This window comes from Hevea brasiliensis, chromosome 2 (genome assembly GCF_030052815.1).
Source record: "Hevea brasiliensis isolate MT/VB/25A 57/8 chromosome 2, ASM3005281v1, whole genome shotgun sequence".
Taxonomy (NCBI): Eukaryota; Viridiplantae; Streptophyta; class Magnoliopsida; order Malpighiales; family Euphorbiaceae; genus Hevea; species Hevea brasiliensis.
Genome location: NC_079494.1, coordinates 1,865,455 through 1,934,135, shown reverse-complemented (window position 1 = coordinate 1,934,135; position 68,681 = coordinate 1,865,455). Strand labels below are relative to the sequence as shown.

The 68,681-nt window shown below is 33.3% G+C and overlaps 10 protein-coding genes and 1 long non-coding RNA gene across 20 annotated transcripts; 7 read left to right on the top strand and 4 right to left on the bottom strand.

Moving 5' to 3' along the window:
• Window positions 1–1,500: 1,500 nt before the first annotated feature.
• Window positions 1,501–6,995, bottom strand: LOC110673809 (synaptotagmin-2-like). 3 transcript variants are annotated; one of them, XR_009142460.1, is made up of 9 exons: window positions 6,793–6,995; window positions 4,712–4,810; window positions 4,552–4,602; window positions 4,328–4,451; window positions 3,882–4,000; window positions 3,046–3,120; window positions 2,444–2,845; window positions 1,771–2,208; window positions 1,501–1,625 (listed from the first exon to the last, which is right to left on the bottom strand). XR_009142460.1 is itself a non-coding variant. In XM_058131786.1 (9 exons), the coding sequence occupies exons 1-9, from the start codon at window positions 6,901–6,903 to the stop codon at window positions 1,619–1,621; spliced, it is 1,338 nt and encodes a 445-aa protein (XP_057987769.1). In that variant the 5' UTR covers window positions 6,904–6,995; the 3' UTR covers window positions 1,501–1,618. The 3 variants fall into 3 exon arrangements, 2 of the variants coding, with proteins under 2 accessions (XP_057987769.1, XP_057987767.1); XM_058131786.1 differs by having other exon boundaries at window positions 1,859–2,208; XM_058131784.1 differs by having other exon boundaries at window positions 1,501–2,208.
• Window positions 6,996–13,085: 6,090 nt separating this feature from the next.
• On the top strand, window positions 13,086–13,817 carry LOC110673796 (uncharacterized). The gene has a single exon (XM_021836996.2). The coding sequence runs from the start codon at window positions 13,086–13,088 to the stop codon at window positions 13,815–13,817; it is 732 nt and encodes a 243-aa protein (XP_021692688.2).
• Window positions 13,818–19,505: 5,688 nt separating this feature from the next.
• LOC110673807 (ABC transporter B family member 13) lies at window positions 19,506–24,613 on the top strand. The gene is made up of 10 exons (XM_058131772.1): window positions 19,506–19,856; window positions 20,012–20,066; window positions 20,153–20,328; window positions 20,420–20,620; window positions 20,744–21,003; window positions 21,101–21,414; window positions 21,532–21,755; window positions 21,929–22,718; window positions 22,810–23,051; window positions 23,152–24,613. The coding sequence occupies exons 1-10, from the start codon at window positions 19,593–19,595 to the stop codon at window positions 24,364–24,366; spliced, it is 3,741 nt and encodes a 1,246-aa protein (XP_057987755.1). The 5' UTR covers window positions 19,506–19,592; the 3' UTR covers window positions 24,367–24,613.
• On the bottom strand, window positions 24,191–27,700 carry LOC110673808 (uncharacterized). Of its 2 annotated transcripts, XR_002498542.2 has the most exons (6): window positions 27,413–27,700; window positions 27,076–27,307; window positions 26,880–26,977; window positions 26,089–26,380; window positions 25,525–25,644; window positions 24,191–24,336 (listed from the first exon to the last, which is right to left on the bottom strand). It is a non-coding gene; the product is annotated as an uncharacterized LOC110673808 (long non-coding RNA). The 2 variants fall into 2 exon arrangements; XR_002498543.2 differs by lacking the exon at window positions 26,880–26,977.
• A 1,482-nt stretch (window positions 27,701–29,182) lies between these two features.
• On the top strand, window positions 29,183–37,541 carry LOC110673802 (protein kinase STUNTED). Of its 3 annotated transcripts, none has more exons than XM_021837006.2 (11): window positions 29,183–29,727; window positions 29,810–29,886; window positions 29,976–30,085; window positions 30,176–30,291; window positions 30,482–31,303; window positions 31,410–31,658; window positions 31,739–31,899; window positions 32,102–32,329; window positions 32,431–32,580; window positions 32,758–32,882; window positions 36,892–37,541. In XM_021837006.2, the coding sequence occupies exons 1-11, from the start codon at window positions 29,511–29,513 to the stop codon at window positions 36,920–36,922; spliced, it is 2,286 nt and encodes a 761-aa protein (XP_021692698.2). In that variant the 5' UTR covers window positions 29,183–29,510; the 3' UTR covers window positions 36,923–37,541. The 3 variants fall into 3 exon arrangements, with proteins under 3 accessions (XP_021692698.2, XP_021692697.2, XP_021692695.2); XM_021837005.2 differs by lacking the exon at window positions 36,892–37,541 and adding an exon at window positions 33,064–33,566; XM_021837003.2 differs by lacking the exon at window positions 36,892–37,541 and having other exon boundaries at window positions 29,184–29,727; window positions 32,758–33,566.
• LOC110673804 (uncharacterized) lies at window positions 34,192–36,750 on the bottom strand. Of its 3 annotated transcripts, none has more exons than XM_021837007.2 (3): window positions 36,379–36,750; window positions 35,117–35,411; window positions 34,192–35,016 (listed from the first exon to the last, which is right to left on the bottom strand). In XM_021837007.2, exons 1-3 carry the CDS (start codon window positions 36,457–36,459, stop codon window positions 34,514–34,516), a joined length of 879 nt encoding a protein of 292 aa, XP_021692699.2. In that variant the 5' UTR covers window positions 36,460–36,750; the 3' UTR covers window positions 34,192–34,513. The 3 variants fall into 3 exon arrangements, with proteins under 3 accessions (XP_021692699.2, XP_021692700.2, XP_021692702.2); XM_021837008.2 differs by having other exon boundaries at window positions 35,120–35,411; XM_021837010.2 differs by having other exon boundaries at window positions 35,117–35,405.
• Window positions 37,542–38,888: 1,347 nt separating the features above from the next.
• Window positions 38,889–41,928, top strand: LOC110673806 (uncharacterized). The gene is given in 5 exon segments (XM_021837012.2): window positions 38,889–38,947; window positions 39,093–39,171; window positions 41,071–41,217; window positions 41,220–41,237; window positions 41,317–41,928. Coding segments are annotated over 4 exon segments (366 nt in total). The 5' UTR covers window positions 38,889–38,947; window positions 39,093–39,125; the 3' UTR covers window positions 41,472–41,928.
• Window positions 41,929–43,383: 1,455 nt separating this feature from the next.
• Window positions 43,384–45,181, top strand: LOC110673805 (probable BOI-related E3 ubiquitin-protein ligase 2). Its single transcript, XM_021837011.2, has 2 exons — window positions 43,384–44,353; window positions 44,496–45,181. The coding sequence occupies exons 1-2, from the start codon at window positions 44,027–44,029 to the stop codon at window positions 45,000–45,002; spliced, it is 834 nt and encodes a 277-aa protein (XP_021692703.2). The 5' UTR covers window positions 43,384–44,026; the 3' UTR covers window positions 45,003–45,181.
• Window positions 45,182–48,262: 3,081 nt separating this feature from the next.
• On the top strand, window positions 48,263–53,192 carry LOC110673784 (protein FREE1). Of its 2 annotated transcripts, XM_021836983.2 has the most exons (10): window positions 48,265–49,407; window positions 50,145–50,231; window positions 50,328–50,459; window positions 51,617–51,748; window positions 51,883–51,948; window positions 52,036–52,146; window positions 52,225–52,317; window positions 52,445–52,478; window positions 52,724–52,794; window positions 52,876–53,192. In XM_021836983.2, the coding sequence occupies exons 1-10, from the start codon at window positions 48,403–48,405 to the stop codon at window positions 52,951–52,953; spliced, it is 1,809 nt and encodes a 602-aa protein (XP_021692675.2). In that variant the 5' UTR covers window positions 48,265–48,402; the 3' UTR covers window positions 52,954–53,192. The 2 variants fall into 2 exon arrangements, with proteins under 2 accessions (XP_057987705.1, XP_021692675.2); XM_058131722.1 differs by lacking the exon at window positions 50,145–50,231 and having other exon boundaries at window positions 48,263–49,407.
• Window positions 53,193–56,985: 3,793 nt separating this feature from the next.
• LOC110673786 (GDSL esterase/lipase EXL3) lies at window positions 56,986–60,215 on the top strand. The gene is made up of 5 exons (XM_058131709.1): window positions 56,986–57,396; window positions 59,006–59,136; window positions 59,327–59,560; window positions 59,681–59,936; window positions 60,013–60,215. Exons 1-5 carry the CDS (start codon window positions 57,054–57,056, stop codon window positions 60,204–60,206), a joined length of 1,158 nt encoding a protein of 385 aa, XP_057987692.1. The 5' UTR covers window positions 56,986–57,053; the 3' UTR covers window positions 60,207–60,215.
• Window positions 60,216–60,362: 147 nt separating this feature from the next.
• Window positions 60,363–62,317, bottom strand: LOC110673785 (GDSL esterase/lipase At1g59030). Of its 2 annotated transcripts, none has more exons than XM_021836984.2 (5): window positions 61,896–62,317; window positions 61,569–61,699; window positions 61,227–61,460; window positions 60,865–61,120; window positions 60,363–60,767 (listed from the first exon to the last, which is right to left on the bottom strand). In XM_021836984.2, exons 1-5 carry the CDS (start codon window positions 62,188–62,190, stop codon window positions 60,526–60,528), a joined length of 1,158 nt encoding a protein of 385 aa, XP_021692676.2. In that variant the 5' UTR covers window positions 62,191–62,317; the 3' UTR covers window positions 60,363–60,525. The 2 variants fall into 2 exon arrangements, with proteins under 2 accessions (XP_021692676.2, XP_021692677.2); XM_021836985.2 differs by having other exon boundaries at window positions 60,363–60,722; window positions 61,896–62,311.
• Between the last annotated feature and the right edge of the window lie 6,364 nt (window positions 62,318–68,681).

Sequence of the window (68,681 nt, the reverse complement as noted above, 5' to 3'; positions counted from 1 at the left end):
TCCTATTGCTGGCCCATGTGAAATATCATAGCTTGACTACTGCTGTGTCTAGCTATGGTCCAGCATGCTGATGTGAGCCAGGAAGGCTCGGTACAAGTAGTTTTCAAGAGTAAATAAGTTGAGGATGTGTTGATTATAATATGGCTAGTTTTGATGAGTTGCAATAGAATTGAACGACTCTTGCATTTCTGGTACAAAAGATATTTGATTTCCATAAGAGGGTTTGCCACATTAGGCTTTTAGTTTCTGCACTTCTCTCTTCTATTTTTCATTTTAAAACATGACTATTTCAGGTGATAAAAAGAATCCGCTTCTGAAGAACATAGAGAAAGCTTTACAGAACCTGCAACTCTTCAAGACGGACTTGCTGGAAGGTTTTTGGTTATTGCTAAGACACATCACAAAGCATGATGGCAGAGGAAGCTGTAACAATTGATGATTAATATTTGCCTCCTTTAAAAAGATGCAATGTTTCATAGTCAAAATTTTCAATCTTGATAAATTTTGCAGGTAGAAATGATTGAACCGGCTGTAATTGGTACAAAGAATGAATTAAATGCATGTCTGAAAGCAAAAATGAATTGGGTTGCGGTTATCTCATCATATACTCAATTAGAACACGAGTTGATGGAAAACTTGAAGAGCATGTAACCTAACTACAAGTGTCCCACAGGGTAATTATATCTGATGTGGAGAAGTTGAATCCTCTTTGAAGATGGTCTAAAGGCACGAGCTACTGTTTGTAATGTTTGAAAGTTAATATTCATATTAGAATACCCCCGGCTGGTCTAATCTCAATATCCTTTAATACAAGAGCAAAACAAAGATGATTTGAGCATCAGCTAAATAACTTGGTTTGCAGTTTATGTCTTACAAGAGCACTGGAAACATTGGTTGTTTTTCGACATTGAAGAAATTCTCTTAGCGAGCTATGCCTGAGTTCAGTTGAATAAAGGCACTAGCAGACTAGCAGTATATGCAGGAGTCAACATAAAAATGGAAGAAATGGGAAAATATTTTCAACCTCAGAGGAGATAATTCTATGTCAAAACAGAGAAGTTTCTTTTGGGGATAAAATGCTACTGAATTTTACTGACCCTTATAAAAGGTGTCTGCAAGCGTCAATTTACAGGATTCTAGTTCTTAATGAATGACAGAAGAGTCAACTCAGGGAACACATTACAGAAGGCACAGCAGAATGTAATCCACTTGAAATACCTAGCTAAATGAGACATGTTTTAAGTTCTCCATTGTAGCTCAATTTGAATCCGGCCGTTCCTTGAGTCGATGAGATGGTATTTCTCATTGGTTCTTTTGTTGTTAACGGCATCAGCTAAGTTTATATCCACATAACCCAAATTTTCTTGATTGAAAATTATTATTGAAAAAAAAAGCACAAAATATGAGAAAACTTTCCATGCTATGATAAAAAGAAACAGAGATTTATTTCAAAAATTCAAGAGAAACTAAAATGATTCATGTAGGTTATACACCTTGGGATGGAGGAGACCCATCCTTGAGGAGGCACTAACAACTTCCACATGAAGCCTATCATTTGTGGGTGGTTCCTCAAGCATGAACTGAAATTCCTCTTCCCATCTTGGATCTCTGTTTTTCTTCACAAGCTGTATCAAATGCTAAAAATAATCATTAATTGGATGATAATCGATGCTCTTTCATGGTCTCTATGCAATTTTTTACAAGGTGAAATCATATATTAGTATCACAATTGGAGGTTGCAGCAACTTGTTAACTAAAATCTAATAGAACCTGAGTCTGCTCCATCAAAATGTGAAAAGTTGCATCTTTACTGCAACATGGTCATGTAAACGTCATTCTTACATGGGTCATTGCATACCTTCGTTCTTCTCTCCTCCCCCCTGAAAAGTAATCGAACATAAGTATTTGAATGGTGTTTTCCTTCAACATCTTGAGCTTCGTGCACAATAACCACAAATAAACCACCACCAGCAGGTGTTCCTTCAGGAGCCTTTCTACTGCATTTGGATCTGCAACACCATTAGGTGTATTGTCTTCCTTGAAAGGTTTGTATTCCAGTTCCACAACAAGTTGCCCGCGTGATTTCTCATTTTCAGCATCATTTGGGTCCATATTTTTTAGCAGATTAAGTGTCATAACTTTTGGCTCATCAAGTGTTAGCTCTTTTAATGGAACAACATTCATACCCATCTTGTCATGTTTGCCAACCTACATTAAAGGAAACAGACAGCTTTTAGAATCACAATGATGGGACAATAGAAGGTAAACAAAAACAGTATTTTACACCAGCAACTCTTCCATACGAGAGTCCTTCATGGCCTATTGTAAACCATACATTTTGTGTTCTGAATTGATAAAATATAACTCATTAAGCATAGGCGAGGGCGAGTGATGGTTTAAGGAAATTGTGGTAAATCAAACAATAAGTTTCAAAAAAATATACCTGTTCCCAGTCATAAACAATAATCTCTAAGGCTTGAGATTCTGGGTCTGTGACAACAATGTTAAATTCCTCGTTCCATTCAGGGTTCAAGTTTTTGTGCTTCACAGTTGTTTTCTTTGAAGGGAGCTTCTCTTCGGTGAGTTTTAATTTCACATAAGGGTCTGATGCCCCAAGAAGATCTTTTTTTTTAAGCTTCATTGCGCTCAAAACCTTCACAGTAAGAATCCCAACAGGTCGCTTTGTAGCTCCGTCAAGTTTGGAACAATTAGTCAGTTCCAGTGAAAGGATTGGTGTCATAACCTGAAGCAAGGGAGAGAAAACACACTTTGCAGGATCCAGGACTGGTACTTGTAGGGCTTTTGGCCATAAATACATATTTGCAACTTGATCTTTAATAAGCTCCTGGAGCAAGAAAAAATGATGAAAAAATTTGAGGAATCAAAATGAGAAACTCTGTTACAGGGTGGAAGGTTTTACAGTAGCATTTTCAAGATGAAGTTCTAGAGTACAGAGAAACATGGACGGGCTCAGGGATAGATATGCCTGAAAATGCAATCATTCCCATTTTTTGCAGCGTAGCCAAATAAATAAGTTATGATCACCTGGACAAATCTGTATAGACCAGGAATAGACATGGCATCTGCTCCAAGCAATTTCAATCCAAATTCCACACGGGGCTGCAGAATCAAAGAGAGATGAGATGGTATTTCACAATATAGATACTATAGAAAATTTTAAATCTATGGATGCTTCAAACATTTAGATGACCTAACACATGAAAATCAAGAGCCAAAATAATATTACAATACAATTTTGATGACCTAAAACATGGTACATGGAAATTTATTAGATCAAATCATTCTCCAGGTAAATTGCATCTTTTGGGAAGATGTATACATTATCAGCATCAAATAGTAGTAGCAGCCACAGCGTGCTTCATATTGAACTATAAAAACCACAACCTCGGCAAATTAAAATCTGCCGCATTACAATAAAAATGCTTTTCCATTAGCACATACCTTTTCCATTAGAGAGACAAAAATATTGGCAAAACAAGGAAAGGCAGGAACCAAAGGCTTTAGTATGATGCATGGAGCAGCAAATACTTGCAAATCAACCACCTGAAATGATTTGAAGAAGTTAATACTCCTTGGAGATGTTAACTACATGACAATTTATCTCACATCTTGCTTTCATTAATCACTTCTCCATGCATGTGCACTTCTCTGTGTGTGTGTGTGTGTGTGATACAAAGGCAAACACAAACACACATGCGCGCGCGCACAAAGAGAGAGAGAGAGAGAGAGAGAGATTGCACAAGACATGCATGCAACAAAGTCACTAAAAGGTTAAATTCTTTCACGCATGCGAGCTAGTCATTGAATTAATTCTGACTAGAAAATTTCTCTTTTCATTAATAGTTACCACAATCAAATACCTGAACTGTGGCTCTCAAACCAAATGCTTTAGCAGCAATAATGACATTTGGATTTCCAGCCCACTTCATTGATGGTTCGATGATCAGCTCCTTCTCATCAGTGATATATACTTTCATTTCTGGAATATAATTAAAGGTAGAGTGAGAACTTTTCTGAAAATTCACCACAAATAAACAAATTTAAGGAAGCCTCTAAGTTACTAGCCAAGAGCTATCCATGATATCATTCTGTGTCCAACCACAGGTTGCCTTGAAATTTAAAATGGCAACAAAGGAACAACATAATTGCAATTGTTACTTTCTAGTGCTGAGTTTCTCATCCAATCAATTACTCTTTCCACAGTTTTTTTAAAATCCTACTTCAACAGAAAATGTGTGTACGAATACATATGTGTGTCCACATGTAAGAGAGAGAGAGAGAAATAGACAGAGAGAGTAACTTAAACCTTGAAAAGTTGGCGGCATGGAACCCAAGGTAAGTTCTTCAAATTCAACTGAGTCAATTTTATATTTTGGAATCTGCTCACCAATAATGGGTTTTGCTATAGTCCTTGCTGTCTTGCAAATTGCCTGGAAAATTTGAGGGATTAATGCAAGGTACACAAAGTTGAATTTGAAAAGGAAAAAAAAAGGCCAGAATAAAAGATCCAAGTATCAGTCTACTACATACCGTATCCAAGCAAGGCCACATGGTTTCAATAAATTTGTTAAGCCAGTCAACCTTCAGCAGAACAAAACAACTCTATAAGAAGCTGCTTGTAAAATCTTCAAAATGCATTCAGGACCTATATAAAAACAGTAAAAAAGGCAAAATAATAGTAACAACATAAACGATCATAATCCGGATTTTTCACCCAAAGGGGTATTTCTGGAAGCAATCGTTGCAATGTTTTCGAGTCTTGTTCAACCAAAGGACAAATTACAGTATCCTGAAGAATCCATTAAGCAGAGAATATGAGAACATATGAAATGATTCCATTAAGGTCCATTTGGATAGATGAAGGTATGAAATGAAGAAATGTTTGAATTTGAAATATTCATTGGCACTCACGATTTTTTACTTAGTTTTATGACAACACAAATTCAAATCCACCTATTTCAAATTTACACCTATCCTCCAAGACCCTCAAAAAAGTGGATTTTAATTTATTGTAAACTAGAAGCTTGATGGAGAAATATAGAGATGTGAAGAAAGATCTACACATGGTTTTTATTGATTTGGAGAAGGCTTATGATAGTGTTCCAAGAGAGGTCTTATGGAATGTGTTAGAACAAAAGAGGTATCTATTAGGTACATACAAGTATTGAAAGATATGTATGAAGGAGCAACTACTATTGTGCGCACAGTGGGAGGGGACACAAGAGATTTTTCGATCTCAATTGGATTACGCCAAGGATCAACCATAAGCCCTTACCTTTTTATATTAGTTTTAGATGAACTGACGAAACATATACAAGAGAGTATTCCTTGGTGCATCATGTTTGCGGATGATATTGTTCTGATAGATGAGACACGAGAAGGAGTCAATAGGAAGCTAGAACTTTGGAGAAGTACTCTAGAGTCAAAGGGTTTTAAGTTAAGTAGAATGAAAACAAAATACATGCATTGCAAGTTTAATGAAGGCCAAACTGGTGATAGGGAAGGAGTTAGTTTGAATGGAGTGGTACTGTTCCAAAGTAATCACTTTAAATATCTATGCTCAGTCCTTCAAGTAGATGGGGAATGTGAGGAGGATGTTAGTCATAGGATTAAAGCCGGATGGTTGAAGTGGAGATGTGCCACGGGAGTTTTATGTGATCGTAAGATTCCCAATAAATTAAAAGGAAAATTTTACCGTACAGCCATACGACCGGCTATGTTATATGGTAGTGAGTGTTGGGCACTGAAAGAGTCGTATGCATCTAAGATAAGAGTTGCAGAGATGAGAATGTTAAGGTGGATGAGTGGCCATACTAGACTAGATAAAGTCCGTAATGAGAGTATTAGAGAAAAGGTAGGAGTGGTGCCAATTGAAGATAAGTTGAGAGAAGGGAGATTGAGGTGGTTTGGTCATGTGAAGCGTAGACATACGGAGGCTCCAGTTAGACAAGTAGAGCACATTAGGTTAGAGGATAGAAAAAAAAAAGGTAGACCTAAATTGACTTGGAGGAGAGTAATACAACATGACTTAGAAGCATTACACATTTCTGAGGATTTAACCCAAAATCGTTCAGAGTGAAAAAAGCGAATCCATATAGCGGACCCCAAATTTTTGGGATAGAGGCTTAGTTGAGTTGAGTTGTAAACAAATGTATGTTATATCTGAGAAGTTCACGAAGGTAATTTATTAATAATAATAATAAGAAGCAGAAAGATACCTCTCCTATGTTCTTATGATAAACATTTCAAATCGTTAATTCTTATAATACCCTTAAATTCAGAAAATAAAAAATATTTGTATTATCTGTTCCATCTGCTTTGCTGGATCGATATGGTGAGACAAAAATGCTCAGTTCCCATGCAAATTTCACTATAAGAACATTTGGATATCTATAGCTTCTTTTTTTTTTTTTTTTTTCCCATATGTTTCTGCATATAACAATGCAACAGTGATAATCCAATGTCACAGAAGACCAGACTCACCATCAAGTCCACTATGCATATGAATGCCACAGCAATTACTATTCTGCTTTGATTCTCAAGTATTGGAATCTCCTAATCCAATTAGATCCTACTCCACATTACAGTCACAATAATACAACAAAACAGTGATACCAAAACCAATTCAACAAGGCAATTTCCAAAGAAGCAGTGTACCACTAATCTTTTCAGTCAAGACTTGGAAAAATGTCATCATTTTGTACTTATATGATCAACTTGGAAAAACGATATGAATGTGGAAAGAATAAAAAGAGAAAATGGAAAACTAACCTTGACATCAGCTGGCTCAAAGTAGATGAACACGTAGTACCCGATCACAATCCCAACTGAAGTTCCTACTCCAAACCCACAAAAGCCCAATATACAACTCAAAATACCCATCTGCAACCTCCTTCAGCAACCCCACTAAAATCACCCTGTAAACACACCAACTCAGTCCTTTTTGCACAATTAACAACCAACCCCCCAACCAAACTTAAAGAAAAAATAAGAAGAGTACCCAGAAGCAAAGAAGCAACTCAAAATCAAGAAAGCAAAGCTCTAATACACTTATCTCTTCCCAGTTACTCTTTGTTGGGTAAGAAAAGAATAATCAAGGAGCATTTATTCTTGTGGCTAAGCTTTACGTTTAACGAACCAATGGGTTTTCACAACGGCTTGAAACTGAAATCTTTAACTGCGTGATTCTTGGGATATATGTTGGCAACGTCCACTTGGATTTTTTTCCATCCTAATTGTGGTCTTCTGATTGGTTGATGTTTTTCCCATTTTACAGAAATTAAATGCTAATAATTAAGTAAAAAAGAAAGTTATAATTTTATTTGCTTTTATCTTTTTTATTTTTATTAGAATTAATTTTTTATAATAAATTATTTTGAAGTTAAAAAATAAAAAATATTTATATCTATCTATTTTTACTGGATTATTACTTAAAAAGAATATCTAAAATAAGTCATGGGCTAAAGAAAAACAAAAAATTAATGCCTCTAAGAAAAGGAAAAGAAATTATTGAGATTTTCATTTGGCCTTATTGGGTTATTTTAATCCTTAATATTATTATATTTATGAGATTTTTTGGCCTTTTCAATTTTTGGACTCTTTATTGCTATTCATCTTTTCTTGTCGTTTTCTTATCCCTCAATCAACATATTATAATTAATTATTATATTAAAAAATTATTATTTAAATTTTATATTTTAATAAAATTAAATATTTAATTTTTTATTTTAAAATACACTATTTAAGTTTTTTCTATAAATAAATTTTTTTATTAATAAGTTAGTCAAAAGAAAAAAATAATTATATTATCTAAATTATAAAAATTAAATAGTTAATAAATTTAAAATTATAAAAATTAAATAATTATATTATTTAAATAATTACAGAAACTTTCAGCGCCACCTTTGTCACTAGCTCGCCATTCCTTCCTCAAGGCCACTCCAACCACTCAAATGCTGACCAAAGATCCTTACCAACAACTATGCAACCATTGCGTTGGAGGAAAATAACCAACAAATCCATAACTAATGATCTGTTTGGGAAGTTTTTTAGGGGGAAGGAAAATAACTCAACTCAACTCAACTAAGTCTTTATCCCAAAAATTTAGGGTTTGCTATATGGATTCGCTTTCTCCACTCTGAACGATTTTGGATTAAATTCTCAGAAATGTATAATGCTTCTAGGTAATGTTGTACTACTCTCCTCCAAGTCAATTTAGGTCTATCACTTTTTTTCTTTCTATCCTCTAATCTAATGTGCTCTATTTGTCTAACTGGAGCCTCCGTATGTCTATGCTTCACATGACCAAACTACCTTAATCTCCCTTCTCTCAACTTATCTTCAATTGGCACCACTCCTACCTTTTCTCTAATACTCTAATTACGGACTTTATCTAGTCTAGTATGGCCACTCATCCACTAACATTCTCATCTCTACAACTCTTATCCTAGATGCATACGACTCTTTGAAAATAAAGTGAGGAAAGAAAAATAGGATAAATTTATAATTTTATTCTATATATTTTTCAAAAAAAAAAACTTTTAAAAAGGTAATTTGGTAATTTTGATGTATAAAGGAATACTTTTGTTACTTTCTCCCCAAATTGAAAAGAAAATAATAAGAAGAAAATAAAAGTTATTTTCCTTCCCCCCTTTATTTTTCCTTCATTTCCAAATAAAGGAAAGGAAAATAATAATTTATTTTCTCTTATTTATTTTCTTTTCTCTCTCTTTTCCTTCTGTCCAAACAGGGTGTAAAACTCTAATGCTTGCAGATGAACAACAAGTGTAAAGGTAAAAAATGGCGAAAGTGTTATTTGGTGTCCCATTCGTACCTTCTAGGTCAAAACTCTCAAATTAGACTTCACGATCGACCACCACCATCGTTCCTCCTCTAAACATGCAATACCGAGAAAATATAACCTACAAGTGAATCCACGTGAGCTTTAGCATGAACGGAGTTATATGAGGGCCAATGGGGGCATTGAGCCCTCTTGAAATTTTGAAAATTTTTAAGAATTTAATGATAATTTTAAAATTTTTTTTATTTTTATATTAAATTTTGATGAGTATGGGACTTTAGAAGTTTTAAAAATTTTAAATGATTTTAATAATAAATTTATGTAAAAAACTCTAAATTCTTTATTTAAAAAGTAATATAATAAAATACAAATCCTTGTATTAAAAAAAAATCTAAATCATTATTATCTCTTAACCTTATTTATTCATTAATTTTATTTTATTATTTTCTCATCTAATAAATTTACAATCACAGATTTTTATTCTTTAAAATTAGTAGCTTTCTTCTTGTAATCACATTATTATTTTTATTTTTTTTCCCTTGCTATAATGGTTTCATACTCTAGTTAGAAAAAAAATTTTTTCTTTCATAATATTAGAAGTTAAACCATAATATTTATTTTATTTAATTTATAATTTTAATTGAATTTACTTTTTATAATTTTTTTGAAAATAGATTTATGATAAATTGAACAAATTTTTTAATATTAGGCCATCAATATATTTTAACTTTAATATATTTTAACTTTAACAATTCATAATATTAATCATTCATCATCTTTTTGAATTAATGGCATTTCCATTTAATATTTAACAAATCAACTTTTAAAACAAAATTAAATCATTTATTTTTATTATTATATTTAGTAAATATTTTTATTTTATAGTTATAAAATAATTATCAACATTAGTTAATCTATTCTTTCGATTAATATTTAAATAAGTAATTTATTAATAAATTATATATTTTAATTGAATTCAGAGAGCTAAAATTCTAGCTTCGTTACTGAGCTTTAGACATGCAAATCTCCTAAGATCCTCTCCGTTGATTAATATATGATCTGCAGTAAAAACAACATCCTTATTTGTCAATAAAATAACCCTGCCCGGAGGAGGGGAGGGAGACCCACTTCCAGAATCACGGGATGAGGACCCAATCTCAAGGGGCAAGGGAAGCTGTTAGGTCAACGACAGGAAAAGAAGCCGAAAACCTTAAGGATGAGAGAAAATTGAAGAGAAAACTTCCTCTCTACCACTAGAGAGAGATGCTGTCTTAGGATTTATCAATTCAATGAAGCAATATGAGGGACGTGATGAAAAGTAAAGTTTGAAAAAAGAAAATTGATAAAAAAGAAATATTTATATTTACTTTTTATTTAATTGATTAATTCAATTTTTTAATTGAATTAACTAAATCAAATTTCTCTAAAATTGTAAATCGATTTGATTAACCTAAATAATCAAAATGAAAACTGAAATTTTCAATTAAAATCATTAAATGTTCATCCCTACATGGCAGCCCCACTCCTGTTCTGCTGGCACCATCATTACCTCCTTTCGGCCCTCTGCCATCAGTTAAGCACATGCTTGCATGAAGAATCTCTGTGCTCCACCCACACACATTCCATCGAAGCTAACAACTATAACATGTATTAAAGACGTCAATTAATTAGAAAGCAATAAGAAGCCGCCTTTTAAACGCCAAAAAAAGGTACGAGATTGATGATAAAGGGATTGTTCATTGTTGTGGTGACATTTGGAATGAACATCATTTTCAGCTTTGAGAGACAATGGAGCGTCATAGAGGTCCCCTTCAATTGATGACAAACACAACCCCACGAAACTTCCACAGGCCACATTTCCCACCCAGCTTTCAGGCAATGACATTTATAGTGACAGAAGAGGGACGACAATGAAATTTGAAGGCTCAAACCCATTAGTTTTTGAGTTTAAATATTTTTTAATTTAAATTTAATTTTAAAGATATTTAATTTGATTTTAACTTTAATTTAAATTTAATAATTATTAATTAATAAAATTAAATAATTTATATATATAATTATATATAATTCATGAATTTTCTATAAAAATAAATTAATTTAAAAATTAATAAAATATTTAATTCGGTTCGATTCAATTAATTTTTCTTTTTAAAATCAAAGCAAATCAAAAAAATTGAAATTTTTAAAATGTAAAATCGAACCGAATCAAATTATCTTAAAAATCAAACTGAATTACTAAATTAATACAATTCTATTTAATTTATTCAGTTCAAATCAAATAATACTCACTCCTAATAAATCCCATTTTAATAATTTAATTTGGAGAGTTTTTATGTATTTTTATAAAAAAATATAAAAAGATAAATAAAATTTAATATAAAATATGTAGATAATAAATATAAACATAAATATAAAAAACGTAATTTTTTCCCACAATATTTATCATCATAGTATTATAATAAATCACCAAACAAAATTCAAATAGGCCTTTCCCCTTTTTACAATTGATGAAGTCGATTGCCTCTTTTATGTGATTCATGATCTTTAAATTTTTAATTTTTTAACTTTATTTCTTTGTTTAATCAAATATGCTTTGCTTTGAGCAACCTTTCTTCTTTAATTAAATCACATAAACCCAATGTTGATTACGTGTTAATCTATAATTTGACCTGTTTATCTTTCAGTAGCAACATCTTTCCCTTGCTTCGACGACGAATCTAAGCTTTAATGAAATTGGACGGTGCACAAGTTGCAATTACTGACGTAATAATAAAATCTCAAATTTAAAATTTTTTTTTATTTCTTTAAAATAATTTTAATTTAATTATTAATCCAATTGACCTGATAGCTCAATAATAAATGATATTATAAATGATCATTTCAGTATAATCTCTGCGTAGTCCAGATCTGCTCAGCTGGAAAAGCTGTTGATTGGGGCTTATGCAGGAAGGGTCTTGTTTTGAGCTTGTCGAAAGCTGCTTAGGAATTGACTCCACCAGCAGGTTTTTTTCCGCTATAAAACAAATTTCTTTCGGTGGGCTGAGACCCCTCTCCGTCTGTCTCCGCAGAAAAATAAAATCAATTGTCCTTTTCATTTCTTTTTTTTAACTGAAAATTTTTTATTTAGAACCAGCAAACTTCAATTTAAATAAAATAAATTAATGGAATTTATTTAATTTGAAATTTCATTTTATTTGTTAGTAAATTTATTCAATTTAATTTAATTAAAAAAGAAAATAAAATAATATAAAAATATATTATTTTTATAACATTAGAAGCTTAGTGTATTATTGCGAATGCAAATGGCGACATCAAATGATATGCATACTTCAATCTCATATTTAATGACAAATGTGGGACCCACCAATAATGCAGCAGAAAATCTACGAAGACAAAATATAGCAATGGTTGATGTGCTGCCACGTGTAAGAAATACCATGAGCCTGTGCGATGCTGTGTAATTTACTCCATTGCGTTGCTCTCGCTTATTCCCCTCACATGAGGTCACTCACGCTAAAACAACTCCTTTCCTTTTTTAAATTTTAACCAAATACTGTGGAGCCCACGGCTTTTGATACGTGTATGGCCAGGATTCTTCAAGTCCTTATCTCACGGGATACGCTTCTAAGAACCGGAGGGACTGATCAATGGTCACAATGTTCTCAACGGCTATTTCAAAAATAAAATCCAACGGTCATCATTGGGTAGGCGGTTGCCGCCCTACAGTGTCCCGGTCTTTGGATTAAGGCCCTTAGTCTAAGGGGTAGCCGATCGCAACGGTTGTCGGTAAATTAGGAGTAGTTAGGACATTTTCATTAAAGAAAAAAAAATTACAAAATTATAAAAAATGAAGTAGCCGTTGCGGCTCTTCTTCTATAAAAAGAGGTACCCAGACCCAGTTGATACAGTCTTGAAATATACAGGCTGAAATATCAAATTCAGATCCTCACAGAAGTAGGGATTTTAGGATCTGGGGGTCGTTCGTGAGATCTGGTTTATAATTTTCTTCCATATGAGAGAGCCTAATCTCTCTCTTTATGTTTTAGAGATCTCTCTCGTTAATGTTTTTTCTTCATCATTGTTGAATTTTTTGCAACTTTATAGAGAAAATGTTTAAGGATTTTGCTTCTGTTCTTTTGTAAAGGAAGTTCCAGGGCTGTTGATCGTGCTATTTTTCAAGATCATCGCCTTTCTGTAATCTGTATTGTAATTTTCTCTTGTTTGTGTAGGTTTTTGTTGTTTTTGATGTACAAAGTGATAAGTTATGGAGGCAATTTTTGCACCGTCCTCTTCTGCTGATCAATCAGTCTCTTCTCACAAACAAATCAGAAACCAATCAAAGAAAAACACTAGAGGTCTCGTATCAAGATCCAGTGAAAACTTGGCTCCCACAAACAACAACATCCATAGAGGTTGTCTCTTGCTTGCTCCTCCTGCTTCTCTCTCCTTGTCCTACCCTCCTCCTTCATTCTCAGTTCTCTATCCACATCATCAGATTCAAAGGCAATCCCAGCCACCTCTCCTTCCTCTTCCAGTCTCCAGACCTCACAACTCTTTCCCTCCTTCTCGAACCCGAGACGTATTTTGCCAACCTAATTCTAGAAAAACAAATCGAACCAGAGATCAGTCTCTCACGCCTAAGAAATCTAAACAGCCCATCGCCAGAAGAGAAGAGCCCAGACAAGATTATTCGAAAACAAGTGATGAAGTTCCAGTATCGGCCAAGTCTTTTATCATTGCGTCGACTGTACCATTAGGACCCGACCCCAACGATCTACCAAAAGATGTTTCTAAGGTTTTATCATCATTACTATCGCCTTCATTAATATCAGATAGTGGTTTGGAGATTTTTTCAGGTTCGGTGCTATCTCCACACCCAAGCAGCTTACCGTTGCCAAAGTTTCCTATCAGGCCAAAACTCAGTTGCACTGCAGAAGCAGCCGGGATTGACTTCGGAGCAACAGACGATCTCCGGCGACTTTTACGTCTCCGGTGAAGTAAAAATACTATATTGGGTTATAACTAATATCTAGTAGCGTGTAACAGGTAAAGAAGGTTGGTTGGTTGGTTGGCTTTTGGATCTTTGATGTAAATAAAAGCCATAATCAATCAATGGATGGGTGTTTGGTTGTGAATTTGTTAATTTCTAGCGTCGCTGTAGTAAGTAGAGGAAGTTTGGGATCACCACCAACATTTTTTTTGAACTGGGGTGCACAGACAAAACAATGAATAAGGCTGCCATGTCAGTCGTTCTTCTCCTCCGTCTTCTTTTTCTTCCCTTTCGTCGTTTTGATTTAAAATGTGATAAACTTGTTTAGACTAGTTGATTATAAGATATAAATAAATGAATTTCATTTATTTTGTATTTTATCATATTTATTGTGACTTAATTATATAACAAATTGATTCTATACTAAAATTTCTACTTAAATGTATAATAATTTGGTATGTAAAATATTTTAATTTTTAATTTAAATAATATAAAATTTTTTGTAATATTAACAGTCAATTTTTAATTTATTTTTACTATAACACTCTTATCATATTAAAAATTTATATTTTTTTTATTAATTCTATTTATGAACAGTTTTTAACAATTCAAATTACATTATTCTCAATTTAATGAATAATGGAAGCCACTTAAAGTTATCAGAGATTTTATGTTATTAAAATTAAATATCAAAGCATTTTATATGTCAAATTAAAATTTATATACCCTACCACTACATTTAAGACGTCCTCTAATTTACCTTTTATTAATTTTAACTATTTTTTTCAATTATTCAATTAATTTTGTACTTTTTGGGCAATTCAATATGAACCTAAACTTTGCCAAACCATGCTGGTGAGGAATTGAACAACCTGGATTTGCAATTGAATTAATGGTCCTTAGTTTTATCTTTCCAATTTCATCAATTATGACTTTAATTTCTACCTTATTTGGTTTGGTAGCATTAATTAGGGATGACATTGTAGGGTATTTACAAAAATTATGATAAATTTATAATTTATATTATTTAATTAATGATATTCAATAAATAAAATTTTAAATTTAATATAGATATTAATTTTAAATTAATACATTCATAAAAAAATAAATTTTTTTTTAAATTATGGAGAATATTTCTCTTTAAGTGAAGTCGAGTGTTCTATATTTGTGAATAGAGAATATACTTATTGAGAGTATTTTATCTTTTAATAAAATATAAAATAATAATTTTCTATTAAATTTATAAAGTACAGTAAAAAAAATTATAGTATAAAATTTACCCTAAGGCCAACCCCGATGATGCCGTTCACTGCTTCATTATGATTTCGGCCCGTTAATGGCCGCAAAAATTGATCGACATTCTTCAAAAGTTATGATTTATTCTCGTATTTTCAAAAATTATTATCGAGATAATTTTAAAATAATAAATATATAATTTAAATATAAATATTTAATTTTAAAATTATTAGACTTATTTTTATATAAAATAAAATTTATAGTAGTCCTGTCTATAAATTAATGGCCATGACATTAATGGGAGACGTAATGTAAGCCACAAATGAAACCCAAACCATTTTGGTGGTTAAGAAATAGGCAATTTGGATGTTTAGTTTAATATTTTTATAATATATGGAGTTGACTTTGGCGAAAGACTTAAATTATATTGAAATCAGCCATTAATTAGTAATTTTAATTTAAAATTTAAAAAGATGAAAATTAAAACTGTAAGGCACTGAACACTCTTCTCTTTGAATTACTTTTTGGAAGAATCTAATTTCTTACAGATTGTTTAGATGAGGAAATTTTGGAGAGTAAAATAAAATAAGGTAAGGTTTTAGGAGATATTTATGCTGTTTGAGACGAGGGTATATAAGAGAAATATTTTTTATGGTTATTTAGGGGGTTGGAAACCTCCCAAATCCTTTCATTTTTCAATTCACCGATTTAGTGGGTTGAGAGAGTTAAGGTTTTTATATTTTTGTATTATTTTTCTTTAATTTCTAAAAATTTAAAATTACCCATTTCTTATTTTTATGTTAATTATTTTATAAAAAAAATAATATATTTATAATATTCATATTTAATATTACTCTTCAATAGCTTCCCTTAAAAAAAAATCATGTTATTAAATCTTCATTTACTTTACTTTTTTTTTATCTTCCTCTCAAATATAAAATAAATTATTACATTATTTTGTCATACTTTATCTTACCATACCTTATTTTATTAAATTTTCCTTCACTCAATCCACACAAAGTGTTAAATGATATTAGAGCCTCTAAAAAACATTTCAGAGTTAATTCTAAGTAATTTAAGTTTTATCAATTTTAATTTTAAATTAAATTGATATTTTGATTGATTCTCCGTAAAGTAGGGTGGCAATTTTGGACACGATTCGCGAATACGATACGAAAATATAGAGTTTTGTTTAGACTTATTCGTGTCGACCTATTTATGACACGATTATAATCGTGTCGTGTCACGGATTAACCCGCTAATCCGACTTGACACGTTTATGATACGATTTAATATTCGTGTAACGTGTTAACCTGTGACCTATTAACTCATTGGCCCATTATGACTCATGAACCTACTTATATAGCGTGTTAAATGGGTTAAGTAGTGTCAAACCGTGTTAAATGGATTATTTCGTGTTAAATGGATCGTGTCGTGTTGAATACACCTAATACAATTTAATATTAATCTTGTCGTGTCATGTAACCGGTATAATAGAAAGGTCGTGTTCGTATTTAAATTTTTGACACGATTTATTAATTATGTCGTGTTCTTGTTAACCTTAATCATATTCGTGCCGTTGACAAAACATGAAAATGATCCATCAACCTGAATTGCCACCCCTACCATAGAGCAGCTGCTTCACCTTTTGATTTCTTTGCAATGCATGTGGTGGGCAAAGGGGGACCCGTTAATGAGGCAGATGAAATACTAGCTAAATCCATTAACCCACCCTCATTGTCTACTATATATTTCTCTTTATTTGCAGTGGAAAGGCTGGATTTTCTTTTCCTAATTGGATTTGATTGAAATTCGAATTTGAAATCTTACAGTTTTGAGATCACTTAATATTAATGAGTTAAAGCTTATTGATTATATTAAATATTTTTATGTAATTATATAATTATTAAATTAAAAAGTTTTATTTTTATATATTTTTAATTTAAATAATTATAAATATATCAATTCTTATAATATCTCTTTTAAAAATTAATCATTAATTATCACCATCAATACTTAATACAAAATACCATTTACAATATTCTTACCACGATTTTCATCTTCAATTCAGGTAAAATTGAAAAGTAATTTCTTGAAGAAACAATAAAAATTATACCCTCACCAATAATTTTCAAAAGTTATAGGTATTGTTTTATAATATTAATTGTTCTAGCAGCTGGTAGTTATTTTAATAGTTATTAGCTATTAGTTATTAAATATTAACGGTTAGTGATTAGTTATTTATATAGCTATTGAAGTAGAATTGTTCGATAAAAATAATTATTATATTAGCTATTAAATACAAAAATAGTTATATAATCTTATTGACCATAATTAAAACGCTTTCTCAAACTCTAAAAATTAGGGAAAATAGTTTTTTATGAACCTCGCTTAACCTCTAAACACTAATATAAACATTATGCTATCAAATAATATAAATAAAAGAGATAGTATTTTGACTTTAGTCAAAACACTAAATATTACCGTAAAAGTTATTACGGAATAGGGTCATAATCTCATTTCTTAAACGCTCTAAGAAAAGATAAGAGGTTTCTCAAATATTTTTTTTGTTTTATTTATAGTAAAGGTGTGAACTTTTTTTATATTTTTTATTTAAAAAAAATCATAATTTTCATATGATTAACAAGAATTTAAATTTAAATATTTATAATAAAAATTTTTATTGCATAATGTGCAATGGTAATATCCAAGTAACTCTATATAAAGGGATTCCATCACCTCTAGTCAATTTAGACCAGTTTTGCAATGGAATCATAAGATAATTATGAAATAATATGTAGGATTTTTTTTGAAAATATTATTGAATCATTTACAACTCAATTATTTCAAAACAGGCATAATTATTAAAAATAATCTTGAATATTATAAATGATTTTTTTTTAAATTAATAAAAAATTTTAACTTTTTTAATAATCAAATAAATTTTTAAATTTGTATCAATTGTAATATGTGATCAGCTTTGAATTAATTGATTGACAAAATTTATTTACATATTGTCATACTTAGAAAATAAAAATAAAGACATAGAAAGTAGAAATATAAGAAATTAGGCTTATCTCTCAAGCCTTTTCATGGTTTTTTATAAAGAAGGAATTCACTATTGCTATGGTTTTTGGTAAGGGTGGATGTAATATAATTTCGAACTCATATGAAAATGAGTTTAATATAATTTCAAGCTTACATAAGAATGAGTTTAATAATCGTTCGATTTATATTCGTATCGAGATATATGCAGAATTAATTAAAATGTGTATATAAAATATATAGATCTAAATATAAATATTTAATCTAATAATTGATAAGCCCATTCTCATATGAATTTGAGCATATAGTAAGTGAAACATGGATCAGTTGAGGAGTATAACTCAGATAGTGATTAAATTATAAGGTTATTGTTTGATAACATTATGAATTTTGATGGTCTAATTTAATAAGAGAATGGAATTATTTTTCGTAAATCAAGTGCGCATCTGTTTTATTATTATTATTATTATTAAAAAATATTATTTAGTTCTTCAATTTTAATAAAATTAATTATTTAATTCTCTTTTTTTTTTTAAATATTAGTTAGTTTTTATATTATTATCTCCTTTACTTTTTAGTCTCTTTAATCATTTTAAGCATTATTTTGAATTTTATTCAATCTCTATTATCTGAAAAACATAGTTATATGTAGTTTTATTTTTTAAACCTTAAACTATTTAATTTCATAACAATAATTTCTCTCTTTTTTTAATACATTAACTAATAAAAATTTGATTTAAGTTGGACAAAGAGAGAGACTGACAAAATAAAAATACAAGATTGACTAATATATTTTATAAAATAGAATTATAGAAGGATCAAATAGTTAGTATTATTAAAATAGAGAGATTATACAGTAATTTTCTCTTATTATTATTATTATTATTATTATTATTATTATTATTATTATATGCAAAGCCATATCAGCAACTTAACATGTGCTATAATTTATACACATTTAAAAGTTCTTATGAGTAATTAAAAATTTGAGTTATTTTTGAAAATTATGATAAAATTCATGGGTTTTTTTTTTCTTGGTAATTAGGCCTTCAAAATAAAGTGAAAATGCCATTTTCCCTTCATTGATCCCTAATTGCCTACACGTAAATATATGTATCCAATTATTGAAGCTCAGCATTTAACAGGGAAAGGAAGAACCACCCTGCTCAACAAGTATGCTAACAAAGGCAAAATAGGCTTCATAGTGATCAGTGAATGGCAAAAGCTACAAAAACGGCTTACAAAGTTGATGGCTTAATTGCAGTTATGATGATGATTTGATTGAATTGATTTGATTTACGTTAGCACCTCCAACACCATTCATTAACCCATCACTGCATCCCTTACGTTCAAAACACAGTTAAGGAGCCGAGTTGTTAGTTGGCTAGTTAGTTATATAGATCTTTACATTTATTGGAGGGAGTAGACTACTCATCCTCCACGGGCTATTTGTGAATCAATTTGTCCTTTTCTGCTTCACTTTTGATATCAATTTTCGCCATGGAAGCGTTGGAGCTTGCTTCTGATCAGGAATTAGATCAGAATTCACGTTCAAAAATGGACCAAGAAAGGCCAAGTATTTCTTTCTTTGGTTTATTTTCTGCTGCTGATAGAATTGATTATTTCTTGATGTTTTTGGGAAGTGTCGGTTCATGCATCCATGGTGCTGCTCTTCCTGTATTCTTTATCTTTTTTGGTCGTATGATTGATTCTCTTGGAAATTTAGCTTTGGATCCTCACAAAATGTCTTCACAGGTTTCCAGGGTATGATCTGAACTAAATCACTCTGTGTTCTGTTACTTTAGTTTGTTAAAATTAAGGGATTCAAGCAGTTAATCTTCCAAATCCTAGCCTGTTAGTCCTTGCATTTCATTTTTCTGGATGAAAAGAAAGCATTTGAAGTCTATCATTTGTTGCAGCATGCGTTGTATTTAGTATATCTGGGGCTTGTCGTTTTTGCATCAGCTTGGATTGGTATGTTTCTTGATTCCAGTCTTTTTCAGGAGAAATGTTTAGCTTTTTCTCAGGAATTAGCATCATTGTTAATATTCTCCATTCAGGTGTAGCGTTTTGGATGCAAACTGGGGAAAGGCAGACAGCTCGTTTGCGACTCGAATACTTTCAATCTGTATTAAAAAAGGACATGAATTTTTTTGACACAGAAGCAGGAGATTCTAACATCATATATCACATATCCAGTGATGCAATACTAGTGCAAGATGCAATAGGTGACAAGGTAATTCATAAACTCTCAGTTTGAATCCTGAGACAAACATTTTTACACGAATAATAACCATCACAAACTGTTTCTGTGTGTCCTGATACAGACAGGCCATGCCATACGCTACCTTTGTCAATTCATTGTCGGATTTGCTATTGGATTTGCATCTGTGTGGCAACTTACACTCCTCACCTTGGCTGTGGTTCCATTGATAGCTATTGCTGGGGGAGCTTATACTGTAATTATGTCTACCTTATCAGAAAAAGGTGAGGCGGCATATGCTGAAGCTGGGAAGGTTGCAGATGAGGTATATCACTTGGCTTCTCGATTCAAATAAATTGAACTGCTTATGCTGAACCTAAAAGGTCAGAGAAGAGCTTATCCATGTCTGTTTTCACTTTCATATTTTCTCCCCCATTTTTATGAGTAGGTTATTTCTCAAATCCGCACGGTATATTCATTTGTGGGAGAGCATAAAGCAATAGAAGCATACTCGAGGTCACTTACGAGCGCACTTAAGTTGGGGAAGAAAAGTGGGATTGCAAAAGGAGTTGGTGTTGGATTTACTTATGGACTATTGTTTTGTGCCTGGGCAATGCTTCTCTGGTATTCCAGCATACTTGTAAGGCATCACATCACAAATGGGGCAAAAGCATTCACAATGATTATCAATGTCATTTTTAGTGGATTGTAAGTGTTATCTGAGTCATATTAGCAGTTAGTATTGAGGTTTTGTTACTGTTTATCCATTTTTATCCTGATGAAAACAGGCCTTTTGTATTTATAGTGCTCTTGGTCAAGCTGCTCCAAACCTTGCTGCTATTGCTAAAGGTCGGGCTGCGGCTGCCACTATCATTAACATGATTGAAACAGGCTCTAACCCTTCTAAAAGGTCAGAACATGGATCAGAATTGCCAAAAGTAGAAGGGAAAATTGAATTTTCCAATGTCTGTTTTGCTTATCCCTCACGACCCAGTAAGGTCTTTGAAAATCTGAGCTTTACAATAAGTGCTGGGAAGACCTTTGCGGTTGTCGGCCCCAGTGGCTCAGGAAAAAGCACTGTTATATCCATGGTTCAACGTTTCTATGATCCCAATTCAGGTATCTGTACTACATTACAGATTGCAGAATTTTCATTTTCCAGCTAGTGTTTTCCTTTTTTGAATGCTGATGGTCAGTTATAAATACTTGTGTGGCTTATGCACCAAAATTCTCTAGGTAAAATACTATTGGATGGACATGATCTTAAGACTCTTCGGTTGAAATGGCTGAGAGAACAGATGGGATTGGTGAGCCAGGAACCTGCATTATTTGCCACAACCATAGCTGACAACATTCTGTTTGGTAAAGAAGATGCAAATATGGATAAGATTGTTCAAGCTGCCAAAGCTGCTAATGCACATTCTTTTATCCAACAATTACCTGATGGCTATCATACTCAGGTGTGTCCCATGCAAGGTCTCTTGTAGATGTAGCATAAAACTGCAAATAGATTATATATTTTACTATGGCTGCTAATAAGGCTGGACATCAATGGTAGAATTTATCAGAAAACAATCTGTTTTATATGATTCCATCCTTTCTCTTCTGATATTTGATGGTTTCTTGAATCTAGGTGGGGGAAGGAGGAACTCAGCTCTCTGGTGGACAAAAGCAAAGAATCGCTATAGCAAGAGCAGTGTTGAGAAACCCAAAGATATTACTTTTTGATGAGGCTACTAGTGCTCTTGATGCAGAATCAGAATTCATTGTTCAGCAGGCACTGAATAAAATCATGTCAAATAGGACTACAATTATTGTTGCACACCGCCTATCAACAATTCGAGATGTTGATACCATCATTGTCTTGAAGAATGGTCAAGTTGCTGAGAGTGGGAGCCATTTAGACTTGATAACAAAGGGAGGAGACTATGCAACTCTTGTGAGCTTGCAAGTTTCAGAACATCCAACACGGTCAAATTCAATAGGTGGTTCTGAAGCTTCTGGGAATTCTAGCTTTCGACAACTTCCCCACAGCCAAAACAACCAGCAGGATTTTAAGTCGATCTCAATAAGAGAGCTGCAATCAAAAGATGATGGTATGCCTTTACAAAAACATTCTCCCACTCCATCGATTTTGGAACTACTAAAACTAAATGCACCAGAGTGGCCTTGTGCTTTGCTTGGGTCACTAGGTGCAATTTTGGCTGGCATGGAAGCTCCTCTGTTCGCCCTGGGGATTACACATGTATTGACAGCATTTTATTCCCATGATGCGTCTGAAATGAGACATGAGATTCAACGGGTATCTCTTATTTTTGTTGGATTGGCCGTTGTTACCGTTCCTATATATCTTCTGCAACACTACTTTTACACGTTGATGGGAGAGCGTCTCACCACTCGCGTTCGCTTGTCAATGTTCTCAGGTTTCTTTTCTGCTTGCTTCTTCATTTTAATAATAAAATATATTTTTCAGAATTTACATGATTCTGAAACTTTTTCTTGTTTCAACTGCAGCTATCCTTTGCAATGAGATTGGCTGGTTTGATTTAGAAGAGAATAACACTGGCTCGCTAACATCAGCTTTATCTGCTGATGCAACCTTAGTACGCAGTGCTCTTTCGGACCGACTCTCAACAATTGTGCAGAATGCAGCACTTACAGTAACAGCATGTGCTATTGCTTTCACATTGAGCTGGCGCATAGCAGCTGTTGTTGTTGCCTCCTTACCTCTGCTCGTGGGAGCTTCCATAGCCGAGGTATGCCTTTGAGATCACCATGATAACATCAGGGTGATTCAATCATTTATTTCATTTCAAAAATCCACACACTAAGTACTCTTATTTTGAAAATCTGCAGCAACTATTTCTCAAGGGGTTTGGAGGAGACTACCATGCGTATTCTAGAGCAACTGCAGTGGCACGTGAAGCGCTCACCAATATTCGTACTGTTGCTGCATTTGGGGCTGAAGAAAGAATCTCTGTTCAATTTGCCTCTGAACTCAACAAACCAAACAAGCAAGCACTTTTAAGGGGACATATTTCGGGTTTTGGCTATGGCCTTACCCAGTTATTCGCTTTTGGTTCCTATGCGCTCGGCCTTTGGTATGCATCAGTCCTAATCAGACACAAAGAATCCAATTTTGGACATATCATAAAGTCCTTCATGGTTTTGATAATCACTGCATTGGCTATAGCAGAAACGCTTGCTCTTACACCAGACATTGTGAAGGGTTCACAAGCACTTGGATCCGTTTTCAATGTTCTCCACAGGAAAACTGCTATCGACACTAACGATCTCTCATCGAAGGTGGTAACTGATATCAAAGGGGATATAGAATTCAGAAATGTGAATTTCAAGTACCCTGCCAGGCTTGATATCACCATTTTTGAGCTTTTAAACCTCAAAGTTCCAGCAGGCAAAAGTCTGGCTGTGGTAGGCCCAAGTGGCTCGGGGAAGAGCACTATAATTTCCCTGATACTGAGATTCTATGACCCCATTTCTGGGACAGTCCTGATTGATGGATGTGATATTAAAACCTTGAATTTGAAATCACTGAGGTTAAAAATAGGTCTGGTTCAGCAGGAGCCAGCACTGTTCTCCACAACTATTTATGAAAATATCAAGTATGGAAACGAAAATGCCTCAGAAATTGAGATAATGAAAGCAGCCAAAGCAGCAAATGCTCATGGATTCATCAGCACAATGCCTGAAGGGTACAAGACTCATGTGGGTGATAGGGGACTGCAATTATCTGGGGGGCAGAAACAAAGAGTGGCTATTGCTAGAGCAATACTGAAGGACCCTTCCATTCTTCTATTGGATGAAGCTACTAGCGCATTGGATACTGCATCAGAGAAGCTGGTTCAAGAGGCTTTGGATAAGCTTATGGAAGGACGAACAACAGTTATGGTAGCCCACAGATTGTCCACCATTCGTGATGCAGATAGCATTGCTGTGCTACAACATGGGAGGGTGGCTGAAATTGGCAGCCATAAACAGCTCATGGGAAAACCTGGTAGTATTTATAAGCAATTAATTAGCCTGCAACAAGAAGAGAGCATACAGTCATAAGTAATTATCTTCAACAACTCAACTATTGAGTAATAAGGACTCCAAGCCTAACAAAATCTTAGTTGCCTGTAAATGAAGTTATGCATATAAGAACTTCCATTTAAAACTGAGCATATTCTTCAGGCACTAAGTTGTTTGCAAGAGATTTTTGTATACTTGAAATGCATCACTGAAAGGAATGTTATTGTAATCTGTTGATACTACAGGCGTTTGATGTCTTAGAATTTTGATACATTTTTCTCTGCAACTGAGTTCAGAAGTACCATTTATATTGTCCTTTAAATCAATGACAGAAGACGACAATCTGTAAAAAAATAGCTTGAGGCAAGCCTGCTGCCTGATCACTTGCCTGCTTGATTAAAAAACAATAAGTAAACTAGTTGGTGCTCATTGACCAGATTTAAATATGAATGCTTATGCTGAAGCTACAAGGTTGCAGAAGAATTTATCCATGTCCTCTTCCTGCTTCCTTTTTCCTAACCTTCTTTTTCATGTATCAGGTTATTTGGCATTGTAGACCCATTTGTTAAAGAGGATAACAATGCAAGTGAAGCATACTCAATTTCATTTCAGAATCACAAAAGAAGTTAGTGTTGAATTTACAGTGTGGTCTTTTATGGTTACTTTGATTTTTCACAAGATGAAAATTGCTTTATCATTAACTTTAACAAACTAATAATAGAAAACCACTGGATTTACATGTCTAAAGATGACTCATAAAGATAACTTGTGAGGGTAGCATAAAAATGACTCATATCTTCAATTGAAGCAGCATAATTCGATAATCTCTCCATCAATTGTGATAGCACTGTCTTGACATCAACTGTTAGCTGGAAACCCACATGGGTCAGACAGAAACAATGCGACAAACTGACAATGAGTACACACACACACACACACACACACACACACACACACACACGAGCCAAAAGGATTAGGAGAAGAAAAAGCAGCATTTTTGTTATTTAAACCACAAAGTTAGCAACTTATCAACAAATTCCTTGCATTAAGAATCATGAAGACAATACATGAGCTACTACAAGTATATTTTGTAATGATTTAGTAAACTACAAATCACGAGGGTCATACTCATATATCAGACAGTTTAGTTCCCATTTGAGAGAGAAGCACAAGGTCCTTGAAATGAAAACAATCTACCTGAAGCTGAGGGCAAGCCCCTAATAATGCATCAAGAGTCAGCAAGTGGTACTCATCTGGAAAAACCTGAATTATGCAGTCCATCAAATAATACTGTGCAATCTCATCTTTACAGTTAACCTGTGTCACCATATTTAGATGCACATTTGAAACATCATCAGATACCACATCATATCACCTTAGATTTCTAGGGGAAAAGGAAAGAAACCTATAATACAAGACCTACATAATAAGGGCTGCCTAAAACTCTAGGATGCCACATCATACCACCTTAGGTTTCTAGGGGAAAAGGAAAGAAACCTATGAGACAAGACCTACATGATCAAAGCTGCTCTAAACAACAGTGTTTCTGTACGTTTCAAGGTCCACACCTTCTATCTGACTAAGAACATGGAGATTCTTCCCTACCTAACAAAGCGGCCCATGTAATTTCCATATGGGAGAACAATACATCAAATAATACGTCTTCAGCAGTAGATATATATAATCAGTATTACAAGATCATGTAGTCAGTATTACAAGATCACGTAGGTCACTTCTCTCCTTTTCCTGATTCTCTCTTACCTGACCAGGCCCCTGCAGACCAGAAAGCCCAATTGAAGACCTCAACTGAGGATCACCAAAGAGTATAAATGATCAGAAGCACCAAATCACCGGCCTGGCCAAAAATTATGCTTTCATGATTTGTTTACCTGTATGGCATGCAAGTACCGTCTTGCTATGCATGTCAAAAACATAGTAACAAGGGCTCACTGGTATACGACAAACCTGATACTGCATCTGAACCCAAAGTTTATTCATCTCAGTGAAATTTTGTAGCACAAATTCTACATCATCCATGGCTGTGTCAGCATCTCTGTAGAAAATATAATAAATTTTAAATGTGCATCTCAAAAAGGAAAAAAAATGCTTCTGATCACATATTACTTGCAATTGCATGTTTCACTATTTAAAACAGCAAATACCGTAACATCTTCTAGAAAAATGAAAATTCAAGATGTGTATGACATCAGAAAAAGATGCATCAATTACTCTTGGCACATGGCATGATAGATTAGCTAATAGAAAGTTCCTTTAACCACTATGATGAAATCATAATATCCTGTTACGTGAATACAGTACATTACCTAAATGTGGCAGCATAAAAGAGGGCCATAATCAAACGGTTTATGGATCAACCTAATGAGGTGCATTGGAGAGATTTTTAATCCCACTTTGATAATAATGTTTTCCTTAAATAATATTTAAGATCTGCTTGAACCATTATTGATTGTTGAAGACTCAATTACTATAAGATGTTTTCTGTATTGAATCAACATAGTGAAACTTTTTCACATTTAAAGCACAAAACCTACAATTGAAGCTGTCGATCCCTGATTTTAACAACTCCACTGGGCAACGAAAAAAAAAAGGAAATACTCTTTACTCCGCCGCCTAGGTAGTTTGCGCTTATCTGACCTCAAACCGAATAAAGGAGAATGATTACGGTCTGTGACAAACGGCGTATATGAATTAAAATGATATAAATGTGAACAACCAGCGTATACCGACCCCAAAATTTTAGGATAAAGTCTTAGTTGACTTGAGTACTCTTTCCCTTCAAACACAGAACCAGTATCAGGCAATTTATCTCTACTGACTTAAGCAAGGTAACTTCTGAGAAAAGAATCCACAAATTGGATGCTGAACACCGCGACACATTTCCACAAGATCCTTAGGCATAGCCTTGGCCGGAGCCTCCTTCGATCTGATATACCCTGATCCTGCCGTACATAGCAGACACCTGGTAAATATTTCAACCATTGGTCTCCACTTGTACAAAATCACAATTAAAAAAGTAATAATAAAAGCGTAAAAGGATTTGCTGGAGTATCGTTATATCACTCACAGTCTAGGCATTGTGTTGAATGGCGGCAATTCCTCCTGCAAGCCATTTATCTTAGTCCTCTATTCCGCCAAAGATCATTTCCTCTTTGTGTTTTCCATGACCTTGATCGGTAAAGGAGCTCGCAGTGACTGATCTTCGACAATGAATTATGATCTGCCATTACTTTGATTTCGCCTCTGCTGCCAAACCATAATGCCGACGGCGGGAGAGCAAGGGAAAACGCACTTAAAAAGCGGGGTATTTTCGTAAATATGATTTTACCCTTCTCCCGCTGCAAAAGAAAAGGGGAAATTATTTAACTAAAAAATTAATATTATTAATATTTTTATTTTTTCATTTTAAATTTTAACATTTTAATTAACGTATTTTAATTTTGATAAAATATTTTTTATTAATAACATAAAATATAAAATATTTATTTATATCTAAAAACTTAAAATTAATTATAATTTTTTCTATTAACAATAATAATTATTTTATTATTTTATTTATATTTTTAAAATTATTTAATTATCTTAAAAAATAATTATTTTCTTATTTCAATAATAAAATAAATGATATAATATAAAAGATTAATAATTATATATTTATTTAAATAATATAATATATTAATTTAATAATTATATATTTAATATAATGTAATAAATTTATAATTATTTAAATAATAAAATAAATTATTACAATTTATTGCAGCCTGAGTTTTACCTCCTCAGGAGAAATTGCCCAAGCCCCAGAGGGAGTTGGAATAAATTATAATTTATTCTCCAAAATTTAATGAAATTTATAAATTAGTTCATGCACTTTTGGAATTCATTAAATAAATTTATAAATCAGTCCTTTTATTTAATTTTTAGGCTTGATGTAAAATTACCTTTTAAAATAGTGTGATACTTGATTTAAATTTTTTGAAGATAAGTGAGAAAATTTCACAATAAATCAATTAGAGTAAATATCTCAAGTATAATAAATAATTAGATACAAATATACTATAGATAGTAACAAAACAAAGACTCACTATACTAATGGATAACATCTATCAATCATTAGAAACGCAATAAGGTGTTAGAAACGCAATATGGTATGATAAGAGAATATAATACTGTACTTGAATCATTATATTTCTAAAATTATATAAATGAAAATAAATATAAGTTCGATTTATCATTAATTATATTAAAAATATTAAAAAATGTTATAAATTTAAAATATAAATTTCATTATAAAATAGTTTTTATATTTTAAAGTATTTGTTATTTTAATTATAATATTATCATTTTATTTTATAAATATATTATATATTTAAATTAAAAGAACTTAATTAAAATATTATTATTATATCATATTAAGCAGGAAAAAAATATAATTTATTAAAATGTCTAATTTTATAAAAATAATATAAATTTTCCCTTTTTAAAGAAAAAAAAAATATTGGTTTGAATCGGACTAAATGAGTCCTGTTTCAATTCAGTTTCAATCTGATTGAAAGGAGGGAGAAAACAGTCCAATTGTTATTCGAATCCTGTGGAGCTCCAATCCGAATAGACCGAGCAATTTTTGATCCGTATTCCAATCGTAGAGCATAGGCCTGTATTTTTTAAAGTGATGGAGACAAATAGCAGCAGTACACAGCCACCATGAATATTTTTCAAAGTATCTTATATTTTACTCTAGTTTACTGTACATAGGAATTAAAATCAAAGATGATTATACATTCTTGACGTTGACCTTCTTTAGAAAATGAATTGCGTGGAGGAGACCCTTTTCTTTTACGTTTACTGCAAAACCTTCTTCTCCACTAGTCTTAATAGGTGTGCCGAATCTGCTTGCACTGTCAGGCGTTTCAGGCCATTTTCTAGGAGATGTTTGGTAGGATTAGATGAAAACAAGAATATAAATGGGTCAAATGTTCAAAAATAGCCTGTAGCCAATCTCCGTGTCCGCCTATCTATCTATTCTTTTTTACCATCTGTTCAATGGATTTGTTTATTTATTTAGCTTGTCTCTTACTGTAAATCTCAGTTGGTTGTTGTTTTTGGTATTAATATTCAATGGCCACAGCAGCCCACATGTTCTGGAATTATGAAACTAGCAGTTTTATATGAAGCTTAAAGAGAGATTGGAGATGGAGAGTTTTATGCCAGGAGAAACAATGATCAGAAAGGGAATTCCATTAAAGAAGTGGAGGAAAAGGAAGCAGGCCTTTCATGGTATTCTAATGGGTACTCATTCTTCAGAATGTCTTGACTCTGAGCTTGCTGTGCAAGTCTCCGAGCTAGACCACATGTTCAACTTGGCTCATCTTCTTTCAGATACAGGTACTGCTAGACGTCTTTCATGTCATGTTCTAGTTGATTCAACTTTCCTGTTATAATTGATGTGTCATGTGTATCTTTCTAGATCAATATCATGATTTTCAAGGCAGTTTAATGACAAGAGGTCATTTAGAATGTTGCTGCAAAAGATTAGTGAAAAAGGTTTGTTTCTGTAACCAGTTTCTGTACCAACGATTTCAATGGAAATGATCCAAGTTCTAATGATTTTTGTTGTTTAAAATTATATCAAGGATGGTTCAATTTCACAATCAAGTGCTGCTCAGAAGGTTCTGAGGAGAGTGAAGAAGCATCGTGCAGCCATGGCAGTAGCTGTGGAAACAAACCTGGAGAACTCTTCGTGGTAAAGATTGACCTAGATAGCAACTTTAAACAGGAAAGTGCATTGAGTTCTTGAAATTTCTTTCTAATTATGCACAGAAATATCTTCCAGGAAACAGCTTTCGCTGTCTAGATGTGTTGCTGGTCAATTGCCAGAAATGATCATGCTTCAGTCAGTCCATGATGGGAAGATCGTCCTTACAAGGAGTTTGCTTAGCCAGATTGGAGGTTTGAAATTGAATTAATAGTCTCCATTTTATTCTCTGATGATCACAACAAAGATCACCAAATAGCTTCATAGCTACCATAACTTTTCCACAACGTAAAATAAGAACATGTGACCCATCATATAATAAGCTCATGCAACTGTAAGTTAGCCACGTATCAGAACTTTCCTGAATTTAATCCATTTTTGCAGGCTTCAAGTTGAATTCGGGGCCTAATTTTGATCTTGATGAAAACCATACTAGTTCAAGAGAAGGGGGAGACCCTGCCTTCAGTGAAATCAAATCCTGTGAAATTCATAGCTCTGAAGAATTTTCAAGAAATGATAGTGCTAGCTTAAAAGATGGAAATGGATGCAAGGAGAAAGTTCCTCTGAAATCGATTTCTGTAATCAGAAGAGAGCTGCCAGAATCAACTCTTGGTTGGCCCCTTCTTCCAAGAACTAAAGAAGCATTGAGAAGATCAAAAGCAAGAAGCATGTCCCTGATAGAATGGGTCATGAATCTACCTACTCGATCCTTTGAAATGATAATGGAAAACCAAAATGATTCACATTCTGTTGAAGCCAACATATACTTGGATGGGAAAACAGAAGATTCCAAAGTAAATAATGAGGGAACTAGTGTCCAAGTGGTTAGTTCCTCTGAAAATAGATCAGTTGATGGAAGCAGCATTAGAGAAGATGAGCAGTCTGGTCTTACGCAGGAAATCCCTTCGAGTTCATTTTCTGAATTTACAGGAGAATCGACACAGTTTACACTTGGTTGGCCACTCCTTCGCATAAAGACTTCTACAACTATAGACTCTTTGGCAGAATCTGAGATGAGTATACCTAATCAATCAACACAAGCTACCCCTAAATCCCAAATTAATTTGCCTTTCAAAGAAGTGGAAGGTTTAGCAAGACAAAGAGTGCTGCCAATGAAGCAGGAGCTTGTCCTCAGACTGAATTCATCTGGCTGCAAGCAGTTCAGCTATGAGGAGCTTGAGAGAGTAACTCATAAATTTTCCTCAGGTTCAACTCTGTCTTTATCAAGGCTTTACAGATAACATATTTGAGTGATACAGCTTTTCATTTCTTTGACAAAGTTTTATTCAAGCAAGTTCAACATTTCCAACAGAAAACTTGATTGGAGAAGGAGGATGCAGCAATGTATATAAAGGAAGCCTTCGTAGAGGCAAGCTAGTGGCGGTAAAGATTCTAAAACAGTACAAGGAAGCTTGGAATGACTTCTCCTTGGAAGTAGACATTATGTCTTCATTAAAGCACAAGCACATTATACATCTGATAGGTGTATGCATTGAAGATGATCATCTAATTTTGGTATATGATTTCCTGTCCAAAGGAAGCTTAGAGAAAAGATTAAAAGGTGATTTTCTGACTATCATTTTTGCTTTTTCAGGAAAGTTGATCAATTTACTTATAATTGGAACATAACTCTTGACACAGGTTACAATGAGAAGTCTATATTGCCCTGGAAAGTGAGGTTCAAAGTGGCCATTGCAGTTGCTGAGGCTCTAAATTACCTGCACAATGGATGTTCTCGCTCAATTATTCACAGAGATGTGAAGTCCTCTAACATTCTCCTCTCTGATGATTTTCAGCCACAGGTACTGTTTTAGTCAAATTCTTGCAACTCTTTGAAACTTCGGCCATAAAAAATTCAAACAGACCAAGTCAAAATAGTTAGCTATGACAAGGAAAAGGAATGCAGAAAAATTCACCCATTTCAACTCTCACAAACAACTGCACAAAATTTAAAATTCGTAAGAACTGTAGTCTTGAAATTGTTCTTACTTTCTATTTGCGCAGTTATCGGATTTCGGGCTTGCGACATGGGGACCTGAAGATACAGCCTACATGACAAGCAGTGACATTGTTGGAACTTTTGGGTATATAGCTCCAGAATATTTTATGCATGGAAGGGTCAGTGACAAAATTGATATATACTCTTTCGGAATAGTTCTCCTAGAATTGTTAACAGGAAAGAAGCCAATTAGTTCAGAAGGTATAAAAGGACAGGAAAGCTTGGTGATGTGGGTAAGCATTGCTACATTCTTTCACCGCTTGATGATCTTATATATTGTCTAGAAAGCTATTTCCTGAAACCATGGATGAATAACCGATTTATTCTAATTCAGGCAATGCCATTACTAGAGAGTGGGAAAGTTGAAGCATTAGTGGATCCGATGTTGGATGGGGAATTTGACACTGTTCAAATGCACAGAATGGTTCTTGCAGCAACCCTTTGTATCAAACAGTCGCCCAGATTACGTCCAAAAGCAAGCCAGGTTAATGTTATTTTTATAGTTATAATATTTGGTTGATGAAGAAAACAAGGTTCATATGAATATATAGTTATAATATGTCAGTTTGATGTGGATGGAATGTTTAATTTGATTTTCTTTGATTGATATTCGGGTTTCAAGCTAACAAAAAGATCTTCAATTCCATTGTCCCCTCTCCAGATATTAAACCTGTTAAGGGAGGAGAAAGAAGTTCGAGAATGGATGAATGACTATGTTAATGATCTACAGAAGTCAAGTCATGAGGAATTGGATGACTTTTTCCCAGAATTTAATCATAAGCCAAGGTCAGATCCTTCATTTCTGGAATTGGATGATGATGCTTCATCACTAAGAAGTGCAGAACAAAGGCACCATTTTAGGTTGAAGGACTACTTTAAAGAACAGCAGGATTAATCACCATTAAGCTTTTTGTTTAAATATTGCTGCATTTCTTTCTTCCTGCTCACCAAAACCTTGGCATTTTAGGTGGCTAGAGGGAAGCCAGTTCAATGGGGCTTGAAACCAACAACTGAACAAGAAGAATTTTGATTGTACATAGCAATCCTTGGTTAGAGAATTACAAAAAAAAAAAAAAAAAGAAAAAAAAAAACAACTTAAGAAATGTGTAAAGCTGGAATCTGCTCTACCTTTTTACATTGTTTGAGCCTCTGCTTCAACAATTGGTAGGCATTCTCAGCAGATGCATAAATGATTACCTAGAGTGCTTCACAATGGAGAATGTAGAGATCGAAGACATGTAAAGCTTAAATCACGCAGAGTCAATTTGTTTACATCCCCCAATTTCTTTGTTTTTGGCTACATCAACACCTTTTTTGTTTTTTTTTCAAACTGAGTGACAGTTCCTTACAGGTTTTGTGAAGATTTTCCACATAATTATCATAGAAAGATTTTTTTTTTCTTTTTTTTTTTATTAGCTATAACGATAAGATTTTCATCATAAAAAAGGGAATGAATATTATTGTTCTTTATTTTGCCATTTTACCTTGAACTATTGTTATGGATCCAATTATCACTAGGGATGGCAAATAATAACAGTGTAAACTCTTCTCTTTTAAAATATCCCTAGTTCTTGTCCTTCAACTTTACAAACTTGCTCAATTCATTCCCAACTTCGGTTGAAGGCTTTAAGCACGGCCTCCGCTGGTGGTGGAGTTTGTGTAGCTCTGCAGGACCTTCTCCTTGGGGCGCCTCTTTTTTTTTTGTCAAAGTTCTCCTTGGGCAGTTCGCATCATGGATTTGGGGCTTCATTATTTTTGGATCTTAGGGTTTAAGATGGGTGCGTACTTTAAGGATTGACATTTTATTGCTCTCATCTCTAATTGCAGTACCTATTAGTGAATTCAATTAGATTTAACGACATTTTTATTTCTCATATTGTTGCTCACTTACGTGAGTTCTCTTTTAAATTCACTCAATCCATTCGAAGTAACACCAAAATTCCAACTAATCAATGTAACCCAATTAATCTATTTTAATTTATTTTTTTGATTCATTTTGATTTTCATTATAATAAATTTTATTTTTATTTCGACTTCAAATCAAAGCATACCGCAACATAACGTGTACAGTAAAGAAAACGGAATTGGTAAGCGATGAAAATAAAGAAACAATTAATATTTAAAAAAAAAAAAACAATTAGCTTTTACATCTTTTTTATGTACGTGATTCGCATTTCTCATCCCTAGACTACCAATACCAAACCCATCCTGCTATTCCACCCTCCAACCAACCCAGTTATCCTCCCTGTTAGCTGCTGATGCTCTGTATCCTTCTGCTCATCAATGAAATGATCTTTCTGATAACAAATTCTATCAGGCGCACCCAAAAACAAGGAAAAAAAAAAAAAAAACCTTTACCACCATAAACAACCATTCGGCAAAATTTCTAGAGACTGCAAAGCAGTTGACATTAAAAATTAAAATGGAACTGCATAGGGTAACGCATAGACACCAGCTTCGGGCAAGTAGCAAGCACTTGGCCAGAGGGTAGAGCTTTCAATGAATGGTTCATCTAGGTGAAATTTGATTCTTTTGGATGGATTAGTTTCTTGCCTTGTTGTCTCAAAAAGCCATTCTTCATTGTCAAAATTGGTTTGCTCAAACTCAAGTCCTGGGGGAACCCAATCCTCAATGAACTTGAATAGTGATTCCACCGTCTGCACCTCCTTCGTACCGTGTGACAACATCCCAGAAGTTGTTTTCACACAGTGGCCAGCAGAGTTCTCTTGCCCTTTCAAATCTGTGCTCGTCTCCGAGCTGATGCCACTATACTGTTCTTTACCAGGTATTTGGGTATCTTCCTTCTGCTGCAAAAGAGTGTCTGACCTCCCAGAAGTAGAACACAACTGCTCTCCAATGGCAGATGCATAAGGATCCCTCTGTTTTTGCATGGGTAGCTGAATTCGTAGTACCAAATTCCCTGTTTGGTTTTCATAGCAATTCAAAAATTACTTATCTTTTGGAAATTCTGTAATTCATCTACTCATGAATATCAAAGGAATGAAAAGGTAAAGACTCACTACTTTTGGTGCCATTATATGCAGAATTATCTCTTTTTCTCTTGTTGCTGCTCCGAGTGCTGTCTGATGAAGTAAGGTTCTGAGAACACACAGGCTGGTCATGCTCTTCTGTCAAATCACTCCTTTCACCTTCCTCCTCTTTTCCCTTTGGAGGCAGTCTTTTATCCAGTTGCTTATATGTAACCTCACCATAACAGGCTCCCTTCTCCTCTTTCCTGTTCTTTTTCCTCCCTTTCTTCTCCTTCCTTTTCTTTTTATCATGTTCTGATATGGCCTTCCCCTTGTCCCTCTGGAGCTTTGGTGTACCAAAATAACAATTTTAGAATAGAGGGACAGGGAAGACCAAAGAATATGAATGACCAAACTAATGAAAGTAGGGAATCTTCAAAGCAACAAGAAAATCACTTGCCAATTTATCCCCAGAAAGGATAAGTTACAATGAGAAAAGAAAAACTCATATAACCAGGTGGCTGTTAAGAATTTAAGATCACAATATCCAGCTCTCCATAACTTCTGGAAGAAGGTAAAAAAAAAAAAAACACTAAGACTATCTAGCCAGAAATATTTTAAATTATCCTGAATAGATGAAAAACTATAAATCTTTAACCAGCCTTAAAAACAAATAGTTGCTACTAAAAGGTGCTAGAATCTTTAACTATGAGTGATATAGGAAAACGACAAAGCATGAAAAAGGAAAGTAAAAGAAATCAGTTCATTATCATAAAGTAAAACCATCTCATCTCCTATGGTTCACTTCACAATATTATCAAGACAATAGCCAGATCTCAACGCCTGTTATGAAATTCCTATAACATTACATCCTATTCACTTTTCTCCATACAAATTGAAGAAATCCAAACAATTACCCCTAACATAGTACCAAATTGAAACAAAACAACAAAACACTTGACCCAACACAGAACCCATATCTATCCCCTTACAAGAAACCAACTTGCCTGTACACGACTGGAACAAGAGGACCACATTAGAATCACTCCAAGTCCAAACAAAACCACCACCCAAAACACAGGTATTTCTTTCAACAAAGCATTTAACAAGAGAAGTTCTTTCTCATTACTGCAAGAATATATACAAAACAAATTCTTATTCAATAGCTTTTGTTTACGTATCGGGTCCTCAAAACAAAAGAAATAGGGTAAACCTAAAAATTTTCATTTCAAAGATTACAATTACAAATTATATTTACAATTGACAATAAAAGCAGTTGAGCACAACGCAAAAACCAAGTTTGCTCAACGAACCTTAATTGATTCGCTCACGGACTCACACCGCTCTCCGATCCTCAAGAACCTCGGAGGCGGGTAAGGAAAGCACCGTGACATTGGTCCGACTGTGACTGTACTTCTTGAAGTAACCGTTAGGGTTTTATGCAAAAACTGTTTTAGAATCTTCTCTTCAAAACAAGAGTCCCTTAGGTTTTCTTGTCCAATCGCGGCCGCTACACCTACTCTCTAGGGTTTTCTTAGACAAAATAAGCAATAGATAAAAGCCTCGCCACAGAATGCGAAACCCATAGGAGTGGGGCACTATTTATAGCGCGGCCAGGTTGAGATTGACCTCAAGCTTCTTTACAATTTTACTGTATTGCCCTTAACTCTCTGCGCTTTTGCATATTTTGAGGGGACTCCATTGTAAATTCAATTTTTACAAAGGAATTTGAATAAATATATTAATTAAAAATTAAATTAAAGTTAAATTTATATATATTTTTTAATTATACATAATATTTAGCTAAATGCTATTTACTTTCGCAGAAATAGACCGTGCCGCGCTCGAAAATTATAGCCTTTTACCTCGAAGGCCTTGTCAATTCTCCCTGTAACCAAACACATTTTTATTGGGTAACGACGAGGACAATCAACGGACTCGCTACCCTGACCCGAGGCGTCACCGCCGCCATAGCCGTCCGCGCAACGGCTGAGAACAGGGTGGTTCAAGCTGCAATGATGGGCACAGGTACAAGTACGAATTCCTCTATCAATGCAAAGTTTGCCCTTTCTACACCCACCGCAGAGAAGTCCCTCCCCAAAGATGTTCTCTATCAATACGAAGCTTGCCCTTTCTGCAATTAGGTTACAAGTGTTTTTCAGTGTCAATTATGATGCTTTTGAATTTCCCCAAAAAAATTTAGAAAAAGAGCGGGTGAATTTTGATCTTGAACCATTGAAATGGAAAATGGTGAACTCTGTGATTGCTTGTTGAGAAGGTGACTTCTTTTTCATCAGCTGGCTTGTTAGTAAAATGAGTTTTGATCAAATTTATTTTTTCAGAGGAGAAATGTCATGAAACAAATGCTTGTAGATGTTTACTGTGAAGCTAATTGAAAGGCAGAATATTATTTTCCATATTTATAGTAACTGTTTACCAAGATGAATAAAGGCTTAAATGGTTTTGTCTTGCGTAATTATCTGGTATTGATTTTCTAATTGAAACCCATTGAAGGGGTTGGTTGGTTGTTTTAACTTGAAGTTAGATTCTTTGTGTCTTGTTTTAGTTTTTTAACTTGAAGGCTTAATGAAATTCTGATATGTTCTTTGTTCTTCTGCTTTTAGCTTTCTTGGATTATTATAGTATTCCATACAAAGTATGATGTGCCCTGGAGAGGGAAGAAATAATTCAATCAAACTGAGAAGAATGGAAATTCAAATTAAGAGAAAGAAATAAGAAAACTAACATTAAACAAATAGAAAATAAATAAAAATCAAGCAAAAACACTCAAAACAGAAGAATTGGATTGTGTCATATTCAACGCATTTTGATATTTTCTAGTTTTAACTTGCAACAAAGTAAAAAGAAAGGATAAAAGAATATATTGTTGTAGTTTTGATGTTTATGAACGGAAACTAAAAATAAAATAAGAAAGATAAAATGATAAGCAGAAGAAAAAAATTCTTTAATAAATTCAGAACGCCATAAAGAACTCAATCTTCAATGATAGATGCTATAAAAGGAATCTTGTGATAAGTCAAGTAATTCGCCACAATCAAACTAGATTGATGAGAATTGAAATTCGGTAGCACTTATGCTAAACTTTCTCTTCATTCTTTGAAGTGTCTGAAATCTCTCGATTGTGTTTGAAGTATTACGTATGTGAGCCTATATATAGGCAAAAATAAGAAACTTAAAAGGAAAATTACAAAGAAAATAATTAGGAAATAAGAAAATACAGAACTGGAATAAATCCTAATAGAAATAGGAAAAGAAAAGTCAATGATTTCTAATTAATAAAATGCTAGCCAAGATCTTCCAAGATAATAATAATCTTCCAAGATTGTATTCTGAGTTAATAAGTCAAAATTCGTCTCTATTATTGCTGGCAATAATTTTTGAAGGTCTTTGAGAATATTTGGTAATCAAATATGCTAAATTGACTCCCAACCCATATAGGAACATAAAAGTCATCAAAAACACTAAAATCTCCTTAATATGGGTTTTCAAAAGTGAATCAATAATAACATATCATGGACTCACGAATTTTTGAAGAATAAAGGCCTACCACAAGGCAGCCCAATACATGCCCCATTAGTGTGCTCCATTTAGGCCTAATTTTCTTACCTCTAAATAGACTTAATTCTTTTGCTTTCGCTAAACCCATGCATCCGTGTTGAAAGAGTTTATGTTCTTTTCACCTTATATGCTTATGATGAACATGCTTCAAAGTTCTAAAATTGATGAAAATTCTTGACTCCCTTGTAGGCATATCAAAGTAGGAGAAGTCAATCCTATTAGTAAAAACAATATCAAGTGGTCTGATTACAAGAAGGTGCCTATACTAACAGTTGATGGAGAAACAGATGGTTGATTATTAAGGTTCCTGGCCATTCATTTATATTTTGTTTTTGCTCCAATTTATATGGTTAAACCACTGATTACAATATGATTTAAATGGCAATGATCATAAAATATGTGTATCTTTTGTAGTTGTTTTTGAAATACTACATGTTTTATGGCACAGATGTAATTAACAAGCTGTTCCAAGGGATTCATCATGATAATTTTATCCCAAGCAGTGACAAAGAAAGCAAGAGGCGTGGGTATGTTGCATCTCCTGCATTCTAATTTTCATGCTTTTTGTGATTCTCGGAGATCTTCATATTTCAGAGAGTTAATTCATTCATTCATGCAAATCAGTTATTTGCTCATTGGCAATGGTTTAATTGGAAACCATGCTTTTGTGCTCTGTAAATTGTTTTTTGCTTAATTTAAAATTGTGATTCTATGGTGTTCTTGCCACATTTTTCCATGAGGTGGGTCGATAATCACCAAGCACATGTTTTATTGCCAGTCATATACCAAACTATTTCGGAGGCTCTTGAATCATTGTCCCACCCATGGTTAGATTATCAGACTGATATATTCTCACTACATTTTTAGTTGACTTCTGTTGCTTACGCTTAATCTTTTAATTAAGTACCATATGTGGAGTTGTGTTTTTGTTAACAGGTTTTTTGCTCCTTGAAATATGTAGGGGTGTGCAAACAGAATGATACCCTAATTTTAAAATTAAGGTATTATCATTTTAATTCGAGCTTCTATAGATGATTAAGTTATTTTATACATCAAAATGCCTAACCAATTTAATGTTGCAGTCCAACCACTTATATTTACCCTTTCATTCTTGTTTACTTCTGAAGTGGGACTTAGATTCCCAACACAACAGACAAAGATAACCACAATATAAACCACAAAATAGACAACTCCCTCTCTTGGTTAGGCTTACACAGAGATTTTATCAACAATTTACATTTACGGCTCAAAGGAGTTTACACATCCAATAGAAAAACAAAGAGGTGAAGAACCAAGAAAAATCAATAACTTGCACTTACAGCTCCCTTTTTTTATCTTAAAAGCATACGCACAAATAAAAGCAACTCATTTACATCACACACACAAAAACATTACCCATCAACACATTTCGTCGAGAGAGATGGAGGAAGGGAGGGGCAGTGGATGGCTTCGTGGTGAGGTCAGGAGGGGTTGCAAGCAAAGTCACAACTCATGATTCTCAAGGTTGCAAGCAAGGCTGCTTCTCTGAAGAGGTTGCCTGTGAGATATTGCAAAGCCATGAGGGATTATGACTAGTGAGGTGCCCTCTAGTCTATGCTCTCGGTCTATTTTCCAGCTTTGTGCTCTAGGTCTCCTTTGCTGAAAATTGATAAGGGAAAACAAAGGGAGAAATTAAGGGTAATTGGGCAAAGAAATTTTGATCAAGAATGGAAGAAACCAAGGAAAGAAATTGAGAGGAAAGGGGCTCAGGGCCTGAGGATACTGTCCTCCTCTCTTCCCTTCACAGTCGCCCTCCATTAAATGCAACCAATATTCGTGGTTAAGGTTTGTGTTCAGAGAGACTGGGGTAGAAAGACAAGTAATGAAAAATTTTGTGGAGATTTGAAAGAGTGAAGATTTTTGGGTGAAAGAGGAGAGAGAAAGGGGTTCATGGGTCTGGGGAAGTGGAACAAAACTAAGGAGAGGTGCAGGGTCAATTTCAGAGATGAGTGGGTTGGCATTCAAGCTTCAAAATGAAATTTAAAACATTATATAGCCCCAATAAATCTTCAGAAGACACAGCATTTGAAATTTTAGTTCAGTATATTTTTACTGAAATTTTATTTGTCAAAAATCGAACTGATTAAATTGATTTGTCATAGAATTAAAATCTAATTGAACCAAATTACCTAATACAACAATTAAGTCTTAATCGCAAACCACATTAACTAATAAATCGAACTAAATTTTTATTTCATTTCGATTCGATCGGTTACTTTGATTTAAGCTAAATTTTGTGCGCCCCTCGAAATATGCCATTGTGCTTATGTGCTTGGCTGGTCAGTTACAAATATTTTGTTTCAAACCATTTATTGCAAGTAGATGCTAAGCATCACATTTTGACAACCATCTTAATCTTTATGATACACCCCTTCCCTATACATCAGGCTATTTCAGCTTCACAGAGAGGTTGGTAGTGAAGTATGCTGGAGCTGCAGCAATGTACTTTGTGTCAAAGAAACTGAAGAAGAGACATGATATCACTGATGAACGTGCAGCCTTGTATGATGATGCAGAAACATGGGTGGATGCCTTGATGGTCAAGAATATCCAGGTATGTATTTAGTTATCGAAATTTTAGATTGTTACATGCTCATGACTGCTAACTTCAAATATACATCTAATCTTAATAGGTGACACAAAACCTAATTTAGCTGATCTTGCCGTCTTTGGCATTCTAAGGCCCATTGGGTATCTGAAGTCTGGTAAAGATATGGTGGAGCACACGCTCATTGGTGAATGTTACTCTCAGATGGAACTGGCACTGGGAGAGCCTACCAGAGTTTAAGGCGTGAAACAGTATGAAGATTTTATTGCTTGATTCAAAATTGAAATGTGATACACCTTGAGATATGTGGAATTTTAATTAGATGGACCACCCATCAAATTTTCATAAAGTAAATTACATAAAGAATTGATTTTTGACTAGGAAAAGGAACTGCTGATCTCAAGATTCAAGCCTAGTTATGTTTCATGGTTGAGAATAATTTTATGATTCTTGAACACTGATCTTGCTGGTTCTTTTCATCTGGTTTTATCTATTGTGATTCTTTTCCCTCTCTTTATTTTGGAGTAAAAAAATGTGTAATTTTGATGTAGGAGTGTTTATACCTAGACTAGGAAACAATGAAACAACATGGGCAAATTATCCATGCACATCGTTATGCATATGCTGAAAGTGGTAGATTGTAATGTTGCTAACCTTATAGGTTTTATACCATGCAGTTGGATGGGTTTGCTAAGCACTATCCAGTCTACGGTCAAATCAGTTTAATTCAGAATTGAAAGTTTAGGTAACAAATGCCTATTCCAGTATATTGGCACGGAAGTCCCGTCCCTAAGGAACAATACTATGTTCATGTTGGATTAAGATTGAAAATTTGGTCATGCTAAAGTTGAGAACTAGTTCAAAAGATGCCGTTAGAAAATTGAGAAACAGGGACAACACATCATAAATTGCAAGGACATTGGGGTTCGTTTATTTAAAATTATTTTTTAAGAATTTTTTATTATATTAATTGTAATGATGAATTAATTATATGTATTTTATATTACATATGTATAAATATTTTTATATTTTAATAAAATTATTAAAATTTAAAAAATAATTTTTTCATTTGAAAAGAGAAAATTATTTTCTTAAAAATTACTTAATTTTCTTTTTGATTAGAAAAACATTTGTCTTTGATTTATTTCTTGAATGCTACAAATGTTAGAAAATATAAAAAATATTTTCAAGAAAAATATTCATAAAAGCAAGCGTAATAAAATGAGTTAAATTTAAGATATAAGCCACTTAATTAATTTAATTTAAATACCAAAGATCAAATTGACTTTTAGGTTGTTTTTTTTAATAAATTATTTATAAGAAAAATTTTTAATTGAATTATCGTATAAATATATTTATTTTTATTTTTTAAAATTAAAAAATTAAATTTTTTCTTTTTAAATATAAAATTAATAAAAATAAAAATTACTTAAGTTAAATTCTTATAAAATTTATAGTTTCTAAACAAGATCCTAAATATAACGAGTGTTTTTTTCGTATGTATAAGTAGAGGTTTGCGGTTTGATTTCGATTTCAGTTCTTTCTAATAATCGAAACCAAACATAATTTATGATTTTGATTTGGTTTAGTTTTTAAATATTTTGATTTTGATCTTATTTAATTTTTAATATTTTGATTTTAATTTAGGTTAATTTAATTTTAATTTTAAAATAATTTTACATAACTATAGTAGTGAAAAGTCAAATTTAAATTATTATTTAATTTATATTAAAGAAAATTATTTATACACAATATATTATATAATATATTTTTTAATTATTTAATAATTATATAATATTTAATTATAAAATACATACTGAATTAATTATTTAAAAATGTATTATATAATATATTAATATATTTATAATTAAAAATTATAAATTAATTTAATATAATTATAATTAAATTTAATTTCATTCTGAGCATTTTTTTTAAATTCATTTCAAATATGATTTCATATATAATAATTAATTAAAATTTTTTTATTTTATTCAATTTAATTTTATTAATCATTTTATTTAAAAAATTTAGACCAAATTAAATAAAATAAATTTTTTAAAATAAAAATGAAATTAATTTTAATTTTAAAAAAATAATAAATTTTATAAAAAAAATATAAAACTAAACTTAAAAAAAAAATGAATTTTCAAATAAAAAAAAAAAAAAAGAAGGAACAGTTATCCTAAAAAAGAAATAAAAATGGTATCCTTGAATCTTTCCCGATGGCCAAACTGACAGTTCCCCCGAAATCAGAAGAATCCTCTCAAATACATCTGACTTTTTCTTTCACATCCCAAGAGAATGAATTTCTCTACCACCACCACCTCTTCTCTCTGCCTCACCCCGATACTTCTGTGGCTCTTTGTGTGACAAAATCTGCAAGTGTACGTTGTTGAATGCTTCTCTCTCATAAATGCACTTTTGGCCTTCAACTCCTTTTTGGGATTTTTAATCTCTCTTTTCTTTTCATTTTTTTTTTAATGTTTTTGTCGGTTTCTCCACACTCTCTCTTTCTAGCTATATAATGGTCCCTTTCAGTTTTAACCAGAAACCAATGATACAAAGATGGCAAAGGTTATGCCTTTAATGAGATAGAGAGAGAGGTTGTCATGCATCTCTTCTGATATAACGACATGAAACTCTAGCTTTAAACCTACCCCATTTCTTGTGTACGTTCTGGTTTCTTCTTGTTTTTATTGTTTTTGTTAATTAATTGCGACGCCATTATTTGTGTGAATAGAAAGGGAGGTTTTGGTGGTTTTGGCTCTGTGTCTGGCCAACTGGCGCTGGTTATTATGGTTGTTCAAGCACAGTTGTACTCTGAAAGTCTCTCTCTACCTTTCTCTGGTTTGCAGGATTATATGGTTAATAATCTTGTTTCTGAGTTTGAAGCCGATTTGTGCTTCGGTTTTCAAGAGTCCCAGCAGCAGAATCTCTTTCTTCTACCACAGAGCTCTCAACACTTTGGCTTTGATTGCAATAATAGAGGGGCAGTGCCTTCTTCTTCTTGTTCTTCACAATTAACTTGTGATAGTTTCCTCTTAATGGATCTTTTTCAGTCTCTTGATCCTCGTCATCTTGAAATACAAAGGCAAGAGTTGGACTGCATTTTGCAATTACAGGTGAACGTTACCCTATTCTAAATTTGGTTTTTTATTCTTTTTTTTTTTAATGTTAAAATGTAATTCTATCAATTAATGGCTCATTGTTTAGTTCATTTTTGTTAATGTCTTATTGATTTTTTGTTCCCCAAAATAAATGCAGAACGAGAGGCTAAGATCTGCATTGCAAGAGCAAACAAGGCAACAACTGGCAATTCTGCTAAAGAGTGTGGAATCCAAGGCCATATCTTTAATGAGGCAAAAAGAAGAGGATTTGGCACGAGCAACAAGGGAAACGATGGAACTTGAGGCTTGCTTAAGAAAAGCAGAGATGGAGAGAGAATCATGGCAAAGAGTAGCAGGAGAAAACGAAGCAATGGTCATAGATCTAAGCAACACGCTAGAACAGGTCAGAGAGAGACTGTTCTTGGGCAGCACTAGAAGCCAAGATACGGAGTCCTTTAGCTGTCATTCATGCGAGGGAGAACAAGAAGAGGATAACAGCACAAAAAAGATGGCATGCTGTAAAGTGTGCAATTCTAGGGCCTCGTGCGTTCTCTTTCTTCCTTGCAGGCATCTCTGCTCGTGCAAGTTTTGTGAGGCTTCTCTCGCCTATTGTCCTATCTGTGAATCCGTGAAGGAAGGAAGCATGGAAGTTCTTTGGGTCTAACAATTGAGCAAGGCACGAAAATCAAAAGAAATGGTAGTGTCTTTCTTTTTTAAGGCCTTCTTGAGGTCTATATTTGCAGTTTTTTCTTGAATCGAAATGATAGTAGTATCAGGAAAGGGTGGGTCAATTATATTTTACATGATTTAGCTCAGCAAAGTTGAAACCATTATTTATTTTGATTCTGTTCTTTTTTGGCTGACAACCCACAAGAAATGGCAGCCAACTTTAGCCGTAACAATATCTGCTATTGACTGACAGAAAAGAAGTTTTGGCATATATCAAGAACAAAAGAATTGAACTGTCACCGCCATTACTTCAATATTTGTTTGCTTATTCCAATGGCTTATCTCCAAATTAAACCTCCACCTAACTGCGGTGTGGAGAAACCATCATCATCCAACCCAGCAAGCTGACTACCCATTTGCTCTTTTGCCATAAATGAGGCTTCTGTTCCCCTATTTGAATGCCGAGTTAAAATATAAAGCCTTGAGAATAAAGAAAAGATTTGAATACAGTTCAATTTTGTTCTTGTGTAAAAGTGGTATCAAATCGAAGGCTTATGTTACTCACCTTTGGGCCCCTAATGGTGGGGAGGATGTGGGGTAGTTCCCACAATGTAGAATATCAAAAGAACTGTTTCCAAAGTTTCAGGGTTGTTTTGTTTGTCTGAGACGAGATCTCCTGCAATCCCTTATGCGGGAGAGGGGTGACTGCTTTGCTCGACTCCTGTGTCCATGATCCATATAAAGAGAGACCAAAAAGCTTAGTTTAGTTTTTGCTTTATATGGGGTTAAGGATATTGTGAGGCAAATTTGCAGGATTGCAGAGGCAATTGAGCAGGAGTAGTGGGTGGCCAGCGCCTCATCACTGGAAACTAGTGCTGTGCGTAGTTTTTTGGGTCTCAAATTGATGAAAGTAAAAAATAATCAAACTTTTTTTTTCAAGGGTTTGGTTTGATTTTAGTTTTTCATTAAGAATTTAACAGACTCATACCTAATCGATTTTATATTCATATATTTTTTAGTGTATTATAATATAATTACATATTTATATGTAATTAAAATTATAATATATATTATAATTATGGAATATATATACAAACCTTATATTATCTTTTTTTATCTATTTTTTAAATAATTTTAATAATAAATATATTATAACACCTTATAAATAAGATTTATAAGGTACTATTATATTATATATAGGTTTAAATCATAATCATATACGTGGCTTATAGTTAAGATTACATAATTAAAAAAAAAAATTTAAAGGTATATCATATTACTGTATTATATATGATAACTAAAACTTAATACCAAACATTATATAATATGATTAATTATAAATTATATATAAATCTTATAATTAAAAATTATATAATTTAAAAATAACTAGAAGATATATCATATAATATATTGTGTATTAATAATCAACTTTAAAATTTAAATAATAACTCTAATATGACTTTATATGGAAAAAATTACATAAAATTATTTTAAAAATTGAAAATCAAATCAGAATCGTATTAAATCAAATTGAAATTGAAAAATCGAAAACTAAACTAAATTGAAACTGAAAAATCAAAAAAACAAACTGAAATTATATCAAAATTTTAGTTTAATTTCGATTTATAGATAAATTTTAAATCGAACTGAAACCGAAAAATCAGCATGTCAGGGTTCACAAGTGTTATGGTGGTGGGAGCCCTCGCCTTAGGAGAAGTTGTTTTCTTGGCACCATCCATTTGGTGGATTTTCACAGAATCTATATCTTGAGGGATTGGCTTCCAAACAAATTGATCCAAGTAACCCCTCTTAGCTATAACTTTCTTTGTCAAGTAGGGTCCTCGCTAATCACTTTCTTGAATTGAACTATTGAGATTAGTTAATTGATCAACGATGAATCCTTTAATCGAATAATATTTATTTGTAATAATGAAATTTCAAACATGACAGACCCTCTTATTTATGGTTCGGATCATTCGGATGATTTGATCATGGCCATGATTTGGACATGCAAGACATGGTTTGGCTATAAAATTCATTTTGAATATGCCATATTATGAGTGGCCAAGGGTTGGCTCTGATTCAAGATTTCTTGTTCAAGCCTTATAGCCGATTCAAGACTTTAAATTGTTGATCCAAACAAGTTTTGAGCTGATCCTTAATCGAGCAAAGTAGATTTTAAATTTATAGATTTTTGAAAAATCTTTTAAAATTCAAAGAGAGAAGTGAAATAAATCTCAAAGAAAGTAATGATTGTTAAAAATAAATAAATAAATAAATAAATTACCCATCAAAGTCACAAGGGAGCAAGAAAACAATCATAAAGTGGCAAGCATATTCAATTGGAAGATGTTACTTGCAAAACCAGAAAAGCTGTCCAGGCATTGTGGCAAATCTATTTGCCATCATACAACTACGGCACACCACTATCATAACCTCCTCCAATATAACTCAATACACGTGGCTTGTTTAGCGGATTTCTAGTTAACTTTGGACAGTAAAAAAAAAAATTATCATTTATTTTATAGGAAATTTTAAAAAATAATAAATTAATAAAAAATATTTTTTTAAAAATTATTTTTATTTTTAGAATTTTTACAATATTATTAAAATATAAAAATATTTACACATATATAATATAAATATATATTATTAATTTAATATTATAATTAAACACTAAAAAATATTTTCATAAAAAATATAAAAAATATTTTTTTATGAATAAATTATTTTGCACGAAAGAATGGAAATTTTAAAATTGTGATAAATCTTATCTAATAATCTTAAAATTATAATATACTTACATATTATTTTAAATTAAGTTTAATATACTATAATAAAATGCAATTAAATTTTTTTTATTGTAATTCAACATAAAATTCTAAATATTATAATATTTTTATTATAATAAAATTATGAAATCATAATATAAAATATAATAAATTTTATTGATTAATGATTTTATTGATTATATAACATAAAAAAATGAAAAATTATAATACATAATTGAAAAAGCATAATCTCATTCATATAAACATAAAATTTACTTTTATAATATATGAAGGCATTTACATATATAATTTTAAAAAATATTATATTGATACATGAGAAATAGAGCCTTTTATTTCTGTAATTGAAAAATAATCTCCCAAATCGGCAAGGTTTGTATCATTTAGTCCACGTGGCGCACCGATCAAGTGCAAGTACAAAAATCTTCCGTGTTCGGGATTACAGCTGAGACAAGTTCCATAAATTATTCTCCTAATCTTTTGTCTTCTTTCCGTTTACCAGTTCGTCCATCGTCTTCGTCTCTGCTGTGGAAAGCTGAAGAGGAGCAGTTGCATTCTCATCTCTTTCTCTTTGCTAAGGAAATCAGGAGCTGATTGGAACCAGAGATGCAACAAGGAGATTACAATTCCTTCTATCAATACCCCCCTCATCCTCAAAACCCTAACCCCAATCCCAATCCCAATCCCAATCCCAATCCTGCTTTAAACGATCACCACCAGACTTCATACGCATCAGCACCTCCGTTCACCACCACTTATGCCCCTTCCGATTACCCCGTTTACCCCACCAATTACCCTCCTTATACACAACATCCCTATCCCGTCCCTGCTCCCACTGCTCCCTTGTACAATCCACTGACGCCGCCTCCGCCTCCTGCTACGACTGCTTCTCTGAACCCTAATAATCTGCAATCCTCATTCAACCCGTCACCACAACCTCCTCAACCTTCTTTCCCTCCCTACGATTCCAATGGGCCCTACCAGCCTCCAAACACTCAGCAATCCTATTACCCGCCTTACGATCAGAAGCAGACGGCTTCCAGTTACGCTCCTCCTCAACCTTCCCTTTCCTCCATCGCACCAAATCCTAACCCTACTGCCAATCCACCATACTCCTCCATCTACACTGCCCCGCCATATAATAATCCTATAGGATCGTCGGTCCCACCTGCATATGATAATCCATATGAGAATTCGCTGAAATTTGATCAAAGCGTCGGGTATTTTGATGATAAATATGGAGGTTACACACGGGGCGGATCTGATTTTGGGTCGGATCTATATGGGAAGCGACCAGAGAGCAGGTACGATATAGGTCGCGATGATGGGTATGGGGATGGCGTTTATGCCTATGAAGGGAGTAAGGTGGAGCCATATGGAGCCAGGGGCACTGCACCAAAATCATCAACTTGGGCTGGGTTCGATGATTATGGGAGAGCTATCAACTTCCCGTCTGGAAAGGACTCATCAGTTGGTTCGGGATCCGCTAAGATTGTGCGAGCGGTACCAAAGGCAGAGACGCAACAGGATGTTAAGAGTGGGGTCCAAAAGTTCAGGGTTAAGCTGCTGGCTGAAAGCGGAGGCCAGAGCACCATGGATGTACTTTGCCAGGTACCTCATTTTTTTCTTTTAATCTGCGCCAGATGTTTTGCCTTTCATTCATATAAATATTAAGATATTGTCAATATATATCGTCAAGATAGAGTATCATGCCACTACCAGTGGAATTTTTCTTTATATTCACTCACGGCCATTAACATTAGTGAAACGTGTGTCACAGGTAGATTTTATGTGTGAAAAGAAGAGAACATGAATATTGCGGTATTTTTGTCCGAAATTTTGTTTCTTAGTTTATGGAATTCACTTGGAAATTCTGCCATTATGGAATTTGGCCTGGTTGTAGATAATTAAATTCTTGGAGTTGGAAGTGAAATGGACAACATTATGGTTCCAAACATACCAAAATGTGATTGCAAATAAATACACTAAAAATTTTGTGGAATTCATTTGTTCCAAACAGTTCCTATAGGAACTTTTGTTGAGGTTTCAGTTCCTAATTTGATGTTGAAGCATAATCAAACAGAACCTTTTCAATTCTTGTTTATAATCATGTTAAATGTATTAGTACCAACTAGGATTTACTTTGTGGAGTTGAGCCTAAAATGGTTGTTGATTGCCTCTCTCTTAACTCATACAGAAATCACAGTGACTTCTCGATGTAGCGAAGCTTTTGTCACCCCTCTGGTTGAACCCCCTCACCCCACCCCAAAAAAATGAAACCCCCAAAAAATCTTAATTTTATGCATTTTTGTATTTTTTTTGCTGATTAAATTTAAGTTTTCTTTCAGATTGGTTTGGATGGTATTCGTATGCTTGATCCTAGTACTGGGCGGACTTTGAGAATTTATCCTCTTGAGAACATAACAAGATGCGATGTGAGTCAATGAATTCCTCTTCCCTTCTCATGCTCTTCCCCTTTGACGTTTGAAATGTTATTGCTTAATATTGGGATGTACTCCCTTCTCATGTAGGTAACTGATTCATCTACCTTCGCATTCTGGTCCAAGAGTTCCGTGGATATTGAACCAAGACGTATCAGATTACAATCAAATAGTTACACTACCAACACACTTCTTGACATAGTGACAGCAGCAACTGTGCAGGTGTGGTTATACGAACTTATTTATTCTCAATGTAGTCTGATTATATCATAGTCATATGTGATTCTGTAGGACCAATTGCTAATATCACTTGCATTATTTTTTTGTTATTATCATTATTATAACTTTGCTTCAAAACCAAATTCTGTTGCTGGATCTGTACTTTCAGAAAGAAATGCTAGAAGGTGATAAAAAGTGTTGAAATTTGTAATACCTAAAAAGGCAGATCCAAAACCTAAGTAAAATAACTGAATTCAAAGGCTAGTTAAAAAAAAAAAAAAAAGCAGACCTGTTCCACTCTCTATTTGAAGATTTCTGGCAAGGGATTGGATGAAATTGACAACATTAAACTAGGCTGATAGAACTTGGTAGCATTGGAGATATGTAATAGAAGTAAATTTCTTTCTAGATTTAGATGCTGAATTTTGAGATGGAAATATTTGCTTGGAAGGCATTAAAGTATGTACTCTATGTTGGTGGAATATTAAATTTCTGGCTAGCTTAAAGATTTCTAGCTTGTAAAGGCTCTAGCAATTCTATTTTCTATTGAATTGTGGGGTTTGGATTGTCATCTATATGTTATATTGTGAGGAGACAATAAGTGATAGATGGCTAAATACCTGTCAAACTGTCAAAGGGGACTTTGGTGTTGGCTTTGCTTGTTGCTCAGTTGTTATGATGACGCTTAATATACCATTGGCATGTGTTGATATTTTTATTCTGTCATGGTCAGGCCGGTTTCTTAAACAGTTTTGTAGTGAATGGTTTGTATCTTTCCTTTTTTTTTTGGAGGCTTTGTGTTGAATGTATAGGAGTGAATTAAAGGAGGCTTCTTTTCTTAGCTAGTGGAGATCATCCTCCCCTCCCTCCAACTGAGATAAAAACTAAAAATAAATAAATGAAAGGTCTGCCCACCCCTTTTTAGGAGTGAGTTGTTGTGCCAGCAAATGGAGAGGAGGGTGGAGCTGCATATAAGCTTGCTGGGATCATTCTTTCCTCCTCCCAACTGAAAGAAAAGTTAGAAGTAAATAAAAGTCTGCCCACCTGGTTGGATTACCTATAGTTAAATTATATGCGGAGGCAGCAATTAGTTTAATTGCTTTTGGTTGTTGATATACAATAGTCAACCATCGTTTTTTTTCTCCTTTCTTGCAATGCAGGTCAAGGAGATGGGTGGGAGCAGGAGGCCTACTGAATCTTCCAAGACGCTTGAGCAGCCCACAGAAAAGAAAAAAGGGTTTGTTGATTGGATGAACTTGATGAAACCTGGCAATGAGGAGAAAGATCATTGGGTAAATATAGAGCATTGAGATAGAGATTTGATTAATTGATTTCCTTAATATACTAGCATTGGTGGTGGTTGTTTTTTTCCTTCATTGTGAATTTTGTAATTATAAATTTTATCTATATTATTTTTTATTATCAGATCCCTGATGAAGCCGTTTCGAAGTGTACAGCATGTGGGACTGATTTTGGGGCTTTTGTGCGCAAGGTAAATTCATTTAAAGTGGTTGATAAATCACTTTCAAGATCCTTTCTTGGTGAATCTAATGTCTTTCCCCTTCCTATTATCTTTCAGCATCACTGCAGAAACTGTGGAGACATTTTCTGTGACAAGTGTACCCATGGTAGAATTGCTCTTACTGCTGATGAGAATGCTCAGCCTGTTAGAGTTTGCGACCGATGCATGGTATGTGCTTTTAGGAATGTGAAAAATACTGCTGTCTTCCCTTCTGTTAGAATAACAAATATTATTCCTATCATTCAGGCAGAAGTGACTCAGAGGCTTAGTAATGCAAAGGAAGTAGCGAGTAAACCTGCAGGATTGCAGTCTCATGAGGATCTTGCTAGGAAGCTTCAGGTAAATAATATATTACTTTTAGGCATCCTGCTCTCCTTGCACTGTTGGGCTCTGGATAAGTTCATGTATCTGCTTATCAGTGCATTTCTGGTAGTAATTTGTATGAATGGTGATCATTTTATGACAGGAGGAAATGGAGAAAAATCGCAAGGCATCATCAGGTAATCTTGTTACTCGGAATTGATTTTTCCTTTGTATGTGGGGAAGCAATTGACATTTAATTTAAATGTTATTTGAACTTAGAATGGTAGGAGAATAAGTTCCCAACCTAATGGATCATATTGAAATGTCTTTGGATGTGCACAAACCATCGCAGGTGTAGGAGAAGTTTATGCTTGCTGTTCCCAAATTTAACAAAGGTAACCTGTGTCTCTGGTTCTCACACAAATGTTGTTTGCTTTTCCAGGATCCAAGTCAGATGGGTCTGGGAGACGGATGAGAGAAGTTGCCTGTCCTACTTGCACTGTCCATTTGCAGGTTTGAATTCATTCCCTGTCATACTGTAGGACTTAAATTTGCATGTATTTTGTTTGTTCATGATGTTTACGGGTTGCGCAGGTCCAGGTGCCCAGCTCGGGTTCTGAAACTATTGAGTGTGGAGTCTGTCAACATCCATTTCTTGTCAGTGCTCATTGATTTTGCATCTACGTTCATGAGCGGTGAAGGCGCCTATTATGAAGATCGCGGATAAAAAATGCTATTCCAATTTAGGGTGAAATGAATGATCCTAGTTTTGAGGATATCACTGGAATTAAGTTGCGAAAACAGGCGTCAAGAGTTGTATATGGTTTAATTATTTACTCATTTTCATTCACAATATGCGCTGTGGAAATGCTGCTTGGGAAGTTTCTATGGATTTGTGATTTGAAGCGTGAGTTTGCAGTTTGTCTTTACTTGTTTATAATCAAATAAAAAGATCTATCAATCGTTTTACAATAAAAAAAAAAAGGTAGCTGTTGATGGATGATACGGAATTGATCAAAACACTGGGCTCCAAAGTTATCCGTGGCCCAAACATGAGCCTAGAAGAGTTCAAGTCAGGATTTATGTGCTTAAATTGGATTGGAATCGTCTCTTGCCCTTTGAATCGGACTGAGTGGTTCAGTTGGATTTGGCTTGAACTAGTGTTGATTTAGGTTCGGAATTAAAACTGAGAAAAGTTTTATGGCAGGAAAAATAATTTTTTATTTTTAAAATTTTCAAGTTTTATTTTCATGAAAAATGAATTCACTTTAGATTTTTTTTTAAACTCAAAAATAATTTTAAAAATAAATTATTATAAAATTTTATATTACTTGCAAGTTTTTTAATATACATTGCTCATTTTTTAAACAATTATTTAATTTAATTGTTAAAAATTATAGTATAATTTCAATTAAAAGTTATTGTTTTTAATTTGAAAAAAATTTGAAAAATAGAAATTTATTTATTTATTTATTTTTAAAATTTTAATTAAATGTAAAAAAATTAAAAAAAACTGGTTTATAATTTCTTCATTTTAAAAAAAATGGCACAAATAAGCATAAAATTTTAGTTTCAGTGTTCTTTTTTGGAAATTTTTTTCATGGCTGTATTTCAATTTTTGACAGGTGAAAAGGTCCTTATAATATAGTTTTGTGATGCTCGTACTGTGAATTGAGACTGTTGATTTCGATTCAAAATCGAATTGGGGTTCATGGGCTTGAATTGAACCAAGTGATTTTAGTTAGATTTTGGCTTGAATTAGCATTATCTAAAATAAAATTAATAAAGCAAAACAATTTCAGTAGTTGAATCCACTGAAACCAAATCAAATTAAAATCAAAACTAATTATTTCAAATCAAAATGGAATTGAAATCGGCCAGTGTCATCCCTCCAAAAAAATTATGGAAATGGTTAAATGAAGGTGATAGCCGCCAGACTTGAGTTGGCAAACTTTGTTTCATGTAGATCATTCAACACCCAAAGTTCAAGCCACCATTTGGCTCACTTCAGTTCCTCAATACTAATTTGAAGCAATTCATCTCCTCATTTCTGCTTCATTGTCACCCAATTGCAATGAAACACAAGCATCTTCATCACAGCCATTGCTTATGCTTGAAGATGCACCAAAACACACTGCAATTTGCGCATCCATCACACCATCAGTGATTTGAATTACATAATGTTAATATCTCACGTTGATTTGAGATAAAAATTTTTAATTTTAAGCTAATTTTAGAACATGAATTAAGTCTAATCATTTTCTTAAAACATTATAAAAAGAAAAAAACAGAGCATGCAGCTATAATTTATCTTTACTTAAATATAATATAAATATTTTTACGAGCATCAATTAATTTAAATATTAAAAATTTATATTTTATAATATCAGAGCATAATGAAATGGATAGTAAATTAAAATTTAAAGAACTCTTTCCAACCAGAAAATTGTCGGACGCATTGAATATATAGTTAATAGTTGAAGATCAGGACACATGATATTCAATCCGATACTGTCATATGAGTGCTGCAGATTTAATATTTTATATTTATAAAAAACAAAAAAAAAATTATTTCACACATTATATATATATATAAAATTAAATGTAAGGGCGGTGATACAGCTGATAAAGAGGAGGCCTTTAATTTACGGAATTTGGACGGAACACGTTTCATGCAGTTGGCCGAAGAGATTAGATTCGCCAAGTATCTCAAGGGGCCTACCGTGTTGATTTATTTTTTTCGCATTAAATTTTCCATATTATTTTATATGTGTTAAATTAAAATTGATTTTTTAAAAAAATATTTTCATATTAATTTATTATATTTAAAATAAATAATTTTATAGTATTGTTTAATAAAGTCGAATCTTAATTAATAATTATAAATAAGAGTGAGCAAACATTAATTATAACTAAAAATAAAATCAAGTTCAATTGTTTTAGGTTTTTTTTTTTTTTTCAATTCAGTTAACATGTTTTAGCACTTGTGAAAAATTAGAGCAATTTTTTAAAAGAATTTTTTAAGAAAATAAAAAATAAAGTTTCGTATTCATGTGTTAATTTTTCAAAATAAAATTAAATATAACTAAAGCAAAAAAAATATTCGATTAGTTGTAAGTTAAAATTATAAAATAATAATTATAAATAGTATATTTTTAATAAAATTATAATTAATATATTAATTATTAAAATTTAATTATTTTTATTAATTTAATTACTAAATTAAAGATAATTGAATAAAAATAAAAAATTAAAATTTTAGAAATTATTAATTAATTACTGAACTGAAATAAATATGCTTCTGTGAAGATGACAGAATTTCGTCAATTCGATTTGATTATAATTTAATAATAGTGTGGGATCACCCCTAGCATAGGCCTGACTACCGGTTCAAGTTGGTTCTGGGATGAAACCGACGATTCAAGTTGGCCAAGGGATGAATTGAAACTAGATCAATTGACTGCGATTTCATTTGATTTCAATTTCCAACCTGTTCCGATTTGATTTCAGATTCAATTTTGATGGTTTCAATTCCACTTCAAAAATGATTTGATTCATCTGCTACCCTCTAAAGTTGCCATTTTTTTAAAAAAATCTGTTTAAACTAGACCAAAATCAGCAATTTCAATCTAATTTCGGTTCACAGCTACGAGAAGCGGATAGAAACTATAGCCCCTACAGCTGATCCAGTTTTGTTTCATGCCCTTAAACTACTTATTTGAGCCAGTTTGAAGTTTGAGTCGGACTGATATCAATTTGATTCATAACCTGAAACGGCCAGGCCCCTCGCCGGTTCTACCTTAGCGGCTACCTAGGATACGGTGGTTTACCGAACCACCAATCGGATGGAATAGCCCACAGTTGGCCTTAACCTTCCAAAATAGCCCACACTTGAAGGTTTTTCCCTTGAAAGATTAGTAAAAATTATAATAATTTTTTAATATGAAGTGCAGAGAAATTGCATGGGGGAGGGGGCGGGTGGGGTGGGGTGGGGTTGGGTTGTCCAACGAGGCACCAACCTGATTGCGATCCGTTTGGTCTCATTTAAAAATTAATATTAACAAACGAGGAGGAGAATCATACTTGAATTTAGGTAAGGGTAATTTAATTGTGGAGTGATGAGAAAATTGAAGTTTCTTCCATCATTTATCCAAAAGAGGTAGCTCGAGTAGGTGAGATAATCAAGTTCCCTTTTTTTTTTTTTAACAACAATAATGATAATGAAATAAATGATGTTAGTCCCCATGTTATGATCTTGTGAATACTGTTTTTATTTCCATATTTTTTATTATTTAATAAAAATTTAATAAATTAAATAATATTTGATAAATTATACAGTCAGAAATAATGAGTAACTAAATTTAATATTTTCATATTTTGTATACTTTAAAAGTGAAAAAATACTAATCAAATTATTTTCTGATTTATCATTATAAGAATCAAATTTTAATATCTGTAAAGTTTGGAGTTGAAATCTTATTTGAGTTAAAACAACAAGTGTTAGGTGCAATAGTAAGATTTATTGTGCTTCTAAGAGAAGAACTCAAGTTCACTCATTCTTAAAAAGAGTCATCGTTTGTTGAAAGGAACAACCATGAATATCAAAATCTGTAATAAAATAAAATAAAATAAAATAATGAAATATCGTGATCATCTACAAGTCACAAGTGCGAAAGAAGGAAGGGGTTGGATTATATTTAGTTAAGAAGACTAGTGGCTATTAACTTGGCCGCCATTGTTTCCACCGGGACATCATTTCTTTTTCCATTGAAATGAATCATCTGTTGGAGCCAGGCTTGGAGGTTTTGCGAATATATATTTCCAAAACGATGAAGTTTCTTTCGTGGAGACCTTCTTCTTCTTCTTCTTCCACTCCAATATTGGTGTTTCTTATGATATATGTTCATGTATGGACTGCAAAAGCTTTGGTAAAGCTACCGCCTAACACAACAGTTCCAGCACTTTTGGTATTTGGAGATTCCATAGTTGATACAGGTAATAACAACAATCTCCAAACGATAGTCAAGTGCAACTTCCCACCATATGGGATGGATTTCAAAGGAGGAATTCCGACAGGAAGGTTCTGCGATGGAAAGGTTCCTTCAGACATCATAGGTAGTATCAAACTCTCTCTCTCTCTCTCTCTCTCTCTCTGATATAAACATATATATATTTACCATGACCTGCATAAGCATAAAATCACATGTATCAATACAACATGAGCGACATTGAGATAATTAGTTAGTGTAGAGCTCAAAAGTATATAGGACAATACATTCTCTCATGATCATGAACATTCAGAGCGTGAAACTTGCAAGCATGAGCAATGGTATGTTTTAATATTATAAATATAAAAAAAATGAATCATATTTAATTCAATCCCAAAAGTTAACCGAAGAATTGCCTAAACTTATATATATATCTCAAATGAAATGGAACAATAGCTAGGTCAATAGAGGGGAATTGAAAGTCAATCCGGAGGATCCTGCAGTCTGTAAAATAATTCTGAGAGTTCATCTTAGGAAATAGCTATATATAGGAGTTATTAAAATAAGATGTTTTAACTCAATCTCATTGGAATCTGTTTATAAGATTACAAGGAATTGACAAATAAATCCTCATAGAAACTAAATGAAAAACAAAATTCTTATATAAAGAAACAATAATTTTATCACTAAATAATTAATTATTTAATTATATATATATAATACAATTTAATTAAAATAAATAATTAAGTTTTTAAAAACTTTTTAACTTATGTGACATGAAAATAAAAAGGAATTGGATATCAGGGTAATATTGGAAACAAGTTTTTCCTTTTGTCAGCTTTTACAATATTTAAAGGGTAAAGTGCTTTTTAGTCCCTGAGTCATATCAAAATCAATATTTTTAAAAAATTAAAAGTTTAGTCTCTATTTTTATTTTTTTTTTTTTTTGTCATCTCCCTTTTTTTTTTTTTTTTTAATTTTTTAAAAAAATTAAAAAAAAAAAAAAAATTATTTTTTTTTTTTTTTTTTTTTTTTATTTTAAATTTGTTATTTATTTTTTTTTTTAAAAAAAATTAATAATTTTTTATTTTTTTTTTATAAAAAAACAAAAAAAAAAAATAAAATTTTTTTTGGAGGATGGGGAGATTCAGTTTGATGAGGAGTATATATATATATATACTAACTACTACTAAAAAAAAAAAAAAAAAAAAATGTGTTAATTTTAACATAATTTAAGGAGGAAAAAATAATTTACCCTATTTTAAAATGTCCAAACATTTTCTCCCTATGAAAATTTTAATTCTTCATATATCCGTTAGATAAAAATATAATCACAAAGGTAGATTTTATTTTATAATTACTTTGTTTAAAGCAAAGTAAAACTACTTTATTTTATGAAAAAATTTAAAATTTTAAATAAAATATTATTTTAAATTAATAATAATGATCAGTGTAATGGTGTTATTTATATTTTTATATTAAATGAAATTAAATATTTCAACTTATTGTTATTAATTTAAAAATATATTTTACTATATTATTTTATAAAAAAAAATTATATGTTCATTTTTTGTGCAGTTTCATATTTTTGTTGTTACTTTAATATATTTTGGTGAAATAATTATATTACAAAAAATAAACATCACTTTACGTAAATATATATACATATAAAATAAAATATAAAAATTAAATTTCATTAGATTATAATTTCTTGTGAAATAAAATATTTTTCTCAGCTGAAGAATTAGGAATCAAGGACACCGTGCCTGCCTATTTGGACCCAACAGTGACGCCTGCTGATCTCGCAACAGGAGTAACCTTTGCTTCAGGCGGCACAGGATATGATCCCATGACACCAAAGCTAGCGGTAAATATATAATTCTCCCACTCTTCATCTATCATACTATTATTCTTGCAGGTTTTTTCGATTTATTGTGGATGCAAGATATTAATGAATATATGGATTTTATTTATTTTATGTTATTAATACGTATCTTGAAATCACGATGATCCGAATCTAAATATGATTAATATTGGTTCTGAAATCTGGGTGACAGTCAGTCATATCCTTAGCCGATCAATTGGAACACTTCAACGAATACATACAGAAGCTGAGAGGATTTGTTGGAGAAGAAAAAACAAACTTCATCTTAGCAAATAGCCTGTATCTACTGGTAGCAGGCAGTGATGACATAGCCAACACCTATTTTGTTCTACGTGCTAGGAAATTACAGTATGATGTTCCTGCATACACCGATCTAATGGCAAATTCTGCTTCTAGTTTTGTCCAGGTGAATTCTTGTAATTATATATTTTCTTCAAGTTGTACAACATATTAGGCATTTGGCTATGGAAATTCTTGAAGAGTTCTACAAATTCTTATTATTTTGGGTGTTTTGATTTTTTCAAAGGATTTATATAACCTGGGAGCAAGGAGGATAGCAGTTTTCAGTGCACCACCGATTGGATGCGTGCCATCCCAGAGAACTTTGGCAGGGGGATCTCTAAGAGATTGCGCAGAAAACTACAATCAAGCAGCAACCTTATTCAACTCCAAATTGTCTAAGAAGATAGATTCTTTTAATACTACGCTCCCTAACAACAAGATTGTCTACGTAGATGTCTACAATCCTCTCTTCAATCTCATCCAAAACCCTAATAAATATGGTAATTAACCTAATCTTTCAACTGGGTAGTCAATAATTAGATTTCAGAACAAAAATTAACCCTTTTTTTTTTTCAGGTTTTCAAGTTGCAAATAGAGGATGCTGTGGAACGGGAGATTTAGAGGTTGCTATTTTATGTAATAAATTAACTGCAGTCATTTGTGCTAATGTTTCTGATTATGTATTTTGGGATAGTTATCATCCCACAGAAAGAGCTTATAGAGTACTCATCTCACAACTCCTCACTAAGTATGTGGAAAAATTCTTCTGATTCCATATTAGCTTGCAGAGTTGCAGTGTTCCTCTTATTTTAGTTTCTTAGTCATTTGTTCATAGTTTGAAATTTTCAAAAGCCATTTTGATTTGGGAATGGCATATCAGCTGTTGAATTTACAATGTTTGTCAAATTCAATTACTAAAATCTCTGTAACGTGCCAACATAATCATTTTATTGAATTCTCGAAGTGATTGATTTCAACAATATGTTAACAAGAAATTACTTATGCTATAGCGGACATTTCAATAGGATATTAAGTGAAAACACAGTCCATTTATGTGGAATATCATGAGGTTAAGATTGATGAGCTGCCTCAGGAGAAATTCTTCCCATACTCTTGGAGAATTTGAGAAACCAAGATCCTGTATGCTCTTTCAGTAGGATGGGCAGAGTCCCAAAACAAATACTTAGAAGTGTCAGGACATGTAAATGGATTCAATTGGTTACAGAACAATGCTGTTACTTCTATTTCTCCAGTGCCACAACACCCACTAGTCGTCTCTTCAAATCCTGAAAAATGTTTAGATAAATCCTCTTTTAAAAATAACAGCAACACTGCAACACAATTAGCTTAGTCACAAGGCTTGCTAGCTAGCTAGCTGGCTGCAATAGAAATAAGAATTGAGAAAGCTTCTTCTTAAGGTGATTTTACCTGATCCTTGAGGATTTTGGATAAGTGCAAGCAGAGGATTATAGACATCAAGATAGAATATGGTGGCATTGGCAAGGCTGCTATTAAGGACACTCAACTCAGAGGATAGCTTGTAATTGAACATATTTGCTGCCTGGTTCGAATCCTCTCCACATGCTCTATATAACCCTCCTTCCACTGTTCGAAAAAAAGGCACGCATCCAATAGGTATTGTAACCAGAAATGCAATTCTTCGTGCACCCAACCCATACAAATCCTTTCCAAATCATGTATTATAAGATGTTAAAAGCATCAAGACGTATAGGAAATCATCCATGGTCACATGTACAGGGAAAACATAATGCAAATAAAAGAACATTCACCTTGACGAATTTAGTAGCCCTGCTAACCAATAAAGAAGTGTATGAAGAAACATCATATTGCAATGATTTGAGATGGAGAATGAAGTAGGTGATTGCAAGATCATTATTTCCAGATGATATAACAAAAAGGCTGTTGAATATGATGGCTTCAGCTTTCTCTTCTCCAACGACTCGCTTAAGCTTTGATGTGTACTCTTCGAAGAGGTGGAATTGATCTGTTATTGATAGGATTGACTGATAATAAAAGAATTGATAATTAGACAGAAAATTCAAGAATTGGCTGGACAGATAATCCAGAACAAGAGATTTATCTTAAATTTTAAAATGAAAGAAGTTATGAACCTGTATACCAGCTGTTAAAGGGTCAAGACCTGAGCCAGCTGAAGCAAAGCTTACGCCTGTTGGAAGATCATTGTCTTGCAGATTTGGATCAAGGTATGCTGGCAAAAGATCTTTAACTCCCACACCTGATGCTGTAAAAAAACATATATATGTTTTTGAAAATTTGTCAACCTCTATAATTCACAGTCCTTGTAAATTGAAAAAGATCTTTAAAGAAGAGGGTATGAAAGCCAAAGAGAGCTCTCAACCAGTTTCTAGTAATTAAAGACTGTCCATTTCCTATGCTAATAATAACTAATGGATTAGTGTTAATAAATGAATAAATACCAACTAAGTCAGAGAAAATTTTTCCATCAGAACATCTTCCTGTAGCTATTCCTCCAGGAAAATTCCTTCCATATGGAGGAACGTTGCACTTGGTAAGGGTTTTGAGATTGTTATTGTTGCCAGTGTCAAGAATTGAATCTCCAAATGCGATAACTGCTGGAATTGTTCCATTACTAGCCTCCGCAATACAAAATAAAAGTAAAATAGAAAGTGGGAGCAAAATGGTTGAAGCAGGATAATGGATTTTCACATAGAAAAACTCCATTTTTCCAAGTGAAGTCTGTGGTGCAAGCATATGCACTTATATACAAGTAAAATGGATAGAAAGCTTCCAAGATCCAATAATATACGTTCTGGAGGTGTTCGGTTTTAATTATAAATCTGGTTCTACCAAAGAATTTGAATTGGAACCAATGGTTCTGATTCCCGTTTCAATTTGGTTTTAAGTAATTTTAGATATGATTTTGGTTCTACCTTATATATCCCATTTTGATTTCAATTTTGGTTCTACTTTATTAAATTAATTGCTTTCATAAATTTCTCTAGCTTGCTACTAATTTTTTTTTTTTTTTTCAGGCAAATAGAGAACTTTTGTTAAAGAATATTCTTAATCTAAAATGACTTAACTGTCAAATAAGTAAACAAAAAATTTTCTTGAGTTTATGATTGTAACACCCTATTTGTATAGCCCGGTATATTTTATTGTTCCGGTGACCGGAGTCGGTCTGGACAATTAAGGTGATTAGAACCACATTTAAGACAACTAAAGAAGCCATAAATATAAATAATTAGTAATTGTCAATTAATTAAGTATAAATAAGAAAAATAGAATATAAGAGGTTAAACGAGCCGAGAGTCACAGCGATAGGTGACCGTCTCGAGAACGACTGCGAAGCCATTTAAACTCAAATTTCGAACCATAAAATGTGACGCTGCGGTCCTTAGGACCATTACGAACATAGTGGAAAAGAGAAAATCATGAAAAAGAACTGTTAAGCCAGTCAAATAATTATGTTAGGGAGCCGAAAGAAATATTGAATTATTTGCAAACCGGATTGAACCGGCGAAGGGCAATTTGGTTAATTGACCCCGAGAGCTAACTCCTGACCTAATTGTCAAATAAAATCGGAGAAAAGAAAATTTCGGAATCGAGAATTAAATTAAAGAACTAATAGAAAAATAAATAGAAAAAAAAATGGAAAAGTCAAAAGGTGATGACATCATGCATGACATCATGCATGATGCCATAAAGAATATAATTAATTTATTTACTTATTTAGATTTTTGGTCTTCCTAAAGAGATAAAGACAAAAAGAAAAGAAACAAAAAAAAAAAATTATTTGGTCTTCTTCCTTCCTCCCATTGCCGCCCCATCACTCGCACCTCTCTCTTTCATCCCTTTTCCACCATTAACAACCAATTCAAGCTTTTAAAAGCTTGATTTTATTTTATATATATACCCTAACTCCCTTAAGTAAATTTTGTTCTTGGATCTTGACAAGTATCTTGTGCATAGAAAGGAAGAAGAAAGTGGAAGAATTGAAGCTTTGGGAATACTTCCTTAAAGGTTAGTCAAGAATCCTCTCAATTCTCCTTATATTCATGAATTTGCACTTGAAGTGGACTAGTATTGATGAAAATAAAATAAAAACAATATATTTAGGAATATAATAAAATTCAGCCAGCTTAGAGGTAAACAAATTGACCAAAGTTGAAAAACTACAGGCTGCCCTGCACAAACTGACCAAATGAACAGTGTTTGTTCATTTAGTCATAACTCGAGCTAGGCAGGTCAAAATGACCTGAAATTTTACCAGTGGTTAGATGAGATATAGATCTAAAACTTTCATGAAGAACACAAACCCAAATTATGCCATTAACCCAATCAAATTACTGAGCAAAGTTGAATCACTGAACCTGCAGAACTGCAGATTTACCATATGAACAGTAAAGTTTCAATGGCTATAACTCTCTCTAGAAAACTCCGATTTAGGTGATTCTTGAACCGATGGAAACCTAAGGCATAGTAGAACATTTCGTATGAAGAAAATTAGACCAAATTATGGACTTAACTTGGTCAAATTGCTGAACGAAGTTGGATCAATAAATCTGCAGAACTAAATTCTGCAGCATGAACAGTAAACGTAATTTGGATATAACTTGAGCTACAAAACTCCAATTGGAGTGATTCAAAAAGGAGAATAAACTTAAGACAATAGGGAACATTTTCTATGAAGGAAGTTTTTCCAAATTCTAACAGAAAAGTGACCAATGGAACAATGCACCCTAGACACCAAAAACTGAAAATTGATAATTTTGCTTAAAAAACTTAAGTGTTGAGAAAATAACTAAAACCAACAAGTTTAGTGACCAAAATGTGGTATGTGGGTGAAGTTGGAATTCCCATAGCTATTAAGCCTTAGAAAGTCAACAATTTGACTTGAATAGTGTAGTGAATAGTAACCCGAAACACAAAAATTTTCAAGAACGTCGAGTTTAGCACATTAGAGCTAGATAAAAGTGAAGTTAAATTTATTTTTGGATTTATGCTAAGTTATGGTACTGAAATACTGTGAAACTGTGTGTTTCAGTTGAAAAAGACTTTGAAGCTCGGAAAGACTGAGTCAAGGCCTAGAGGCAACTCACATCAGGTTTGTGCATAATAAACCTTATTTGAGCCTTTTGTCATTGCAAAATTAATTTAGTGTGATTCAAGAAAATTTGAAGTTAATTATGAATTATGTTGCCATCTTGTGAATGAAATTATGACTTTAAAAATTTATTGGATTTCTCACGAATCATTTGAATAAAATGTTTGAAATTGATTTTTGATTCACACTTAGCATGACAGTGCCTTATTATTCCTCCAGTTATGGGATTGACATTGATTATTTTCCTCCCTCTCTGGTTTACCAGTTGAGATTGTAGATCGGATGAGTACTCATTAGCTAGCTAGCCACCTCTCTCATTGATTTCGATTAGTGGGATTGTAGATTGCTTTGTCGTGGTGTACAACGCGACATTGATCGAAAATTTTGTGTCATGGCTTAAGTTGCGTATGAATTGGCAACACTGTGTTTCTTAAATTATTTGACTAAATTGTGTTATTATGAGTTTGATAATTTGTGAAATGTGATTGAGAGATATTTAAACTGTGTTTTGGCAATGAATGATTTATGTATTATATTTTAAATTTTTATTGTGCACCACTGAGTATTTTTATACTCAGCGATAGCTTATTTTGCTGTCGCAGATAAGAGCAAAGAGAAAGCAGCAGAGAACTCTTGATCATTTTTGTACGGGTATTGTTTTATACCCTTGTAATTATTTTGATGTAAATACTGTAATGTCATAAGTATCAATGTAAAGTGAGCAGTTGTATAATAAATTGTAATAATATTATTTTTGGATTTTATATCTGTAAAGTTAGTTTGTGCATACAATATTGATGTAATGATATGAAATAATTTGTTTTAAGAATTTTGAGATGTATTGACTTGAGAATATTTGGAAGTTGGGAGTTAGGAAAAATTTATTGGAAATGCTTTTTACAGGTTTTTGAAGAACGGTTTTCTCAAAATACAGACGGAACTCTGTCAAAATTTTTATAAAATTTGCGGTAAAATTAAAATGGATAAAAATTCTTACTAGTTTATAAGCTTTGAATAAATGATTTTAATTCCTATCAAAATGTTCACCACTTCCAAAATGCAAGAAAATAGTTTTAAAATCCCTTGTAGTGTACTTAATGAATTATCGGTAGGTGAAGTTCGGTAGTTCATTAGGTATTCTACTGGATCATGTTATGCCTTACAGAGGGATAAGGTGTGACATGTTTTAGTGGTATCAGAGAATGGTTTTGCGATGAATTTTGACTATTTATGTGAACATTTCTTTGATAAGTACAACTGCTCAAGTGTCTTTAATTGATACATTTGACATATTTACATCATGAATATGTACTAACGGAGGTCAACCTCCTTATGTTTGATCTCAGGAAGTAGAAATTTTGGGAAAACGCAATGGAAGAAGGAGATCATTCCGTGGAACAATCTGTTGAGGTTGAGGTTCAAAGGGAAGCCCTAGCACTCCAGAACGTGAGTGGGTCAACCACTCCAGCTCCTACTCCAGCACCGCAGTTTCCTGCTCAATTTATACAGCAGATGACTGCATTTTTCCAGCAAATGGCAGGAAATGTGCCACCCCAAGCTCAGATGCAAGTACCTGTAGCACAACTACAGCCCTCAGCTCGGCAATATGAAAAATTGATGAAATTTGGGGCCACCGAGTTTAAAGGCACTGTGGATCCACGGGAGGCAGAACAGTGGTTGGAAAGAATGGAATGGGTTTTAAGAAAGCTGTAGTGTACTGAAGAATTAAAATTTGAATATTCAGTATCTCTTCTGCAAGGGGATGCGTATGAATAGTGGAAGACCATCCCCCACAGCCTGGTTGAGCCACCTGTGTTGACCTGGTCAGACTTTTTGAGGGAGTTTTGACAGAAGTGGATTCCCGATGCATATGTGGATATGAAGTTACAAGAATTCTTTAGTTTGAAAGAAGGGGACAGAACCATAGCAGAATATGAGAGGGACTTCTCTCGACTGAGCCACTATGCTGGAAGCTTAGTCTCCACCCCCAAAGATAGATGTAAGAGGTTTGAGGCTGGGTTAAGGCCGAATTTGAGAATGCAAGTTGTGGGTTTCCGACATCAGAATTTCGATGAGTTGTTCTCATAGGCCCTAGAACTGGAGAGGATAGAATCAGAAGGGGCAGTGAAGAAGGGTACACAAGAGAAAAAGAAGACTGAAAGAACTACTGGACAAGCACTTGAGAGTGGTTCTGGAAAGAGGAAACAGTTTGGGGGATCCAGCTCCTGTAAATCTGGCAGAGGCAGATTCTCTGGCCAAAGACCACCTCGGTCTAGTCAGCAGACCCAGCAAGCACCCCGAGGAGCTCTATCAGTACGGCAGCGTGAAACTTGTGGTAGAACTCATGGTGGGGTTTGTTTCAAGGTTACCGGTGCATGTTTTAACTGTGGAGGGAGCAGACATTTCGCTAAGGATTGTACTAGTCCGCACCGGTCTGGACCTTTTGCTACATTTGAAGGATCAGGCCAAGTCTCTGCACCTAGAGGGTCACAATTAGCTGCTAGAGGTAGAGGCAGAGGTAGGGGTCCTGGTAACACTCCTGGGAGTCAAAGCACTATTAACCACCCGATATCGATGGCGCACTCCGGAGTGTATACCATGCGTCAGAGGGAGGAAGCTGAAAAATCAGACGTAGTAGCTGGTATTTTCTCCATCCTTGACCAAGATTTACATGTGTTATTTGATCCTGGCTCCACACATTCGTATGTTAGTGCTAGTGTGATGTGTTCTACTGCTATTTAGTGTGTACCAATGGATTATGATGTGCTAGTAACTAGTCCATTAGGCCAGGAGGTCAGGGTAAATAGACTATATAGGGACTGTCCTTTGGTGATCCAAGAACACACTTTTCTGTCTGATTTGATTGAAATGCCCTTCATAAATTATGATATTATCTTGGGCATGGATTGGTTAGCCAGGCATCATGCGATGATTGACTGTAGATTGAAGACAGTCACTTTTGGTCTTTCTCGGTATGGTGATGTAGTAATACATGGGAAGAGGCAGTTACTGCCTTCAAACATCATTTCAGCTGCACTGGCCAGAAGGATGATCAGAAAGGGGTGTGAAGCATATTTGGCACATGTGATAGACACCCAAGTGGGGAGTCCAACACTAAGGGACATCCCTACGGTATGTGACTTTTCAGATGTGTTTCCTGATGAATTGCCAGGATTACCTCCAGAAAGAGAAGTGCAATTTGAAATTGATGTTATGCCTGGTGTGGACCCAATCTCCATAACGCCATATAGAATGGCACCTGCAGAATTGAAGGAGTTGAAAGTGCAGTTGCAAGAGCTGCTTGACAAGGGCTTTATCCGCCCTAGTGTGTCACCTTGGGGAGTGCCAGTGTTATTTGTAAAGAAGAAGGATGGCACTCTCCGGTTATGCACCGACTATCGGCAGTTGAATAAGGTGACAATAAAGAACAGATACTCATTGCCCCGCATTGATGACTTGTTTGATCAGTTGAGGGGTGCAGCTGTGTTCTCCAAAATTGACCTGAGATTAGGTTATTATCAGCTGAAAGTACAAGAGCAGAGTATTTCTAAAACTGCCTTTAGAACCCGCTATGGCCATTATGAGTTCTTGGTCATGCCATTCGGGTTAACTAATGCTCCGGCTGCTTTTATGGATCTGATGAACACTATCTTCAAACCATACCTCGACCAGTTTGTTGTGGTATTGATTGATGATATATTGGTCTATTCGAGGAATACAGAAGAGCATGATAGACATCTGCAGATTGTACTACAGACTTTGAGGGAGAAACAACTATATGCCAAATTGTCGAAGTGTGAATTTTGGCTGAAGGAGATATCCTTTTTGGGGCACATAGTATCAGCAGAGGGTATTAAGGTAGATCCTAGCAAGATAGAAGCTGTCCTTAATTGGAAGCCACCCAGAAATATCATAGAGATTCACAGTTTTCTGGGTTTAGCTGGATACTACTATCGTTTTGTGAAGGGATTCTCCATGTTGGCATCTCCATTGACCAAGCTGCTTAGAAAAGATGTGAAATTTCAATGGACGGATAAATGCCAATAGAGTTTTGATGAATTGAAGAGATGTTTGACTGAGGCTCCAGTCTTGACTTTACCTACTCCGGGTAAAGAATACACAGTATATAGTGATG

Coding starts and splice junctions, on each gene's coding strand:
- LOC110673807 (XM_058131772.1), top strand. CDS start 19,593: ATGGAAGCGTTGGAGCTTGCTTCTGATCAGGAATTAGATCAGAATTCA. Junction 20,329..20,419: donor AAGATGCAATAGGTGACAAG/GTAATTCATAAA, acceptor GTCCTGATACAG/ACAGGCCATGCCATACGCTA. Junction 21,756..21,928: donor CTGATGGCTATCATACTCAG/GTGTGTCCCATG, acceptor TCTTGAATCTAG/GTGGGGGAAGGAGGAACTCA.
- LOC110673796 (XM_021836996.2), top strand. CDS start 13,086: ATGGAGGCAATTTTTGCACCGTCCTCTTCTGCTGATCAATCAGTCTCT.
- LOC110673802 (XM_021837003.2), top strand. CDS start 29,511: ATGAAGCTTAAAGAGAGATTGGAGATGGAGAGTTTTATGCCAGGAGAA. Junction 30,086..30,175: donor AACCTGGAGAACTCTTCGTG/GTAAAGATTGAC, acceptor AATATCTTCCAG/GAAACAGCTTTCGCTGTCTA. Junction 32,330..32,430: donor AGGAAAGCTTGGTGATGTGG/GTAAGCATTGCT, acceptor ATTCTAATTCAG/GCAATGCCATTACTAGAGAG.
- LOC110673785 (XM_021836984.2), bottom strand. CDS start 62,190: ATGCTTGCACCACAGACTTCACTTGGAAAAATGGAGTTTTTCTATGTG. Junction 61,461..61,568: donor CTTTAACAGCTGGTATACAG/GTTCATAACTTC, acceptor TTTTATTATCAG/TCAATCCTATCAATAACAGA. Junction 60,768..60,864: donor CCAAAATCCTCAAGGATCAG/GTAAAATCACCT, acceptor ATTGTGTTGCAG/TGTTGCTGTTATTTTTAAAA.
- LOC110673809 (XM_058131784.1), bottom strand. CDS start 6,903: ATGGGTATTTTGAGTTGTATATTGGGCTTTTGTGGGTTTGGAGTAGGA. Junction 4,603..4,711: donor AAAATCCGGATTATGATCGT/TTATGTTGTTAC, acceptor GTTCTGCTGAAG/GTTGACTGGCTTAACAAATT. Junction 2,209..2,443: donor TTGTTTATGACTGGGAACAG/GTATATTTTTTT, acceptor CCTTTAATGTAG/GTTGGCAAACATGACAAGAT.
- LOC110673804 (XM_021837007.2), bottom strand. CDS start 36,459: ATGTCACGGTGCTTTCCTTACCCGCCTCCGAGGTTCTTGAGGATCGGA. Junction 35,412..36,378: donor CCGTGAGCGAATCAATTAAG/GTTCGTTGAGCA, acceptor GGTACACCAAAG/CTCCAGAGGGACAAGGGGAA. Junction 35,017..35,116: donor ATATAATGGCACCAAAAGTA/GTGAGTCTTTAC, acceptor AAAACCAAACAG/GGAATTTGGTACTACGAATT.
- LOC110673786 (XM_058131709.1), top strand. CDS start 57,054: ATGAATCATCTGTTGGAGCCAGGCTTGGAGGTTTTGCGAATATATATT. Junction 59,137..59,326: donor CCATGACACCAAAGCTAGCG/GTAAATATATAA, acceptor TCTGGGTGACAG/TCAGTCATATCCTTAGCCGA. Junction 59,937..60,012: donor CCAAAACCCTAATAAATATG/GTAATTAACCTA, acceptor TTTTTTTTTCAG/GTTTTCAAGTTGCAAATAGA.
- LOC110673805 (XM_021837011.2), top strand. CDS start 44,027: ATGGTTGTTCAAGCACAGTTGTACTCTGAAAGTCTCTCTCTACCTTTC. Junction 44,354..44,495: donor ACTGCATTTTGCAATTACAG/GTGAACGTTACC, acceptor AAATAAATGCAG/AACGAGAGGCTAAGATCTGC.
- LOC110673784 (XM_021836983.2), top strand. CDS start 48,403: ATGCAACAAGGAGATTACAATTCCTTCTATCAATACCCCCCTCATCCT. Junction 52,479..52,723: donor AAATCGCAAGGCATCATCAG/GTAATCTTGTTA, acceptor TTGCTTTTCCAG/GATCCAAGTCAGATGGGTCT. Junction 52,795..52,875: donor CTTGCACTGTCCATTTGCAG/GTTTGAATTCAT, acceptor CGGGTTGCGCAG/GTCCAGGTGCCCAGCTCGGG.